Source organism: Erinaceus europaeus, chromosome 17 (genome assembly GCF_950295315.1).
Source record: "Erinaceus europaeus chromosome 17, mEriEur2.1, whole genome shotgun sequence".
NCBI classification, from domain to species: Eukaryota; Metazoa; Chordata; class Mammalia; order Eulipotyphla; family Erinaceidae; genus Erinaceus; species Erinaceus europaeus.
In genome coordinates, this window is record NC_080178.1 from 55,808,012 (window position 1) to 55,880,100 (window position 72,089).

The window sequence follows — 72,089 nt, forward strand, 5'->3', positions numbered from 1 at the left end:
AGATACAAGAGAACTGAATGAAGAGATTGAAACACTAGACCTCTTGGACGTTTTCAGAGTCCTTCACCCCAAAAAACTGGAATACACCTTCTTTTCAAATCCACATAACACATACTCAAGGATAGACCACATGTTAGGCCACAAAGACAGCATCAATAAATTCAAGAGCACTGAAATCATCCTAAGTATCTTCTCATACCACAGTGGAGTAAAACTAACATTTAACAACAAACAGAAAATTATTAAAAGACACAGAATTTGGAAACTAAATAACATACTCCTTATTAACCACTGGGTCAGAGACTCACTCAATCAGGAAATACAAATGTTCCTGGAAACAAATGAAAATGAAGACACAACCTATGAAAATATTTGGGACACAGCTAACGCAGTATTGAGAGGGAAACTTATAGCCATACAATCACATATTAAACACCAAGAAGAAGCTCAAATGAACGACCTTACTGCACACCTCAAGGACTTAGAGGAAGAGGAACAAAGGAACCCTAAAGCATCCGGGACAGAAATCACTAAAGTTAGAGCAGAAATAAACAACATCAAAAATAAAAGAACCATACAAAAGATCAATGAAGCCAAATGTTGGTTCTTGGAAAGATTAAACAAAATTGACAAACCCCTAGCCAAACTCACCAAACAAAAAAGAGAGAAGACCCAAATTAATAGAATTGTAAACGATGCAGAAGATTTCACAACTGACACCACAGAAATCCAGAGAATCCTGCGAAACTTCTATAAAGAACTATATGCCACCAAGCTAGAGAATCTGGTAGAAATGGAACAATTCCTAGAAGCATATGCCCTTCCAAAACTGAACCAAGAAGAACTAAGAAATCTAAATGCACCAATCACAGACAAAGAAATTGAAACTGTTATTAAGAATCTCCCCAACAACAAAAGTCCTGGACAAGATGGTTTCACAAATGAATTCTACAGAACTTTCAGGAAACAGTACCTATACTTCTTAAGCTTTTCCATAAGCTTGAAGAAACAAGAATAGTCCCTTCCACCTTCTATGAAGCCAACATCACACTCATACCACAAGCTGATAGGGACAGAGCAAAAAAGGAAAACTACAGATCAGTATCGCTGATGAACATAGATGCCAAAATATTAAACAAGATCTTGGCCAACCGGATACAACAACATATCAAAAAGATTGTTCATCATGACAAGTGGGATTCATCCCAGGAATGCAAGGCTGATTCAACATCCATAAATCAATCAATGTCATTCACCACATCAATAAAAGCAAAGCCAAAAATCACATGATTATCTCAATAGATGCAGAGAAAGCCTTTGACAAAACCCAACACCCATTCATGCTCAACACTCTACAAAAAATGGGAATAGATGGGAAATTTCTCAAGATAGTGGAGTCTATATATAGAAATCCTACAGCCAACATCATACCCAATGGACAGAAGCTGAAAGCATTCCCCCTCAGATGGGGGACTATACAGGGCTGTCCACTGTCACCATTACTCTTCAACATAGTACTGGAAGTTCTTGCCATAGCAATCAGGCAAGAGAAAGAAATCAAAGGAATACAGATTAGAAGGGAAGAAGTCAAGCTCTCACTATTTGCAGATGATATGATAGTATACTTAGAAAAACCTAAAGAATCCAGCAAAAAATTACTGGAAGTTATTAGGCAATATAGCAAGGTATCAGGCTACAAAATCAATGTACAAAAATCAGTGGCATTTCTTTATGCAAACACTAAAGCTGAAGAAGAAGACATCCAGAAATCACTCCCATTTACTGTTTCAGCAAAATCAATCAAATACCTACAATAAAGTTAACCAAAGAAATGAAAGACTTGTATGCTGAAAACTATGAGTCACTACTCAAGGAAATAGAAATTGATACCAAGAAATGGAAAGACATCCCATGCTCATGGATTGGAAGAATAAATATCATCAAAATGAACATTCTCCAAAGAGCCTTATACAAATTTAATGCTATACCCATCAAAGTTCCACCAAGCTTCTTTAAGAGAATAGAACAAACACTACAATCATTTATCTGGATCCTGAAAACACCTAGAATTACCAAACCCATCTTGAGGAAAAGAAACAGAAATTGAGGCATCACACTCCCAGATCTCAAACTATATTATAGAGCCATCATCATCAAAACAGCATGGTACTGGAACAAAAATAGGCACACAGACCAGCGGAACAGAATTGAAAGCCCAGAAATAAATCCCCACACCTATGGAATCTAATCTTTGATAAGGGGACCCAAAGGATTAAATGGAAAAAGGAGGCTCTCTTCAATAAATGGTGCAGGGAAAACTGGATTGTAACATGAAGAAGAATGAAACTGAACCACTTTATCTCACCAGAAACAAAAACCAACTCCAAATGGATCAAAGACCTGGATGTCAGACCAGAAACAATCACAAATACTTAGAGGAAAACATCGGTAAAACACTTTCCCACCTACACCTCAAGGACATCTTTGATGAATCAAACCCAATTGCAAGGAAGACCAAAGCAGAAACAAACCAATGGGACTACATCAAATTGGAAAGATTCTGCACATCCAAAGAAACTATTAAGCAAACAAAGAGACCCCTCACAGAATGGGAGAAGATCTTCACATGCCAGACATCAGACAAGAAACTAGTCACCAAAATATATAAAGAGCTCAGCAAACTTAGCCGCAAAAAAGCAAATGAACCCATTCAAAAATGGGCAGAGGATATGAACAAAAAATTCACCTCAGAGGAGATCCAAAAGGCTAACAAACATGAAAAACTGCTCTAGGTCACTGATTGTCAGAGAAATGCAAATTAAGACAACACTTAAGATACCACCTCACTCCTGTAAGAATGGCATACATCAAAAAGGACAGCAACAACAAATGCTGGAGAGGTTGTGGGGACAGAGGAACCCTTTTACATTGCTGATGGGAATGTAAATTGGTACAGCCTCTGTGGACAGCAGTCTGGAAAACTCTCAGAAGGCTAGACATGGACCTTGCATATGACCCAATAATTCCTCTCCTGGGGTTATACCCCAAAGACTCCATAACTCTCAACAAAAAAGAGATGTGTACTCCTATGTTCATAGCAGCACAATTCATAATAGCTAAAACCTGGAAGCAACCCAGGTGCCCAACACCAGATGAGTGGCTGAGAAAGCTGTGGTATATATACACAATGGAATACTATGCAGCTATCAAGAACAATGAACCCACCTTCTCTGACCCATCTTGGACAGAGCTAGAAGGAATTATGTTAAGTGAGCTAAGTCAGAAAGATAAAGATGAGTATGGGATGATCCCACTCATCAACAAAAGTTGACTAAGAAGATGACTGAAAGGGAAACTAAAAGCAGGACCTGACCAAATTGTAAGTAGGGCACCAAAATAAATTCCTGTGGTGAGGGGTAGATATGCAGCTTCCTGGGCCAGTGGGTGGTGGGAGTGGGTGGGAGGGATGGGTCACAGTCTTTTGGTGGTGGGAATGGTATTTATGTACTCTCCTAGCAAAATGTAGACATATAAATCACTAGTTAATTAATTTGTGAGGGGGAAAATCAATTGTATGTCTCAAAGTTTTTCAAAACACAAACTGAATCTTTTTAATATATAGGCTGTGTATTTGATATGCGGACTCTCTCAAAAGCCTAGACCAAATAGATCAGAAGCATCCAATAGCACAACTATATACAAGATACTGGGTACTGTACAGCAAACCATAACAAAAGGACTTTTCGAAGTTAACCCAATTACCAAATAATGTGATGATAACATTAACTATCGATTGTCTTTTTGAAGCCTAACACAGCAGGAACCTCACATCTCCACTATAGAGCTTCTACTTCCCCCAGTCCTGGAACCCTTGGATAGGGCCCACTTTCCCGTATGCCTCTCCCAGTCCATATCAAGTAATATTGCATCCGCCGATCACAACCTAACCAACGCAACGACTGCCACCTCAACATGCTTCACCTCAGACTGTGTCCAGAGACCTCACTTGTGGAATGACAACCCTTCAACTTCATTACTTGGGTTAGACCTTTCCTTTCATAGTATACTCTAATTCCATCTCAGGTGGTTCACTTTCTAACAAAGTCCCAAAACCTAGATATACACCAGTTTCTGTGAAAGAGAACATATCTTCACACGTATCTATAAACTACTGCAAAATATAAACCTGAAAGCAGAAGTACACTAGAGTTTGCAGTGAGTAACTCCCTAACACTTCCTCTCCACTAATCCAAGCTTTGGGTCCATGATTGCTCAACAATTTGTCTGGCTTTGTATGTGAACTCTTTTTTCAGTCACCAGGTTCCAGATGCCATCAGGATGCTGGCCAGGCTTCCTTGGATTGAAGACCCCACCAATGTGTCCTGGAGCTTAGCCTCCCAGAGACACACCCTACTAGGGAAAGAGAGAGGCAGACTGGGAGTATGGACCGACCAGTCAATGCCCATGTTCAGCGGGGAAGCAATTACAGAAGCCAGACCTTCTACCTTCTGCAACCCACAATGACCCTGGGTCCATGCTCTCAGAGGGATAGAGAATGGGAAAGCTATCAGGGGAGGGGGTGGGATATGGAGATTGGGTGGTGGGAATCGTGTGGAGTTGTACCCCTCCTACTCTATGGTTTTGTAATTAATCCTTTCTTAAATAAAAATAAAAAATAAAAATAAATAATTTAAAAATTTAAAAAAATTAAAAATAAAAAATTTAAAAAAATTTAAGAAAGAAAGAAAGAAGGAAGGAAGGAAGGAAAGAAGGAAGGAAGGAAGACACTTACAACACTTTCATCACTCATGAAGCTTCCCACTGCAGGTGGGGCCCAGAGGCTTAAACTTGGGCCTTGTTCATGGTAGCATGTACACTCAACTCACCAGGCACAGGTGTGATTTTTTTTAAAAAAGAAAGTTACTTATTTTGCCTCCCTTTTTCTATAAGAATATCTGAAAAAAAAAGATGATGATGGTAAGTACCACAGAGCACACCTTAGTGCTCACTGTAAATGTGACCTCAACAGCTTTGAAAGAAACTGAATATTAACTACCTGTAAGTTTATTTTACTGTTTCTTCCCCAGATGAGAATGTCTACCTCACAAGTAGAATTAAATAATTAATTTTATATAGACAGTCATATACGTATAGTGAGTTGCTGTGCTATTAGCTAAGGTAGCTTCTTTGGAACATCAACTGCATTGATTATGTTAATTTATACAAAATTATATAGCCAAGCCTGCTTATAAGGCCAGGTTCCACCATCCTTAAGCCTTATACAATATACATCTTTTTTTTTTTTTTGCCTCCAGGGTTATCTCTGAGGCTTGGTACCTGCACTAGGGATCTACTGCTCCTGGAGGTAATTTTTTCCCATTTTTTGTTGCCCTTGTTGTTATTATTGTTATCATTGTTGTTGGATAGGACAGACAGAAATTGAGAGAGGAGGATTTTTTGAAGTCTCACATTGAAGACTTGCAAAATGGACATAATGTTTGACCAAGATAATGTAAACTGTCCTATATTTTTGCTCAGTAACGGCCATAACAATAGTAGAGGTGATGGTGAGGAGAAACACATTCACTGAGAGTAGACAGCGATTCTGAAGTTTCTCCCAGTGCAGCTGAGAGCTGTGTTCATCTGTTCTGTGCACTTGGCAAAGCAGATGCGTTACCCAGATAAGCTATCTTGCCAGCCACTGCAGTGGAATATTTGAAGTGGTGATAGCTCCTTAAATTACTTGCATGAAATTGAAGCTATTTTGAAGTACGATGATTATTTTTTGTACATATTCAGCTTTCTTTCCTTACCCATAGTGCTAAACTGTAAACTAAGTGACTCAACCCATTCTACATTAATTTCTTCTCATTCTAAACCTAGTTGCCTTTGCTTTATCTCATTTTATATCACATTCCTCAAGCCTGGAGATGGGGAATGTTCTAGGAGTTTAAAATAGGTAAATATGTTCAAACAATATGGTTTTAAACCCCCAGTTTAACTGTTCACTAGAAATACCTGCAAACAAGGATACAAGGTATTATTTAATACACTGATAATGAACCTTAGTGAATAGGAGAATATTCAACACACAAAGCAAGCACATCTTCAACATAAATAAGTGATGTAACAATTCATAACTGCAGAGAAAAAGTAATGATATCTTTTGTGTGGTGGTGTAGAAGTCATAAAACAGAAATAATCATATTTCTTAGTTTTTAAATATTTTATTTAATTTATTTTAATGAGAGAGATACAGAGAGAAAGACACAGAGAGAAATACCAGAGAAATACTCAGCTCTGTGCCTTATGGTGGAACCTGGGAGCTTGGAACTTCTGTCATGAAAAGTATTTTGCAGAACCATTATACAGTCCCTCCAGCTGAATGTACCACCTTTCTATCCAATGTCACCATTTCCCTAAGTCCTGGACCTTCCCATGAGCCCAGTTACAAATGCTGGTGTTAGGAGTCAGGTGGTAGTGCAGTGGGTTAACTGCAGGTGGTGCTAAGTGCAAGGACCAGCTTAAGGGTCCCTGTTTGAGCCCACAGCACCCCACCTGCAGGGGAGTCACTTCACAGGTGGTGAAGCAGGTCTGCAGGTGTCTGTCTTTCTCTACCCCTCTCTGTCTTCCCCTCCTCTCTCCATTTCTCTCTGTCCTATCCAACAACGATGACATCAATAACAACAACAATAACTATAAAAATAATAAAAAACAACAAAGGCAACAAAAAGGAAAATAAACAAATATATATTTTTTAATGCTAGTGTCATAGTTGATCTTAACTTTTCTTGTACCACATTTCTAAGCAGACGCCAAATTCCTCTTCTCTTAGAAACACTTATGTCCCTCTATTCCATCCAAAGCATTCCACATGTTAAAAATTACTTCTGTTACACAACAAAATTTCAAATAATTGACATTTAGGGAACTAAGTGACTTTATCAAATGATCTAGGAATTGGAAAGCATCCAGTCTACCAAGTAAATTGGTACTGCAAACTAATATTCAAAATGGAAGGTTCCTATAGCCAAGAAGAGAAAGCTAAAAAAGTTTAACAAAAGCAAAGAAAAACAGACTTGTTCAGAGTCATCTTCTTGCCTACTTAGCAGACAAGGCTGGGCTTGCAATTGAGTTAGCTGGCTAGTCCTAGTGGACCCAGCGCATGTGACAAAAGACAGGGGAAATCTCTTAAGTCACTCTCTTTAAACTGTGGAAAGTTTTCCATCATGCTTATAATAATGCTGTTCCCTGTAATGAACATGCATCTCAGGCCACTGGACATCACCACCTTTTGCTTTACTTTACCTCCACCACAACTCCTGAAAAACAAAAACAAAAAAGAGCATTCTAACTATAAGAATGTTTTCTTTTCAATTAATTAATTGAAAATGCTCATGATCTTTCCTCCCCTTGATCTTTGGACTGCCAAAGGGAGTTTTTTCTCCCCTTTAGTCACTGAGGCAATTGCTGCCTAACCTAATGTGTCGATGCCATGGGTAGACTTCTTCAAACCTTCTCAAGGCTGGGCAGCAATTGTCATTCATGTCGACAACATTCAATTTGCAAACTCTAATTCTTGATTGTTCCTGTACTCTAAAATAGACACAATTCTTTTTTTTTTTTTGGTAACTTTTTTCTTTTACTTACATTTATTTTATTGGATAGAAACACAGTTAAGATGGGAGGGGAGATAGCAAGGGAGAGACAGAGAAACCTGCAGCATCACTTTCCCACTCATACAACTTCCCCCTGCAGATGGTGAATAGGACTTTGAACCTGGGTCCTGGTTCATGCTAACATGAACCAGGTGCTCAGCCAGGTGTGCCACCACTCAGCCTTCCCCCCAGACACAGGTCTATAATAGATTCTACATGTAAAAAGCACTTTTGTTGTTGTTGTTGTTCAATCTGATTAACCAACTCTGAATTTCAATCAATGCTTATTATTGAATCCACAGAGGCCTTCTTACCATGTCTGTATCAGAAGCACAACACAGATGTTATAAGTGTCTGCATTAAAGCCTTTGGGCTAAAGGTTAGTTAATTCAGAGGTAAGATATCTTTGAGGAAATATCAGTTCAGTGGAAAATGATGGGGACTTAAATCTGCAGGTCTCTGCTTCAGGGTGACCAATTTGCATGCCCTTACTTACTCACTCTCCCTTTGTCATCTATTCCCTTTGTCTTCTGTCTTCATGAAGTTATTCACACAGTGTCTAGGCCCACCTGGTGAGTTACTCAGAATTTTTTGGTCTATCCCAACTGTACAAGAGGCATATATGCTGGTAATGTCCTTTTCTTTAAATTTTCTCTTATGGATCTGACTTTTGTGTATTAATATACCAGCCTCTGAAGAACTCAAATGAAGATAAACTGACTTATTCCTGTTATGAAAGTACTTACAACCACTTACTTTATTTTAAGAGGCCTTGGACTTTTGTTTATTTTTCACAGAGAATATATGAAGCCAGGTTTTATTTTAATAACACTAGGCAAAGGACCTCTCTCAGAGTGGTTCAGGAATTCAGCAAGGAAGGTTGCTTTCAAGGCCAAGGTGCACTGAATATCCTGTGATCCTAAGTGCCACCTCATTTCCACTGGACTAGATTCCTTCCACCATTTATGTCTTCCAGTATGCTAGAAAAACATTAATTCTAAGTTAACTGGTATGGGGTTGGAGAAGGGGACTGGCTTCATTACAGCAGTGGTGATACATTGAAAAGGGGACCACCTACCTTCTTTTTTAAGTTTCATAGAAGTAGGATATTTTGACACTGTGAAGTAGCATGCTATTTGCAGATAAACAGTATTATATAGAGAAGATAAATCAAGTTGTTTGTATGTGTTACACTTTGGACTGTGAAAGCTATCATATTTGAGCATTCTTTTTAAAATTTTTTTTTATTTATAAAAAGGAAACACTGACAAAACCATAGGATAAGAGGGGTACAACTCCACACAACTTCCTACCACCAGAACTCTGTATCCCATCCCCTCCCTTGATAGCCTTCCTATTCTTTAACCCTCTGGGAGTATGGACCAAGGTCATTGTGGGATGCAGAAGGTGGAAATTGTGGCTTCTGTAATTGCTTCCCCACTGAACATGGACGTTGACAGGTCGATCCATACTCCCAGCCTGCCTCTCTTTTTCCCTAGTGGGGCTAGGTTCTGGGGAATCGGAGCTCTAGGACACACTGGTGGGGTTATCTCTCCAGGGAAGTATAGTTGGCATCATGCTAGCATCTGGAACCTGGTATCTGAAAAGAGAGCTAGCATATAAATACAAACAAGTTGTTGACTAATCCTGAACCTACAGGCTGGGATAGTGCAGATGAAGAGTGTGGGGGGTGTCTCTGTTTTGTAGGTAGCTAGTAGGCATATTTTAGTTATATTCCAAAGGGCCTGTGGCTATACTCTATCTCCCTCATTGTCATTTTTTCCTCCTCCTTCTCCTTCTCCTTCATCTCTCTCTCTCTCCCTCAGAAATATAGATATTTTAAAATATCTTTTTACCTGCAGAGGAATCTCAAATGTGTGAGAACTTGGTAGTGTATAAATAAAATAAGCAAATAAATAAATAGATTGAAAGAAATCAAACCTAATGTCATGGCAGCCCTGGTTTCAAAGTCTTCCTGGCCTTAGTTTTAATCCCTGATGTTTACCTCCCTTATACTTTGGGTACCTGCAACGAGAACAGAGATAGTGGCAGGGTTGGTTGCGGGATTACTCTAGATATCTTTTAAGACTGGAGATGGTAGCTTTCCTGTTGGTCAGTTGTACTATCTGGGACTTTCTCCTGGAGACCCACATTTGACTTTACTCCTAAACAAACACATTTTTAAGAAACAAATTCCCTTTATGTACTTCACTCTTGTTTAAACTAGCTATTGTGGTTATCTGTTTATTGTGTTCAATCTTGAGTGAGACATTGAGTAATGGTCCCTACCTGGTAAAACATGTTTGATCAAGAGCCCATCTTACAATATTCTTGCAGGGAGAGAGGAATGTGTTATCAAAGTTTTATCACACTCTCCTGTAAGAAAAGTGAGTATTCTTTATAATAGTCTCATAAAACAGCATTTCCTCAATTTGAAAAAGACAAAGAAAAATGCAAACCAGGGGAAGTATTGGAGACATATCTTTGGTAAGAATCCTGATGCTATTGTTCATATCAATCAATGAGCAAATAAACAGCAAAGCTCATCACCATAGCTTACTCAAATCATTGCAAGCTTTTAGCACTCTCTTCATTATAACAGAATATGGAAGAAACTTCTATCATTGTGTATATAAATATTGTAAATGAAAAAATTAGCAAACCATTGTCAGTACTTTGGATATATTTAGAAGTATTTCCACCTCTACAATATGCATCTGTGTTTCCAGATGTCAAAAACAAGCAAAAAAAGAGATAAGAGATTAACTCTGATTGACCCACGATGTTCATTCTTGAAATGTAATCTTCACCTTTCACCTTATACTGTGACAGTTCCATCAACTGTGCTAAATGAAAAACAGAAACTCAAAATCTGGTTCTGGGAGGCGTGGTTTATGGAGAAGCTGATATCAGATCTTCACTCTCCCTGATACAACTATTAAACATGACAAGAGACCGAATTGGACACATAAGCTACAGCTGAAATAAATCCACAGCCTCAGGTGGGTGCCTGCACTCAGCTGGGGAAAGAGGAGTGGGTTGAAAGACAGGATTCCATCAAAACAAAGCTCTGGGGTGGCAGTGCTCAGCACTACCCCTGACATCTTGGGCAGTAACACAGTTAGCAGACTCCCCAGAAGAAAATACAATGGAGCTTAAAATCTCTCAATATTTGACTCGGGGTAGGGGGTTCTGTTCGCATTTGTTTTCTCTCAGTCTGAGTTTAAGTAAAAGACAAAACTCAGCCCACAACGTAGCCCAAAACACTCCTCCCCACACCCACCACCACAGATTCAAGTAAGTGGAAAGCAAAGACCACAACACCACCACCTGCTGGCCAACATAACCAACACCACACATGCTAAAGCAAAGAGGCAGAAAGATAAATAGCATGTCACATCTAACAGAGAAAAGTAAATCAAATAAAATCCAAGAAATTCCAAATACAGAGAGTCTATCAGAGACAGACTATAGAAATCTTATGAGAACTTTACAAGAATATAAGCAAAAGCTAAAAGAGCATTTTTCTTTGGAATTTGATAAGCTACAAAGTGTGAAAGAAGAACTCAAAGCAGAGTTCACTAAGCAGTTAAACATCATGGAGGAAAAATTTCTAACAGAACTACAAGGACTGAAAGGCATCTTTAGCGTAGTTCAATCTCAGGTAGAAAGCTTAGGTAATCGACTCACACATACAGAAGGAAAAATTTCCAATCTAGAAGACACAATTAACCCACTCTTTCAGTTCAAAGATGAGGAAGAGGAAAGGTTTAGAAAGAATGAAGCTATTCTTTGTCAAATTGTAAACTCTATAAAAGGTCAAATATTCAGCTTAGGAGCCAATGTGACCTCTGCATTCCTGTAGATCTGAACTCACATTCTGTGATCATGAGTGGGAATGTACCAAGCTGCCCCAATAAGGATCCATCTTTATCAGGTGTAGCATAGAGTATGTTGTCCAGCCTCCTGTCAAAGGAGGGAACATCTCTACTATGGTTGATCCAAGTTGAGGGCAAGGTCCTATGGGGGCCCACAAAGGGGTCGGCTTTGTTGTACCTGATAGAGATAACCAGTAACAATAGAGAGAGGGATTTATTCACGGTCTATATTCCACAATCCATTTGAAATATAACTAAAATATGCCTAATAGCTATCTACAAAACAATGCCCACCCCAACTCTTCATCTGCACTATTTCAGCCTTTAGGTTCATGATTAGTCAACATCTTCTTTGGCTTTATATGTTAACACTCTTTTCAGCCACCAGGTTCCAGGTGCTACCATGATGGTAAACAGACTTCCCTGGACAGACAACCCCACCAATGTGTCCTGGAACTTGGATTCCCGGAACCCTGCCCCAGTAGGGAAAAAGAGGGGCAGGCTGCGTGTATGGATTTACCTGTCAAAGCCCATGTTCAGCATGGAAGCTGACATCTGCTGACATCTGCTGTGCAACTCAGTCATCAAAGTTCGACATCCTCGAGGAAACACTCACGAAAGACATGTCTCTGATATCTGATTACTGTAAAAAATGGTGACTAATTCCTAGCACTGCTAAAACGGTATCATCGGTTTTCCACCTACACCATGCCTCGGCCTCACGTGAGCTTAATGTGCAGCTTGGCGATGCAAGAATCCGGCATGAAGCCCAGCCAGTCTATCTTGGCGTTACTCTAGATCGCACTCTGTCATTTCACAAACATCTCATAAAAACTGCAGCAAAGGTGGGCGCGAGGAATAACATCATTGCAAGACTGGCCAGCTCCTCATGGGGTGCGAGCGCTTCCACACTACGATCATCATCTCTGGCATTATGCTATTCCACTGCAGAATACTGTGCCCCAGTATGGTTCTGTAGCCCCCATGTCCACTTGGTCAATGCCAAATTATATTCCTCCATGAGGATAATTTCTGGAACCATCCGTTCCACCCCAGTTCCATGGCTGCCAGTTCTTAGCAACATCGCCCCGCCAGATATTTGTCGGGATGCGGCATCATCTAAGTTCATTTCCCACGTCTACGCTCAACCAGACCTGCCAATACACGCGGATATCTTTGCCCACCCTGTCCAACACTTGACGTCTCGTCACCCAATCTGGTCCCCTACGCCTACACTGAACTTCTCTGTTCCAGACTCTTGGAAACAGAGTTGGCAGTCAGCTGAGGTAAAGAACAAACACCTCATCGCAGACCCCTGCAAGCGTCAACCCGGCTTTGACCTAGCACGTTATGATTGGGCCCTCCTCAATCGCTATCGAACAGGCCATGGCCGGTGCCCCGCTATGTTCCATCGCTGGGGAGCCAGAGACGACCCGAACTGCCCCTGCGGCCACAGACAGACTATGACCCACATAGTCAACGACTGCCACCTCTCCAGATTCAAAGGAGGTCTCGAAACTTTACATCAGGCTCAACCTGATGCTGTTGACTGGCTACAGAAGAAGGGCAAACGCTAGAAGAAGAAGAAGAAGAAGCATGGAAGCAATTACAGAAGCCAGACCTTCCACCTTCTGCATCACACAATGACCTTGGTCCATACTCCCAGAGGGTTAAAGAATAGGAAAGCTACCAAGGGAGGGGATGAGATACAGAATTCTGGTGGTGGGAAGTTGTGTGGAGTTGTACCCCTGTTATCCTATGCTTTTGTCAGTGTTTCTTTTTTATAAATAAAATAAAATAATAGTAATAAAGGTCAACTATACAAGTTATAGGGGTACCTGAGGAAGTAGAAAATTACCTCTGGTCAAAAGTCCAGAGGTAATTTTCAGAGAAATTTTAGATGAAAATTTCTCTTAGCTAGGCAACACTCAGAATATACCTGTTTTGGAGGCAGTCTGATAACCCAGGCTCACAAATCCAAAACAATCAAAACCAAGGCACATTATTGTAAAAGAATTAAAACTCAATGACAAGGAGAAAATTTTGCAGGCTGCTAAGGAAAGGAAAGAAGTTACATATAAAGGGAGAAATATCAGTTTTATTTAAAAACCCTAGAAGCAAACAAAGAGTGAAATGATATATTCAAGACACTAAAAGAGAGGGAATTTCAGCCATGAATTCTGTATCCAGCAAAATTTACCTTCAATATGAGGGAGAAATAAAGGTATTCCCAAATACTCAAAAACTAAAAGAATTTGCCACAATCAACCCCACCTTACAAAAAATACTGAATGGAGTCTTACAGGAAAGGAGGAAACAAAGGAACACAAGTTCTCATTGAGGTGAACAACAACAGACAAAAAACAAAAACACAATAAAGTAGGAAAGAACAACAATAAAATAGGGGGTGGAATTAAAAGACAAAGAATCCTTACCAAATGTTTGTTAATCAAGGTCAATGTAAAAAAAAACTTTTTTAGGTACACAATGCTAGTTATTACACATAGGGTAACCATAAAACAAAACAGGGAACAGAGATTTGCAGAAAACACAAGAAAAGTTAGTTAAAAATTCACTATAGAAATTATTCCACACAACAGGTTATATAGAAACCAATGGGCAAAGACTCAACAATTTAAAATAAACTTAAAACAAAAATTAGAATGGGCATAAGTAAAATATATATATATATATATATATATATATATATATATATATATATATATATATATATAAAATCACCTTAAATGTGAATGGTGTAAATTCACCTGTCAAAAGATTCAGAGTAGCTAAATGGATTTGGATAGTATCCATCCACTATATGTCTTCAGGAAACACATATCCAGAGAAATGACAAACAGAAACTGAATATAATAGGTTGTAGCAAGATATTCCAAGCTAATAACTCATCAAAAAGGGCAGGAACAGCTATCCTATTCTCTGATAAAATAGACTTTCAGGCAAAGGAAGTAATCAAAGATAGAGAAGAACATTACATAATGGTTAAAGTTTCAATCCAACAAAAAGATATAACCATCATATATATATATATATATATGTCTCCAACTTAGGAGCACCCAAATATATATATAACAAAGACACTGAATTCAAGGAAGACATTGATAGCAACACAATAATAGTAGGAGATTTCAACACACCACTCACAGCAAGAGACAGAACATCTGGACAAAAAAATCAATAGAGAAATAACGAACTTAAATGAAACCATAAATGAAAGGTACATAATAAATATATTCAGAAATTTCTATCCCAAAATATTGAATACACATTATTCCCAAGTACACATTGAACATTTACAAGGATTAACCATATGCTGGACTACAAAGACAGTCTAAACAGATATGTAAATATTAAAATTAAAAAAATGCATCCTTTCAGACCATGAAGGCATGAAACTAGAAATCAACCAAATAAGGAAGAGAAATTTACCCAAAGCCTGGAGACTAAACAATATGCTGCTGAACAATAAATGGGTCATTGAAGAGATCAAAAAAGAAATTAAGAATTATCTTGATACCAGTGTAAATGAAAACCATTTACCAGACCCTATGGGATGCAGCAAAAGCAGTGCTGAGAGGGAAGTTCATGGCAATACAGGCCCACATTAATAAACAGGAGAAATCACTAGTACACCATCTAATAACCCACCTCTTTCAACTAGAAGTGGAACAACAAAAAGAACCAACAGTCAGCGGGGGACAGGAAGTAATCAAAATTAGAGCAGAAATCAACGAAATAGAAAAGAAGAAGACCATTAAGAAGATTAATGAAGCCAAGAGTTGATTCTTTGAAAGGATAAATAAAGTAGATTAGCCACTAGCTACACTCACCAATAGAAAAAGAGAGAACGCTATGGTAAAGTCACTCAAAAATGAAAGAGGAGATATTACAACTGATGAGGTAAAAATTCAAAAGATTATGCAAGAATATTATGGACACCTGTATGGAACCAAATTTGACACTTAGAATAAATGGACACATTCCTAGAGTCATATCCACTACCAACCTTGACATAAGAGGAAGTAGATAAACTTAACAGGCCAATCACTAGTAAAGAAATTGAAACAGCTATTAAAAACCTATACAAGAACAAAATCCTGAGTCCTGATAGCTATACTAATGAATTTTACAAAACATTCAGGGAATAACTTAACATCCATCCTCCTCAAACTCTTCCAGAAATAGAAGATGAGTGAACACTCCCAAATACATTCTATGAAGCTAACATTACCCTTATCCCCAAAGCTGGAAAGGGCCCCACGAAAAAAGAAAACTGTAGACCTATATCCCTGATGAATAATGACACAAAGACCCTCAACAAAATCTTGGATAATCGAATACAATATTATGTTAAGAGAATAATCCACCAAGATCAAGTGGGATTCATCCCTGGGAAACAAGGATGGATTAATATCTGAAAGTCAATAAAAGGAATCCACTATATCAACAAAAGGAAAGATAAAAATCACAAGATTCTATCAATAATTGCAGAAAAAGCATTTGACAAGGTACAACACCCATTTATGATAAAGACCCTCGAGAAACTGGGAGTGGAAAGAAAACTCCTTAACATAATAAAGGCTATATATGAAAAAACCAAGGCTAACGTCATAGTCAATGGGGAAAAAATTGAAATCTTTTCCCCTAAAATCAGGAGCTAGAAAAGGGTACCCAATCTCACCATTTTGATTCAACATAGTCCTAGAAATACTTGCCATAGCATTCAGACAAGAAAGATATATCAAAGGAATACAGATCGAAAAGGATGAAGTTAAACTCTCATAATTTGCAGATGATATGTTGATATACCTAGAAGACCCCATAACTATACCAAGAAACTACTGGAAATAATCAATAAATTTAGAAAAGTATCAGGCTACAGAATCAATACCCATAAATCCATGGCATTTCTTTATACAAAAGATAGGTCAGAATAAATGAAACTGAAAGAAGGAATACCATTCACAATTGAACACAAGAAGATCAAATATCTAGGAATAAATATAACAAAGGATGTAAAGAATCTTTTTAAGGAAAACTATAAGACATTTTAAGAGAAATAGAGGGTGACACAAAGAAATGGAAGAACATTCCCTGTTTATGGATTGGTCAAATAAATATTATTAAAATGGCAATTTTGCCAATAGCAATCTATAAATTCAATGTAATCCCTGTTAAAATCCCAATGATATATTTCAAAGAAATTTTAAAATATTATTCAAAAATTTGTGTGGGACTTTAAAAAACCATTAATAGCAAAAACACTCCTAAGGGAAAATAAGAAAAATATGGGCATCACAATAGAAGACTTTAGGTTATACTACAATGCAGTAGTAATCAAAACAGTGTGATATTGGAAGAAAAATGGTCATATAGACCAATGGAGTAGGATAGAGATCCCAGAACTCAATCCATGCATATACAGATACCTTATATATGACAAGGGGTACAAATCTGCCCATTGGGGAAAAGAAAGTCTCTTTAACAAATGGTGTTGGCAGAACCGGACAACCACATGTAGAAAAATGAAACTAGACCACCAATTAACACCATACACCAAAATTAGCTCAAAATGGATCGAAGATCTGGATGTCAGACCTGAAAGTATAAAATACATAGACGAATAAATATATCAGTGAAACATTTCATGACATTAACACTAAAGACATATTTGGAGACTTCTCCCCATGGGCAAAGGAAATAAAAGCAAGATTGAACACATGGGACTATTATCAAATTAAAAAGCTTCCATACATCAAAGAAAACTCCATAAATATAAACAGGAAACCCAGCAAATAGAGCATATTTGCAGATCATACTTTAGACAGACACTTTATATCAAACATATATATATATATATATATATATATATATATGTGTGTGTGTGTGTGTGTGTGTGTGTGTGTGTGTGTGTGTGTGTGTATATCATTTGGCTCAACAAAAAGAAAAAGAACAAACCAGTTAAAAAGTGGGCAGAGGACATTCATAGACAGTTCTCCAAAGAAGAGATAGGCATGGCCCACAGACATATGCAGAAATGCTCTAATTCACTCATCACCAGAGAAATACACATTAAAATCACACTGAGATACCACTGTAAGAATGGCCTTCACCAACAAAGCAGGAGAAGATAAATATTGGAAAAGATGTGGAGAGAAAGGAACTCTAATACACTGCTGGTGGGAATGCAAAATGGTACAACCATTATGGAGAACAGTATGAAGAATCCTTAGGCAAATACAGATGGAAATATCTTATGACACAGCAATCCCACTCCTAGGCATTTATTCAAAAGAGATAATATCACTAATTCGAAGGGATATATGGCACCCCATGTTCATCGCCTCATTATCTACATTAGCAAAAATTTGGAAGCAACCAAAATTTCCCACCACAGATGATTGGTTAAAAAAGTTAAGGAGGGTGGACATCCAGCTTCCTGGGTGGTGGTGGGGGGGTGGGATAGGACACAGTCTCTTGGTGGTAGAAATGGTGTTTATGTACACTCCTATTAAAGTGTAGTCATATAAACCACTATTCAATTAATATGAGAGGGGAAAAATTGATCATATGTCTAGAACTTTTTAAAACACAGACTGAGTCTTTTTAATACTTAGGCTGAGTCTTTGATATGTTGACTTTCTCAAAAGCCTAGACCAGAGAGAACAGAAGCAACCGATGGCACCACTATATACAAGATGCTGGGTATTATACAGGAAACCCTAACAAAGGGATTTTTCAAAGTTAACCCAATTACCAAATAATGTGGTGATAACAATAACTATCCATTGTCTTCTTGAACCCTAAGACAGCAGGAACCTCGCATTTCCACTATAGAGCCTTTATTTCCTCCAGTCCTGGAACCTTAGGGTAGGGCCCACTTTCCTGCATGTTTCTCTCAATTCATATCAAATAATATTGCATCTGCCAATCACAACCTAATCAAAGCAAAGAGTGCCACCCCAGCATGCTTTACTTCAGACTAACCAGTGACTTCAGGTGTGGAATGACAAGCAAAACTATTACAGTTGTATGCCCCCAGGAAACATGCCTAAAATGGTTTCCCTAGCTTTCTTCTACCCTAAAATCCCTAATCTCATCTGCCCTAATCCTACTTTCTGGTTCCTGTTCATTAACCGTCTTGTCTCAATTTAGATCATGCCACTTTCTAGATACCAGGCTGCATATGCTACCATGACTCCACCCTGTCTTCTTTGGGCAGATGATCTCACCAATGTGTCCTGGACCCTTGCTTCTCCAGTGTTCTGGCCCACTAGGGAAAGATAGAAACAAATTGGAGGTATGAATCGACCTGTTAACACCCATGCTGAGCAGAGAAGTAGCTACAGAAGCCAGAACTCCTAACTTCTCCTCACCATAAACAACCTTAATCCATACTTCCAGTGAGGGAGATGTGATAAGGTAAAGATAAGGGGACTCTGCACTCCAGCTCCATCAGCACCCAGTGACAGAGAAGGAAACGTAGAGGGACATATAGAGGTACCTTTCATTTCATGAATGGTTCAGGTCTGAATCAGGAAAAGAAGGTGTAACTTTGTATAAATGCAGACAGATAGCTGTAGGGAAGATGGTCAGTCCATGTCTACAACTTCAGGGGAACTGTGGTATACTGCAATGGGGAGAGTGAAGGTTCAGAACTCTGGTGGTGGGAATGGTGTGGATTCAAACCCCTGTCGACAAGTAATTCTGTAATTTAAAAATATTTTAAAAATTAAAAATTAAATTAAATTAAAAAAGAAACTCAAAATCAGAAGATAGCCCATCAATTAAACTCTAAGTATTTCTAGAAGTTGAATCTAGCAAAAATCATTCACAATTTTTGTTTAAAATATATATATATATATGCATTCTATGTTTTTAGTGTGTATGTTTGTATGTATGTGTGTGTGAGGGGCAGAGAAAGAACAGAGCAGTTGGTCATCATATGTCATGCCAGGGAATGAACCTGGTGTCTCACATTTATGAAGACTGTCTGTGCTCTCTCTACTGTGTCCTTTTCCTCATCAGCACTTACATATTCTTAGCTTCAGTCTAGTCATCAGTAACTCACATCAGCATTCACCATGACAACAGAACAGAATACCTGCATACCTTTACAGTTCTTTGTGTTATTATAAGAATACTGGAAATTCAATGATCAAATGCTCATTGTTTAAGAGTAAATAATTGCCCCGTCATTTGGCCTCCTAAGTCTGTTTTTCTATTTAAATAAGATAGGTGCGTGGTCAAGAGCTAGCACACCCTGTAGGGTATATGTCTTACCATGCTTGAAGCCCTGGAGTCAAGCCCTGGCACCACAGAAGGGCACCACAGATAGCATCTAGGGGAAACTCCAAAGCTGGTGGAGCTGGATATGTACTGTGACATCTCTCTATTTTCTCTGTCTCTGTCTGTCTCTGTTCTATTCCCCGCCCTCTGTCACACTAACTCTAGAAAACAAAGAATGAAAAATAGGCACATGAGCCCACTCAGTGATATAATACATGAACTAGGTCCCGAACTCATTCCCTAGCATCTGATAAAAATGAATATGGCAGTTATTTATCTTTCACAGTGATGAGGGTGATGGAGGAACAATAATCAAGTGTTTAGCACAGTACTGCTACACAGTAAACACCTAATCATTGTAGATTCTATCAGTTTGTCTTATGACTATTATAACCAACCACATGCTTCCCTGAGACACTGTGTCTAAGTGGTGGCCTGCTGCTCAACACTATTTTTTTATTTATTTAATTATTTATTTAATTTTTGCAACCAAGGTTATAGCTGGGGTTCAATGCCTATAAGAATACACTATTTTGGTGGCCACTTTTTATGGATGGTGAGAGATAACCTGAAAGAGAGGAAGAGAGAGAGAGAGGGAGAGAGATAGAGTGATAGAAAGGGAGAAAGAGAAGGAGAGAGAGAGAGAAAGAGAGAGAGAGAGAAAGAGATGAGAAAAGTCCATTGTATCCCTGCTTTTTTGCTGATGAAGCTCCCTTCCTGCAGGTGGGGACCAGAGGCTTGAAGCCAGATCCTCTGCATGGCAATGTGTGCTCTCTACTTGGTGTATTACTACCTGGTCCCCAACAGTACTTTTGACACTTTCTGTAGTACTCCCCTGAACAGTAGGCTTGCCAAGTATGACTGAAAAGGAGAACTAGAGGGCCTCCTGCCAGTTCACCTCATGTTCATCTCCCTGCCCTACTGGTTCTTGAGGCAGACAAATGGCAGAAGAGTGGGCTTGTGATCCTTTGGTTACTGCCAATGGCTTGGACAGAAGAACAGACGTTGGGAACCCTATAGCTACCTACAGCTAGCTACCTGCTATTCTCTCAGCCTGGCCCAGACAAATACTGCTGAGTCATGATGTTCAGCTGTCCTATCCCTGTCCACATCTGCTTCCCCTCATCAGAGTCTCAGGAACCCCACCTCATGATTTGACTGCCTTAAACTAGAAAGGCAGCAGAACAGAAAAGGGACTTTGTGTTTCTACTTCGCTTATACCCACAAAGGGTTTCATAGTCTCCAAAAGCATAGTAAACACTTTTGTAAGTAGATATAAAATAGATCTGAGAATGAGTACTTAGGGAGATTAATTAATCTGGGAGTGAATTCAAGAGCCATTCATTAATGCACAGGTGGGAAAACCATGTGTAGGTAGCACTCAACATAGAGCTCATTGTTTTCAGGCCAACCTTTCCTCCTCAACCATGCTACTGAAATGTGAGGTCTGTTTCAGGAAGAAGCAACAGACACAATTGCAGAGCCTGCTAAAGGAGCTTCCAGCACCACATACATAAGCTGTAGAGACAAGGGAGTCACTGCAGTCGATCCTAGTAGAGAAACAATCACTAAGGGAACAATTGAACAACTGCTGACAGAAATTGAGAGTCCTTTGCAATTAGTTTACCAACAATTGGCAAGTCCAGTGAAAGGCAAAGTAGAATTTAGGAAATGATCAAAAACAGGTACAACTAGCATGATAAAAGAGGGGCTTATAGGATGGAACACAGCAGTACTGTTTCTCTCCCATGCTCTGAACTATGCAATGCACCAATCGTGTTGGGAGCCAGTGGAGTAAAGCCATGAATCACATAGTTGTTGCAAGCAGTTCGATAATCCCTTTTCTGATAAGTGTATGTACACACACTGAATTTGCTGTAAATGTATCCAGCACCTAGTGACTTAATTCAGATTCTGAGACTTTGGAAACTTCTCTATATAATCCTAATGTAAAATAATTACTTCTAGGTTTCATCAGGAAGAACTGGAACCACACTTATGAGGAAGATAAGTTAGAATCAGTACATTTATGCCCATAATATATAACCTTGTAGGAAAAGCATTAAAGTAAGGCTTAATTCCTGTTTAGCTGATGTTCAAAACACTTGTATCCTCTTATGCCTCCTCTTCCTTTGGGATTCCTTATTTCTTGAACTTCCATATACCCTCTGATTGACTTTCTCAAGTCCCCAGAAACCATGGAGTTTAACTTGAACCCTGGACTTGGTAATTCTAAAAGCACATTTTCTCCTTGAGAAAGTCTTTGGAGGGATAGAACTAGTTCAGTCCAGCTTCTGTTCACTAGAATCTGTAAGGGTCCAACATCCGCTAAAGAAACAAAGGAAGAAGGAAAATAAAAATAGGTCTGGGCACACATCACAGTGTGCAAGGATTGGGTTCTAGCCCCCAGACCCCACCTGGAGAGAGGAAGCTTTATTAATGGTGGAGCAGTGCTTCAGATGTCACTCCATCTCTTTCCTTCCTTCTTGATTTCTCTATGTTTCTATCCAATATACAAATAAATAAAACATTTTTAAAAATAAACTCAGCCCTAAGTGGCAAGCTTGGATATGGGGACAAAAAGGGGATTTAATATTTATTGACAGTCTCTTTGACCATCAAATTAACTGCATATGAACATTCCAGCTCATCAGTTCTCAGAACATTTGAAGGGTGGTATTCTTACTCACATTCTACACAAGGTCAACTGTCAGTAAGAAATCACAGGGGCTACATATGGCTTATCCAAGAGAATACACAAGTCATTTTACTTAAGGAACCATGGTTGAGCCCTGGACTACCATAAGGGAGTACTACAGAAGGAAAGCCTTATGAGCAATGGAATAGGGTTATGGTGTCTCTCTTTCTCTCTATCTCTTTCAAGTCTATCAAAAGAAAGAAAGAAAGGAAGATAAAAGGAAAGAAAAGAAAAGAAAATTGGCCACTGGGAACAGTAGAGTCATGCAGGCACTAATAATCCCCAGTATAACCACGGTAGAAGACACAAAACAAAGCAAACAACTTATTACAGGCCACCTAGGCAGCAGGAAGCACAATAAGGATTTCAGCCCATTTGATGTACAGAGGTACTTTACTACAATGTCCTCCCAGGCCTACTGTCACATTTGAGCTTTCTCTGCTTCTCTCCCTTCTCCAGTCACAACTCCAACAATCAAGAGTGTGGTTCATTTCAAGGCCTCTCCCACTATCCTCCTACGATTGTTTTCATCTTACATTTGCTCTTGATATCTACTCCCTGTAGTCCTTGACCAGGGACAACCCAACTGACTATGTTTTCCATTGCTCCCCCCCACCAATTTATCATATTAATAATAGAAATGTTTAACTTAAAAAGTATGTAGGCAAACCAAAATCTGGCTCACCCAGTACTATATGAGGGGTTCTAGCCCAAGCTCCACAAGGGAATACCATGTGTGTGGCTCCCCTTCTTTATAAAAATGCCACTTTCAGTGATTGGGCAGTTGTATACCTGGTTGAACTCACATGTTACAATACATAAGGACAGGCTTTAAACCCCTCATCCCCACCTGCAGTAAGGAAGCTCCTCAAGTAGTGAAGTAGTGCTGCAGGTATCTCTTTCTCCCTCTTTCCCTCTGTATCTGTCTCTAATAATATATACATATAGACACTCTTGTCTTCTATGACACTTGTATAATTTACATAAAGACACCTATTTTTTAAGTTTATTTATTTTCCCTTTAGTTGCACTTGCTGTTTTATTGCTGTTGTAGTTATTATTGTTGTCGTCGTTGTTAGATAGGACAGAAAGCAATTGGAGAGAGGAGAGAAAGACAGAGAGGGAGAAAAAGATAGATACCTGCAGACTTGCTTCACCACCTGTTAAGTGACTCCCCTGCAGGTGGGGAGCAGGGGGCTCGAACCAAGATCCTTACACAGGTCCTTACACTTCGCGCTACGTGCGCTTAACCCGCTGCTCTACTGCCCAACTCCCCAAGACACCTATCTTTATGCAGGTGGATGACCAGCAACTTGCTAGCATTCTCTACCATGCATACTCTACCAATGAGCATCCAAACGCCTGCACATGTACATTATCCTAGAGAATTCTTTTCTTTTTTTTCCCTCCAGGGTTATTGCTGGAGCTCAGTGCCTACACTATGAATGCACTGCTCCTGGATGCTATTTATTCCCCTTTGTTGCCCTTGCTGTTTATAGTCACTATTATTTTTATTGTTGTTGTCATTGCTGTCATTCTTGTTGGATAGGAGAGAGAGAAATCGAGAGAGGAGGGGAAGACAGAGAAAGGGAGAGAGAGACAGACACCTGAAGACATGCCTCACTGCCTGTGAAGAGACCCTCCTGCAGGTGGGGGACCAGAGGGTTGAACCGGGATCCCTGCACCAGTCCTTGCACTTTGCACCATGTGTTCTTAACCCACTGCACTACCACCGAAACCCTGAGAACTTATTTTCTTTAGTCAATATATCTCTGTTGTTTCATTATTTTATTCTCCACTGGCATCTAGCTCAGTGCATACATAAAAAAATCAAGTGAGTAATAAAAGAAATAACATTAGAAAGACATATATTTTGGCTTCAGAGATAACTTGTCTTTCAGTGCCATTCCTAAATAGTAGACAGACTGTTTAAAACTCCCTTTACTTCAGTTTCATCCCAAAGTTAGAGAATGCATCTGATGATGCCTCCTAAGTAGTTACTGGCACCTACCAATACTCAATAAATATTAATTTTTATAATGATGACTATTATTTCTGAAATTTAAGTAAATTTAAGTCTTTTTTAACTTTAACAGAAGTAGCAAAATGAGAGAAATATAACTATGAGCGGGCTGCCCTCTTACTGAACGACTCACATGGAACAATCTTTATTTCTCTCCCTTTCCTCATTTTTCACAGGAAGAAAAAAAAAGTCCATCAGAAGCTGCTAGAACAGAGAAAAGCAAATCACTTTGGCACCTGAATAACAAAGCAAAGTTAGTTTATTTTCTTTGTAAAAAATCATCTGTTCACAAACCTCTTTTATGAAATACCTGTCATAGTCCATTTTATTGAACGTTACTCACTTCACTTTTTTTTTTTTTTTGGCCTCAAGGTCATTCCATTATCAGTTACTACATCACCTTCAGGATTAGAAATGGACTAGGGAAGATAAAAAGGAAAACACACACACACACCTTACCAGAAGACTATTCAGATAATAAAAAATTATTTAAACACCTGGCAAGTAGAACGCAGCCCTGTCCCTCTTTCAGAGAAAGTCATCTCTATCAACACTTACTGACAGAACCAGAAGAACAAGCTATGAAAGATGCTTGAAGAGACAGCATGCTTTCAATCTGAACATCAGGTCTTAGAAACATAACACTAGTGTTTCGTGTTATTTTTAAGCACTTTCTTCAACAATGCCTACTATTTAAAATGACTGGGGACATCCAGAGGTTGTAGCTAGAGAGTTGCAGCAATTGAGTTTTGCTCTTCTGGCTCAAGTAGGAATAGCAAAGAGGATCATCTGAGAACACAACAAGGTAAGACCAGGATCACTCCAGGAACCCACCAAGCCACAGGTGAATGCAAACACATGTGGCTCATGGACAGGCAGACTTAAGGAGAGATTCTGGGGGCCTAAAATTCTGTACCTACTCGGATGTGGCTGGTACCAGTATGGCAATTTGTTGCAACACCACCGCTAGTCTGAGTTTTATCAACAAAAAGACTGCTGAAGGGAGAACTTAAGCCTCACCAATTTAAAACTGTGGGTCTCTACTGCTATTGCCGTTCAGGGGCTGGAACAGCAGCAAGAAAGCCCTAAACTGGCATGGGGGGGGGCAGGGCAGAGAGCTGGCCAGGTGATTCAGGAAAACCGGCCTCCCTCAATGTGGTCAGGATATGTGGCTATATAGTAGGAACCTTTTCACATCATTCTTGTGATAAATTAAGAAAAAGGGTGAATAATTCCCTCAGAAATTAGGATTCATTCAGAAATACAGACTCAAAAGAGTTCAGCTCGGCTCAGCTTCAGCTGTTGGTGATGCAGGAATTAGCCCCAGGACTTCAGACCCTTTGGGAATGGGAGTTTTGCATAACTACTATGCTATCAATCCCCCACCCTGTTTCATCTCTTGGCCATGAGAGTGGTTGAGGCAAACAATCTACTTATAATTATTTAAAATGGAACAAAGCAGGAATAGAATGACTTTAGGAACCCACCAAAACACTGGTGAGGGCAGATACATGTGGATTCTGGACAGAGAGGAGCCTAGGGAATGATTAAGTGGCTGGTAACAGTCCAACAGTTCACCGGTTGAGGCATTACCTCCAGTCTGTTTTACCAACAAAAAGATTGCTGATGGGAGGAGAGGACTCCCTTAAGACTCATCAAATGTAAATGTGAATCTCCATTGCTACTGCCCTCAGAGGCTGGAGCAGCAGGGAGGTAGACTATGTGCTGACACCTGGAGATAGAAAACTGACCAGGAAACTCAGGAGAAGATCTACACCTTGGTGGCCTAGTGGTGGGATCCTTTAATGTTATTCTCCTAATGAGAACATAGTAAATAGTTGCCTCAGAACATACAGAAAATAAATGGGATTTGTTTAGAAACTCACAAACTTATTGCCTGGCCTAGCAAAGAAGCTGAATTGAACCTGGAGCTTTTGATCCTTCAGATGTGAGAGTTTCTTTGCATAACCACTGTATCATCTCTCCCCCACCCTGCTTTCTCTTGGTCAGGAGTGAGTGATTAAGCTAAGAAGCCTACTTATACTTTGAAGGCCCTCAGGCTCCCACAGCCTACAGAGAAGAGAAAGAACGAAAGAGGCTTTTAATTTCAGGGATTAAAATAATATTGAAACAGCTATCAATTTCCACAACTGTGAATCCTTTAAGTACCTCACTTAGACACAAGTCAATCCAGGCAAGAATTATCAGTAATTTGAATAGTACTGAGAGAGGGACCTCATAACATATGATATAAAATGGCTAAACCAACAAGAATAAATACTGGAGAAATGAACAAGGGCAAGAGTCCAGCTAAAAGACCCCCAAAGGCTGAAGCACAAAATAATGAGGTCAACATCCAAACACTAGTTAAGGAAATACTCACATGAGTGAGTAAAGAGTTTGAAAGAGTTGTCATCAGAAATGCAGAAACAACAAATGAGACTGAGGAAGAAAATGCTAATTATCTTAAGGTTATTAGAGAGCTGAAAGTTGAAATAGCTGAGCTTCTGCCTGAGAGTGAGATCATCCCATATTCATCCTTCTGTTTCTGACTTATTTCGACATAGTGAGGGTTGTATTGTTAAATGGGAAACTGGGGAATGTTATGCATGTACAAACTATTTATTTACTGTTGAATGTAAAACATTAATTCCCCAATAAAGAAATAAATTACAAAAAAAAGAAAGAAATAGCTGAGCTAAGAACTAGCTGAACAATCTAAAGCAGTATCAGAACAGGGTATCAAAACTGATAAATTCCAGAAAAATGTAGAGAGGAGAGAGAATAGAATAAATGAAGCTAAATACAGAATTAGCAAGACTGAGGATGAATTAGAGACAACTAAAAAATAAATAAGAGATCTCAAAAAGAGATTAAGAGATACTGAAAACAATAACAGAGACCTATGGGATGACTTCAAAAGAAAAAATACACGCATTATTGGCTTACCAGAGGAAGAAAGAGAGGGAAGGGAAGAAAGCATCCTTCAGGAAATAAGAGCTGAGAACTTCTCTAGTCTAGACAGCATAAAAGACATGAAGGTTCAAGAAGCTCAGAGGGTCCCAAACAGAATTAACCCAAACTTAAAGACACCAACAAACATCATATGTAGAATAGAAAGGATAAAGAAAGGATACTGAATGCTGCAAGAGAAAAATAAAGAGTCACATACAGAAGAAAACCCTTAAGATTAGCAACAGGCTTTTCCACACAGACACTGAAAGCCAGAAAAGAATGGCAAGATATCTATGGAGTGTTGAATGAGAAAGACTTTCAACCAAGACTACTGTATCCTACTAGACTGTTGTTCAGACTAGATGGAGGCATGGAAAACTTTTCAGACAAGCAAGAGTTGAAACAATCAACTATCACCAAGCATGCACTGCAAGAAGTTCTGAAAGGTCTCCTATAAATAGTCAGACTGCCATAAACATGTGATATATAAGAAAACTCTAAAAATCTACAATAATGGCATTAAAATATCTTCAATCTATGATATCAATAAATGTCAATGGCATGAATTCACATATTAAGAGTCACAGACTAGGGAGATAGATCAGAAAACACAACCCAACCTAACTCAAGACAAACACGGACTCAAAGTGAAAGGAGGGAAAACTACCATACAAGCAAGCCAATGGTCCAGAAAAATGGGCAGGAACAGCTATTCTCATATCTGACATGATACACTTTAAAATAAATGAAATTTTAAAAGACAGAGATGGACATTATTTAATGCTCAGAGGATCAGTCAACCAAGAGAACTTAACAATTACTAACTTCTATGCACCTCATGAGAAGCCATCTAAATACATTAAGCATCTACTGAAAGAGCTACAGCAATATATTAACAACAACACAGTAATAGGAGGGGACTTCAACACCCCACTCTCAACTTGATAGATCATCCAGGCAGAAAATCAATAAAGAAATGAGGAAACTAAATGAGGAGATAGATAAACTAGAACTATTGCACATTTTTAGAGTCATACATCCCAAGAAACTGGAATACACATTCTACTCAAGTCCACATGGGTCATTCTCATGTATAGACCAGACAGCATCAGCAAAATCAAGAGCATTGAAATCAACCCAAGAATCTTCTCAGACCACAGGGGAATTAAACTAAAATTTAATAATAAACAAAAGATTAGTAATAGTCCCAAAATGTGGAAGCTCAAAATTACACTACTTAACAACTACTGGGTCAAGGAGGAAATAAAGGAAGAAATCAAAATGTTTTGAGAGTTCAATGAAAATGAAGACACAAGCTATCAAAATATTTGGGACTCAGCTAAGGCAGTACTGAGAGGGAAGTTCATAGACATATAAGCATAAATTAAGAAACAAGAAAAACCACAACTCAACAATGTTATTGCATAATTTAAAGACCTAGGAGAAGAAGAAAAAAGGAACTCTAAAGCAACCAGAACAACAGAAATCACTAAAGTTAGGGCAGAAATAAATAACATTAAAAATAAGAAAAAACATACAAAAGATCAATGAAGGTAAAGTTTGGTCTTCAAAAGAGTGAACAAAATCAATAAAACCTTTAGCCACACTCACAAAAGAAAAAAGGAAGAAGACCCAAATAAATCAGATCGTTAAATAAAAGAGGAGATATCACAACAGACACCACAGAAATTCAACATATCATGAGAGGCTTCTATGAACAACTATATGCCACTAATCTAGAGAAGCTCAAAGAAATGAATGATTTCCTAGATACCTTTGAACTTCCAAAATTAAATACAAAGAAACTAGTTAATATGAGCAGGCCCATCACAGCTAATGAAATTGAAACAGTTATCAAAAACCTTCCCAAAAATAAAAGTCCTGGACCAGATCGTCTTATAAATGAATTATACAAAACCTTGAAGGAAGAACTAATACCTCTTCTTTTAAAAATCTTCCAGAAGATTTAAGACACTAGATTCTATGAAGCCATCAACATTCTGATACCAAAAGCAGACAGGAAGACAACCAAAAAAGAAAACTACAGACCAATATCTCTGACGAACATAGATGCTAATATATTGAACAAAATTCTAGCCAACCAGATACAGCAGTATATTAAAAAGATTATTCATCCTGACCAAGTGGGATTTATTCCAAGGATGCAATGTTAGTTTAATATACGTAAATCAATCAACATAATTCACCATACCAATAAAAGCAAGAACAAAAACCACATGGTCATATCAATCCATGCAGAGAAAGCCTTTGACAAAATACAACATCCCTTTATGATCAAAACACTACAAAAATGTGAATAGATGGAAAATTCCTCAGGATAATGGAATCTATATATAGCAAACCTACAGAAAATATCATACTCAATGGTGAAAAACTGGAAGCATTTCCCCTCAGATCAGGTACTAGACAGGGCTGACCACTATCACCATTACTGTTCAACATAGTGTTGGAAGTTCTTGCTATAACAATCAGGCAAGAGCAAGGAATTAAAGGGATACAGATCAGAAGAGAAGAAGTCAATTTCTCCCTATTTGCAGATGACATGATAGCATACACATAAAAACCCAAGGAATCCAGCAAGAAGCTTTTGGAAATCATCAGGCAATACAGTAAGGTGTCAAGCTACAAAATTAATATTCAAAAGTCAGTAGCATTCCTCCATTCAAGCACTTAAGTTATAAGATGAACTCTAGAAATCAATTCCTTGTACTATAGCAACAAAAACATTAAAATATCTAGCAATTGACCTAACCAAAGAAGTGAAAGACTTGTATACTGAAAATTATGAGCCATTACTCAAAGAAATTGAAGAACACTCAATGAAGTGGAATGATATTCCATGTTCATGGGTTAGAAGAATTAACATCATCAAATGAATATACTACCCAGAGCCATATACAAATTTAATGCTATTCCTATCAAGATCCGAAGCATATTCTTTAGGAGAATAGAACAAATGCTACAAATGTTTATCTGGAACCAGAAAAGACCCAGAATTTCCAAAACAATCTTGAGAAGAAAGAACAGAACTAGAGGCATCACACTCGCAGATCTAAAATTGTATTATAGGGACATTGTAATCAAAATTGCTTCATACTGGAACATGAACAGACACACTGACCAGTAAAATAGAACTGAGAGCCCAGAAGTAAGCCCTCACACCTGTGTCCGGAAATTGTTGAGGATGTGGTTGAGCTTGGCAGGGCCTAACCTGAAGAGTGTGTCTATCCTGTCAGTCTCTCTCTCTCTCTCTGCCAAGAGGTTGAGCACAGAGGGACATGAGTAACCCCAAAGGTTTGCCCCGACTTATCAGACTCCCTGCTTCATAAAGCACCCAGCATTCCTGATACTATGGTCATTAAAAAGAAAGGGGAAAATGCCAGTAAATTGTGAGGAGGCCTCACAAAGCACCCTGCATTCCTGATACTATGGCTATCTACATAATCATTGTTTTGCCTGAAAGACCTCACCCATTACAATCCTTTGATCTATCTTCTTTCTACACTGAGACCCTCCCTGCCTACAGGGTAATATTAATCCTACCAGTTAAAACCCTCACAACAGTTGCTAAGGAGGTTGCTACCCTCCCAGGCCCCTTTAGCCTTTCTCTGCCCCTTTACTAGCGATTTCTGTTTATGACTTGACACTTCTGAACCTGCCCTTTAAAAAACCTGGGCTCTCTGATCAATAATACATTGCATTGTCTCACCACCATGAGTCTGTTCCTAAGTCATCTCCCTCCCATCACTAAATGAGTAGCAGCCCATGCTGGCTCCGGTCGAGTTCCCTCCAATCCAGAGAGTACGCACCCAGAAAGAGGAACCCTCACACTAGCTCGTCACCTATGGACATCCAATCTTTGACAAAGGTGCCCAGACTCTATTAAGAGGGGAAAGGGAACTTTCTTCAACAATGATGTTAGAAAAAATGTGTTGAAACATACAGAAGAATGAAACTGAACCACTGTATTTCACCAAACACAGATGTAAATTCCAAGTAGATCAAGGACTTGAATGTTAGACCAGAAACTTCGAGGAAAATATTGGCAGAACTCTTTTGTGCCTAAATTTTAACACCTTCAATGAAATGAATCCAATTACAAAGAAGACTAAGGCAAGCATAAATCTATGGGACTACATCAAATGAACAAGCTTCTTCATAGCAAAAGAAACCACTAACCAAACCAAGAGACCTCTCACAGAATGGGAGAAGATCTTTACATGCCATACATAAAGAGTTTAATAACCAAAATATATAAAGAGCTTGTCAAAATCAACAATAAGAAAACAAATAACCCCATCCAAAAATGGGGAGAGGACTTGGACAGAATATTCACCACAGAGGAGATACAAAAAGCCGAGAAAGACATGAAAAAATGTTCCAAGTCTTTGATTGTCAGAGAAATGCAAGTAAAAACAATGTCATACATATGACAATGTATCAGTAGAAAATGCTGGAGATGTTGTGGCATCAAAGGAACCCTCCTGCACTGCTGGTGGGAATGTAAATTGGTCTAACTTTGCTTGCACTAATGTGGAGTGGATCTAGCCTGGGGGTAAATCACCGATCCTCCCTCACCGGCTCTCAGGGACCTCGTGATTCAGAAAGGACTCAGGGAGTACTTTGGTATGAAGACTCTTTTATTTGGAGATGGGTACAGGTTTATAAGAGATTTAAACAAAGGATATTTTTCACATATGTCAGAAATTACAGGTTTCTTAAAGGCCAGCTTGCCCCTATGGTAGGGGGCTGGTATGACAAGAAATGATGTGATACATAAAGGTCAAAACGATTATTCTCCATGATGCAGGCAGGTTAATTATCCAAAGGCATTTGAGAGGGGTTAAACCAGTAAGGTGAGGTAGAGAAAAATAAAAACAAAGCTTGATGTGAATCATAGATATCAAAGAGCACAAGTAAATAAGATTTGGGGGCTTTTCACTGTCTGGTGTTGCAGGGTGTATGATCGAGTATGTTCTCCTTTATGATCAAAAGGTAAAATGGATGTGTGAACTTTGAGTGAACCCTAAAGCAGGCAACCATTTGGCCTGCTGTTAGCAGGGGAAACTAAGTGTGAGAGGCTTGTAGGCTTTCTGTGAACTTGAGAGACTTAACAAGGAGAAACTGAGTCTGGGAGACTTTTCCCTCTTGGCTCTTCTCTATAAGGAGAGAGGCTAACAAGTGGGGTGTCTTTCCATACTTCCATCCAAGGATGGGAGAACTTCCCTAAGCTTTACCAAGCTTTCACATAGTCCCACACAACTCTCAGAAGGCTAAAATTGGGAGTTAGGATGTAGTGCATTGGGTTAAGCACAAGTAGCACTTAGCACAAGGAACAGCGTAAGGATCCCAGTTTGAGCACCCAGCTCCCCACCTGCAGGGGAGTTGCTTCACAGGCAGTGAAGCAAGTCTGCAGGTGTCTATCTTTCTCTCCTCCTCTCTGTCTTCCCTTCCTCTCTCCATTTCTCTCTGCCCTGTCTAACAACAACAATAAAAACAACAATGGCAATGAAAGGGGAAAAATAAAATAAAATAAAATAAAATAAAATAAAATAAAATAAAATAAAATAAAATAAAATAAAATAAAATAGAAGAAGGCTAGAAATGGACCTGCCTTATGATCCTGCAATTCCTTTCCTGGGGATATATCCTAAGGAACTCAACACACCCATCCAAAATGATCTGTGTACACATATGTTCTTAACAGCATAATTTGTAATAGCTAAAACCTGGAAGCAAACAAGGTGTCCAACAACAGATGAGTGGCTGAGCAAGCTGTCATATATATATACACAGTGGAGTACTATTCAGCTTTTAAAAATGGTGAGTTCTCCATTTTCAGCAGATCTTGGATGGAGCTTGAAAACAATCATGTTAAGTGAAATATGTCAGAAAAAGAAGGATGAATATGGGGTGATTTCACTCTCAGGTAGAAATTGGAAAACAATATCATAAGAGAAAACAAAAGTATAACCTGAACTTGGAGTATTGCACCAAAGTAAAAGATTCTGGGGTGGGAGGCCATGGTGGGGGGAATACAGATCCCAAAAGGATGACAAAAGACCTAGTGGGGGTTGTATTATTATATGGAAAACTGTGAAATGTTATGCATGTACAAACTATTGTATTTACTGTAAAAATTATTTAAAATGACCAATAGTGACTACAAAAAATATTCAGATACTTCTTACAATACCAAGAAAGACCCCAAGATTTTCAGTGCAGTTACTATTTCTTGATTCTCTCAAGTAACATCTAAATGAGAATAACCTTATTAATGAATTCCCTTTCTTCATTTCTTTCTACCTTCATCTTTAATTTTTTTTTTACAATTTTTAATGTAGCACTGGGGAGTAAACCTAGGGCCTCTCCCACTTAGTGCTCTGCTGCTCTAATAAGTTTTATTTTAGAGGGGCCTTGTTGAATGCACATATTACCAGAAGCAAGGACCCAGGCTCAAGCCCCTGGTCCCCACCTGCAGGTGGGAAGCTTCACAAGTGGTAAAGCAGGGCTGCAATTGTCTCTATTTCTTTCTTTCTCTATATACCCCCTTCTAAATTTCTCTCTGTATCTATCCAATAATAAATAAATAAACAAATAAATAAATTTTAAAATAAAAATTAAAAAGGAAACACAAAAGAAGGCTATTAAGTTCTTTCATGTTTTCTAATTTTTTAGAAAACATGAAAGAAGAACTTCAATCATTTTTCTAGGCAGTTAGGAATCATGAAAGAAACTTTGAGTGCAGTACAAGCTCAGGTAGAAGGCTTAGGAAATAGACTTACTATGCATAAGAAAGTATATCTAATCTAGAAGATATGATTAACAAACTCTTTCAATTTAAAGATGAGAGAGAAGAAAGGTTTAGAAACAAACAACTCACTGTGAAATTGCAGACTCTATTGAAAGGGTGAATGTAAGAGTGATAAGAATTCCTAAGTAAGAAGTAAGTGTGAAAGGAACAGAGAAAATATTCAAGAAAATTTTAGCGGAAAATGTTTCTCACTTAGTAAATCCTCAGGATGTATTCATGCAAGAGGTACAGTGTACACCTAGGTATATGAATGCAAAGCAACCAACACTACAGCATATCACTGTAAAACTATCAAAACTAAATGACAAAGAAAATTTTTGCAAGCTGGTAAGGAAAGGAAAAAAGTTATATACCAAGGCAGAGTCATTAGGTGTTCATCAGACTCCTCTTCACAAACCCTAGAGGCAAGGAGAAATTGGAATCACATTCTCAAAGTACTAACAGCAGGGGTATTCCAGTGAGTGTGTATTCTGCAAAACTATCTTTAAAATAGCTAATGTAGTTTGCCATTATCAACCCACCCACAAGAATAACTGAAAGGAGTGCAATAAAAATAGGAGAAGCAAAGTAAAATATACACTTTAAGTGAGGGGAACAGCAGAAGACTAGAACTAAGAACATAATAACAAAGGAAAGAACGATGAAACAGGAAAGAAGAATTAACCAAGGGAAAAGTAGTTCTGTCAAATGTAGTGATTCAAGACTGACTTACAAAATTTTTTTAAAAATGTTTAATTATCTTTATTTATTCATTGGATAGACACAGCCAGAACCTGAGAAAGAAAGGGGTGATGGAGAGGGAGAGAGACAGAGAAACATCTGCAGCACTACTTCAGCACTCGTGACGCTTTCCCCCTGGAGGAAGGGACTGGGGACTTGAAGCTGGGTCTTTGCGCTTTGTAACATATGCACTCAACCAGGTGCACAACCATTTGGCACCAGGACTTTTTTTTTAGATACACTATGTTAGTTTTTACACTTATGATAACACAATACAAAACAAGGAACACAGATTTACAGAAAGTATGAGAGAAATAAATAAGGAACTCATCACAGAAACCCACTCACACAAAATGGCAGATAGAAGCAAATGGATAATCATGATTTAAAACAATCTCAAAATAAAAATCAGAATGGTCTTAACTAAACCACATATATTAATAATCATATGTATCTCATTTAAAAGAGGAGGAAATAGGTCTTGAAAGTAGTCAAGTGCTTTACTGAAACACATGCAACAAAATAGGACTTCATGGTGCATTTTCTTAAGCAACTTTACTGAGTAAGTATAATTCATAGCTCTTTAACCCTAGCACAGATGTCTCTCCTGAGATTCAGATATTATCCAGTTGCCTTTCAAACATCTCTTTCTAGACATGTTAACAAGTACTACCTACCAAGCTTCTCAAAAGTAAAGTCTTAATTACCCACTAAGCCTTGTCTGCAACTTGGGTGTCCAATTTCAGGGCAGGGGACCTCCATATATCAAAAGCATCAAGTAATAATCTCCTCTTTTGTGCTTCTCATAATTCTATAGTGCACTATAATCAAATTCAATCAATTTTATATTACAAATGTCATTAGGATCCATTCACTTCCTTCCATTTCCCTAGTTTACTTCAGGCTTTTTTTCTTTTTCAAGTCAGAGTTATCTTTCTGTTAATTCCCCATTGACACCAGTGGTAGAATTTCTAAATGTCTTACTAACCAAATTTAAACATTTTGTTCAGAGATTATTCCTTTACAAATTGGAGGTAGCAGTATTGTTACAAAACATAACTTGAGGATGAGTAAAAAGTTGGAAGCTCTTTCATCATTATTTGAAGGCAAAGAATACCTAGACCATGTGGGAAACTACCTTCCTCCAACTCAGATGCTACTGAGTCCGCAATGAATGCAGGAAAACATTCAGAACAGTGATAGATCTTGCCAAGGTTAGTTGACTAGTGATTCTCAGATTCCTTTTTCTTTCTTTCTTCCTTCCTTCCTTCCTTTCTTTCTTTCTTTCTAATTTCTATTTTATTTGAGAGGACAGAAAGATACTGAGAGGGAAGGGGAGGCAGAGAAGTGCTGAGAAAAAAAAAAACATATCTTTTTTTTTCACAGCTCATGAACATTTCCCCAGCTGATGGGGAGAGGGGGCTCAAACCTGGGTTCTTGTGCATGGGGATATGTGGATATGTGTGCTTAACCAGGTGCACCAGCCCCTATCAGAGACTTTTCTACATGACATGACCCCAAATCTGTGGTGTTCACAATATTTTGCATTCAATATTAAGGAAGCTCAACTAGGGAAGGTGTGATTTGGGATTTTCTGGTTCAGGATTTTCTGGCAAAATGATATATGTTTCCTCTTACTAGTACTTTATACTAAATTAATGACTGATTTACTTAGTGTAACCTATGCAAATAGTACCCTCTGGGCTTCTCAGATGAGCCTATCAGACCACCCATTAGCTCTGATGAGTCATTCTGCCTCCAGTCACAAATCTTTGAGTTTTTGTGTGACTTTCCCCTGGTATTTCTCATATTCCTTCTTTTATTTATTTATTAACTGAGGAGCTATCAATAGTTTTCTCTAATCCTAGCAATATGGGAGATGACAATAAGACAAATCCAACGGTACAATCATGCTCCGATCTTTTCCTTATTTCATCTTTGTTAACAATCCTTTAGCCAGTGGGCTAGGAAAACAGCATAATGGTTATGCAAAGACTCTCATGCCTGAGGCTCTGAGGTCCCAACTGTGTTCACTCTCCAGCACCACTATAAACTAGAGCTAAACCAAACCGTGCTGTGGTTGTCCTGTCTGCATCCTTCTATCTCTCTTTCATTAAAATAAAATAAATACATTTTTCCCATATGCTTTCCTTTCCTTTTCTTTTATTCCCCTCCAGGATTATTGGTGGGGCTCAATGCCTGCACTATGAATTCACTGCTCCTGTGCCCATTTTTTTGATTCTTTGGGAGAAACTGAAAGGGAGAGAAGAGAGGGGGAAGATAGGAGAGAGAAAGACACCTGTGAACCTGTTGACCTCCTTCAATTATTGTGAACACACGCAGCCCCCCCCCCCAGTGGGGAGTGGGGAATGAAGTTGGAACATAGCTTGTTGGGTAGGTCCTTACATTTGGCAGTATGTGTGCCTACCCTGCACACCACCACACATTCCCCGAAATAAATATAATTTAAAAAACAACCATTTAACCTACACATACCAGATGAAAGAAGAACACACCAAGCAGCATGGAGATTCACTGTGCTCATTTTGCTGGACAGAATCGATTCATGCGACAACACATGTTGTTAAGGAAAAAAACAAAGAATAGGCTCCTGTAATACATTTGACCAAATGATAATTTGTTCTCTAAGGTAATAAAAATATTACTTATCCAAAAGGGATAAATAATAGTAGTTTCCCATGGAGGGGTTGGGATGCAGAACTCTGGCGTTGGGAATCGTACCCCTCTTATCCAATGGATTTGCCAATCATAATTAAATCAATAAAAATATAGTACTACTATGACTAATTATGTTTGGTTGAATGTGTGCCCTATTGCTCCAGACAGACTATGACCCACATAGTCAACGGCTGCCACCTCTCCAGATTCAAAGGAGGTCTCGAAACTTTACATCAGGCTCAACCTGATGCTATTGACTGGCTGCGGAAGAAGGGCAAACGCTAGTAGAAGTAGTAGTAGTAAAATGTTGACCCCCCCTTGATACACACACACACACATCTCTCTCTCTCTCTCTCTCTTTGTGTGTGTGTATCACATATATATATGTTTTCAATTTGCATTTATGTCTAAAATCCATCTATAGATGCAATTTATGTTGTGAGACATAGGGTATTTTTTCTGTTCCTATATCATATTTGTAGCACTATTTAGAGAAAGCACTATTTTTATCCCATTGCACTGACACATTCTAGTTTCATTTTTTGAGAGAGAGAGAGACTACAACATAGAGACTTACTCAACGAGGTGGGAGCCAGGCTAAAGTGACTTTTAAAATGTGGCTCTTATTCAGAGCTTTCTATTCTGTTTCATTGTCCTATTTCACTGATTCTTGGGAGTAATATAACATTCACAATTTTTTTAGTTTGATAGTAGGCCTTCATCTATAATGTTAAGTATTTAATCCTCTATTCCCTAAAACTTTTTCTTGGTTATTGAATGATCTTCTGAAACACAGATGAACTATAATATGTGACTAAACATTTAAAGTGTTTTCTTCTTTGGGCAGATACATAAATTCTTATAAGTTCCTTAAAAAAAAAAATACCAGTCACACTAATTACACTGAAAACTCAAAATTTATTCTAGCCATGCTTACTTTTAAACTCTGTTTTGTTTGGTATTTGACTCTTGGAATTTTGTAATTTTAGCATTCTTTCCTATTAACTTTTTTCAAGTATGTTAGCCCTTTATCTTAGAATGTTTTCCTGTATCTTGTTAAATTTACAGTCTGTTACATCTTCAAACAAACCTTCTTCAACTCTATTGATCCAATGTATGTTCTACTGCATCTTTCCATAGAAGAATGGACCTCACCTTACCACTGATTACTTGAATAGTTATATAGCTAATATTTATAGTCACCTAAGACATATAGCCAGACATTATGTCTGCAATTTCAATATTTTACACTCAGGACCAAACATACTTTCTAGTACACGGTATTTGTCTTATAATGACAGAGAGGCAGACTAAAAAAGACCAGAACAGGACTGGGTTTGAATCTGGGTCACGTTCATGGTAATGAAATGGATTATATACTTAAGCTATTTTGCAGACCACACTGTAGGCATTCTGATTTAAGAATTTTAATAATATGTGCCTGTAATATATTGAAAGCAGGAAACAGGGGTCAGATGATGGGTGGCAAACCCAGTAGAAGACATACACTATTGTGCACAAAGACCTGGGTTCAAATCCCAGGTCAGATCTCTTTCTTTTTCTCTGTCCTTTTCCCTTTCTATCTTCTCCTTTCCTCTCAATTTCTTTCTGCTGGTATAAAAAAAAGAAAGGAAGAGGAAGTAAGGGAAAAAGGAAGACCATCAGACATAGTGGATTTTTCTTGAAGGCTAGTGGTTGATTTAATTCTGGTGGGGAAAAAAAAGCAGTAAGGAATGGTGTAGAAAAAGGATCCAACTCTTAGATGTTTGATAGATTTGAAGGTAATACTAGAGAAGACTATTACCAGTAAGATTGAGCTGGGTATGTTTTCTTTGTCTTTGTTTTCCTAAATATAATAGGGGCACACTTTTACTTTCTAGAATGTGACCTGTATTGGGGAGTAAGTGAAATAAAACTTTCTGAAAATTATTCAGGGGCAGATGAAAAATATTTTGTTGACTGAGTTTAAAGGCTTCCACATATATGCACTCACATTTGAGGGGAAATAGTCAAATAAAGTTGTTTTCATCTGTTTTTATTCTTATTAAATGTGATGTACGGGGGGGGTGACCTTTGTAGATCAAGAAACATCTTGAACTAGAGAAGATTCCACATTAATATCATTAGATACTGCCTATTAGTAAATGCAAGAGCTAAGTAAAGAGTGGGATAGAAGTGACTTGGGCACTTTCCCAAGTTTATAGCCTGTAACAGTGTTAGTTTACATGAAGTAATCAATAGAAGCTAGGTTGAGGGAGTTGGGCTGTAGTGCAGTGGGTCAGGTGCACATGGCACAAAGCACAAGGACCAGCATAAGGATCCCGTTTCCAGTCCCAGCTCTCCATCTGCAGGGGAGTCACTTCACAGGCAGTGAAGCAGGTCTGCAGGTGTCTCTCTTTCTCTCTTCCTGTCTTCCCCTCCTCTTTCCATTTCTTTCTGTCTTATCCAACAATGAAGACATCAATAAAAGCAACAATAAAAAACAACAAGAACAACAAAAGGGAATGAATAAATAAATATTTTTTAAAAAGAAGCTAGGTTGAAATAGGAAACCCTTATGGTCTATCAAGGAAGCAAAGACATCCCTATCCCTGAAGAAGTATCCTTGAGAAAATAGAAACAAATGGTCAGAGCAGATGATAACATTTGCTTGTGTTGTCAAACTGAGATAACATACAGAATGTAAGTCTTGGGTGGAAGGCAACACGTTCTGTTTGATTCTGTTCTCATTTGCCCTTCAAGTGTGAAAAAATGACAAGAGAAAAAGAACTGTTTTCACTGTGTTTCCTTAAAGCTTTTGGACAATCACTGCTGAAACCAGCACAACTTCATGAATACTTGGAGGATACATGAATTCTCTCTCTCTCTCTCTCTCTCTCTCTCTCTCTCTCTATATATATATATATATATATATATATATATATATATATATATATATATATATTTCTCCCACCCCACATCTATTTGCCAATAGGGGTACTGCTGGAGCTCAGTATGATGAATCCACCACTTCCAGATGACACTGTTTTCTTTCTTTAAATATGTATTAGAGTAATTTACTTTGGCATAATACACCAACTCCAGTTCAGATTCTACTTGTGTTTTCTCTTATGATCATGTTTTTTAACTTCTGCCTGGGAGTGAGATCATCCCGTATTCATCCTACTGTCTGACTTATTTCACTTAACATAATTTCTTCAAGCTCCATCCAAGATCTTCTGAAAATGGAGAAGTCATGATTTTTAATAGCTGAGTAGTATTACATTGTGTATATATACAACAACTTGCTCAGCCACTCATCTGTTGTTGGAAACCTGAGTTGCAACCAAGTTTTAGCTATTACACATTGTACTTCTAAGAACATAGGTATATACAAATCATTTTGGATTGGTGTGTTGGGTTCCTTAGGATATATCTTCAGGAGAGGAATTGTAGGACCATATGGTAGATCCATTTCTAGCCTTCTGAGAGTTCTCCAGACTGCTCTCCACAGAGGTTGGACCAATTTACATTCCCACCAGCAGTGCAGGAGGGTTCATTTGACTCCAGCATTTGTTGCTGCTACCATTTCTGATATATAACATTCCTCTATCTTGCTAACTCTGTCTTCAGCCTCATTTATTCTATTCTCCTCCCCTCTACTGTTTTCTGGTGTCCATCTATTTTGTTACCCTGTTCTGGTACTGTTTTAGCTGGTTCAGCTAGTTGTGTTCTTAGCTCAGCTATTTCAGCTTTCAGCCCTCTAATAACCTTGAGATTAGTTTTTTCTTCCAGAGTCTCATTTGTTGTTTCTGCATTTCTGATGACAATTCTTTCAAACTCTTTACTCACTCCTGTGACTATTTCCTTAACAAGCATTTGGATGTTACCCTTACTATTTTGTGGTTCATCCTTTGGGGGGCTTTTAGCTGGACTTTGATAGCATTATACCAAGCTAAATTCTGATTTAAATTTGGATACCTAATTTTCATTTTAGTTGTCTTCCAAAAAATTACATAGCACCCCAAAGTTTCATTGAAATGAAGAATTATTTTGTATGTCAAAGTTTGTCTGTCATACAGCAGACATTGCCATTAAAGTCAGTAGAAGTTGTCAAATTTCTGGGACTATATAATGGTATTTTCACCCCTTGGAGTGGTTACTGTGATCAATTTATACATCATGAAGGAAGGACTACTTACCTCTCAGGAACATAAGGACTATCTGTCAAAAGTCTTTGGTTGACTTGCAGACAGCTTTTTCGTTTTCCATAATATTTAATCCAATTTCAGAAAATCAAAACAGCAAGCTAATACAAACGTATGTGGGGGGGATGGACATTTTTAAAATGGCTCAAAGTTATTAAATTTGTCTCAAATATGACAAAATGGTCTGGATGACAATTTGAAGTCATGGAAAGTGAATTCATCACTGTGATACTCTAACATCAGCTGTTGACTAAAGGCAATTCACTGGAAGTGTCTTAAGCTCAAAGAAGGTTTAGATGGCAAATATAGCAGTATAAATGAAGAGAAGTTTTTATAATTACTTAGCTGTATGTAGACTACTGTTAGCTCTTTTTGTAAGCATCATAACCATTCTACCTGAAATGTATGTATGTTTATGAGAATGATGAGTTTTTTCGTACTGTGAGTTATATGTATTCTGAAATCATGATTATTTTGTCAGATTTTAGAAAATAGTCAGTTGCTCTTTCCTCAGTTAGTTCTTCTAATCCTATTTTATTTTTCTTTACTTCACCTTTGGCACTCCAATTACATATATCTTAAGCTTTTTCACCATAACACAAATGTGTTTTAGACTTTTATGTTTTCTTCATTTGTTTCTATTTTGCTCTCATCATTAGCCAGGATAAGCTGTCACTGACCAGTCTACTCATTTTTTTTTTCTTTCACCATATATAGCCTAGAATTAAATTCACTTGTTGAGTTTATAATGTAATTTTATTCATATAAGTACATTTTCACTTTTAACTGTTTGTCTTATTAAAACTTTTCAGAAGAACCCTTTTTTAATTGTTTTATTATCTTTACTTACTTAATGGATAGAGACAGCCAGAAATAGAAAGGGAAAGGGATGATACAGAGAGTGAGAGACAGACACCTGCAACACTTCTTCACCATTCACAAAGCTTTCCCACTGCAGGTGGGGACCAGGGGCTCAAACCCAGGTCCATGTGTGTTCAACCAGTTGTGTCACCATATGGCCCCAGAAGAACTCTGAAAGTGCAATTGTGATGATTCAAATACCTACATCTGCTGTGGTTCCTGCTGCTGCAGTTTTTTCCTTCTTTACTCTAATTGTTGAAATGCTCAGCAATTTTAATTCATAACTGAACATGCTAATTAACAGAACCAAGACAGTGTGATCTTTTGCACACTACCCTCTACCTTTTCCAAATAAAGTGAGTGTAGACTAGTGTCATCCAATTAGGAACAGAATTGAGTTGGAAGAATATTTTCATATTCATTCCAGATAACTGATACTATACCACAATTTGACACATGGTCTTTAATATATATATAATTTTGTGTTTATTTTTACTGGATAGAGAGAGACAGAGAGAAATTGAGAGGTAGAGAGGGAGACAGAGAAGGAAAGAGACAGAGAGACACCTTCAGTCCTGCTTCACCATTTTTGAAACTTTCTCCCTGCAGGTGGGGAGCTTGAACCTGAGTCCTTGTGCACTATAATGTGTGCTTTTAATCAAGTGTGTGATCACCTGCCCCTGACACATGGACTTTCTAAAAACTACTCTAAATTTGGAATCTAAAACTTGTCAATAAACTTTTTGACCACATTAAAAGCTTCCAGTCTATATTTTTCTTCAATAGAACATTTGACCCATGCACGTTTTTACTGTGCATTAGGAATTTAGAAATCTATTTAGTCATGAAAATATTCCAAAATATTGACACATTTCATTGCATAGCACTGTAAAAGTACCTCTACTAAAACCATCATCCATTTGTGCGAGTGTCCTTAGTACTGGGGAGATTTTTACGTTTATGTTATTGAACACATTTTTGAATAAAATCTAAATTTCAGTCAGAAGTCCAAAGTTGGCAACAAATACTATTGGTTGTTTTTATTGAAATGAAAGACCCATTTATTCATTTTCAAGAAAATGTCTATAAAGTAATATTAACTGTGTTTGTTAATTGTTTTCTGAGGTAATAATGATGTTTCTTTAAAAAACTGGTTTGAAGAAGCAGCTGTAGCACAACCAGTATAATACACACATTACTAAATACGAGGACCTAGGTTCAAGCTCCTAATCCCCATTTGTGGGAAGTGGAACTTCACAAGTGGTAGAGCAGCATAGCAGGTGCCTCTCTTTCTTACTCTTTTTCCTCCCCTCCTATTTTTCTCTATCTCTATCAAATAAAATAAAGAACGGGGGGCTGGGAATAGGGGCAGCGAGCTCCAGCAATAACTTTGGTGACAAAAAAGAAAGAGATATTTTTAAAAGTAGTCAGTTCAGCTGATACCTTTCATTACTTGCAGAGCTCTAATTATTCAAGTAATGAAAGGTATCAGCTGAACTGACTACTTTTAAAAATATCTCTTTCTTTTTTGTCACCAAAGTTATTGCCCATTGCTTCACAAAGGATAATAAAGAGATGCGCCCTTCATGCTCAAGGCTCAATGAAACCCACAGTCTTCTACTTTATGAAGGCTATTCTGAAAAGAAATTTGCTGTTAAAAGGCTGGGAGTAGTGCTGAAGGATGCAAAGTCACCAGAGCAAGTATCAGGGCTGGTACTTCCCTTCAGGTCAAAGAGATCTACACATTTAAGCACTGTTGGTTCCACAAGATAAATGCAAATACCAAACACAGTTTAAAAAGAAAATAATATCTTAGCATGAGTGCTCTTTGTTGGCACTTCATATTATTGTGAAAATTATATATAATTTGTTCTTAATGAAAGAGAGAGGGGAGGAGAGGGAGGGGAGTGGAGGGGGAGAGGGGAGGGGAGGGAAGGGGGAGGGGAGGGGGAGGGGAGGGGAGGGGAGGGGGAGGGGAGGGGAGGGGGAGGGGAGGGGGAGGGGAGGGGAGGGGAGGGGGAGGGGACGGGAGGGGGAGGGGGAGGGGAGGAGGAGGGGAGGGGAGGGTGAGGGGAGGGGAGGGGGGAGGGGAGGGGAGGGGAGGGGGAGGGGACGGGAAGGGGAGGGGGAGGGGAGGAGGAGGGGAGGGGAGGGTGAGGGGAGGGGAGGGGGGAGGGGAGGGGAGGGGGAGGGGGAGGGGAGGGAGGGGAGGGGGAGGGGAGGGGGAGGGGGGAGGGGAGGGACACACCGAGGGGGGAGGGGAGGGACACACCGACTGGGACCAAAGCACTACTCAGCTCTGGTTTACAGTTGTGCTGGGAATTGAATCTGGCACCTCGGAGGCTCAGATATGAGCGTCTCATGCGTAGCCATTATGCTGTCTCCTCAGCCTTAATGAAAATACTCTTGGGGGCTGGGCAGTAGCACAGTGGGGTTGAGCTAACATGGCACAAAACGCAAGGACCTGCATAAAGATCCCAGTTGGAGCCCACAGCTCCCCACATGCAGGGGGGTCGCTTCAGGGGCTGTGAGGCAGGTCCGCAGGTGTCTGTCTTTCTCTCCCCCCTCTGTCTTCCCCTCCTCTCTCGATTTCTCTCTGTTCTATCCAACAACAACGGCAGCAACAACAATAATAATGACAGCAACAATGATAAACAGCAAGGGCAACAAAAGGGAGAAGATGGCCTCTGGGAGCATTGGATTCATAGTGCAAGCACCTAGTCCCAGCGACAACCCTGGAGGTAAAAAGAAACAAAAACACTCTTGATTTCATAAATTTCCTCCAAAGGGCACAGAGAGCTCAAGAAATTCAGGAATCACACCTTGAATTAATCTGTACTACAGTGAATCATAATAAACCCTGAGTATCTCAATTTATAAAGTTTGTTTTTGTCCTGTCTGGGTTTCACTGTTCAAGGCCAACTTTTTTTTTCAAAAAAAAAAAAAGAGAGACAAAAACAGAGAAAGACATCAAAGCACTGAAGTTTCCTCTAACATCATGGACCACACTTGATTCTGAGTTACAGGTTTAGCAAAACTGGTGGGACTGTCAAAGTGACTCATTTAAAAATGTTTTTAAAAACCTCAAGGGGGAAGAATACAGTAAATAATCTCTGGAAGTATTACTTAATGATGGAAGAATCTAAATAAAACTAAGCATTTGTTGAAAGTAAATTCTGTGAAAAAAAATTAGTTCAACTATTTAAAGTGAAAAAGAATGCTATTCTATAAGGCAGCAACTAGTGATTTTACTTGATAGTTATTTTACCTGTAACTCTCACTATACTTTGAACCCATCAATATGCAATTCATGTTTCACAGGTAGTATATGTGTATGTAGATGGGAATTTGCACATGTACAATTTCACCGCTCACTGACTGACTTTTATATTCAGAGAGAGAGAGAAAGAAGAAGAAGGAGAAGAAGTATTAGAGTAGTAGGAGAAGAAGAGAAAGAAGGAGGAGGAGGAGAAGGAGGAGGAGGAGGAGAAGGAGGAGGAGAAGGAGAAGGAGGAGGAGAAGGAGGAGGAGGAGGAGGAGAAGAGGAGGAGGAGGAGGAGGAGGAGGAGGAGGAAGAGGTAGAGGAAGAAGAAGAGAGACCATAGTACTAGAACTTCCTACTATGCTCTAGCACTGCTGTGTGGTGCTGGGGCTCAAACTTTGGTCATGCTCACGACACACACCCTACCTAATAATCTACCTCTCTTGCCCCCAACAGACAATTCTAAGTTCAGAAAATATTTAAATACTCTTGGGGGCAAAAGGAACTAGTTTCTGTAAGTTGTACATAACGTAAGAGATAAAGAATGTTAGTAAATATCGTTTTCTCTAGCAGACAACTGAGTCTTGCAGTGCATTTGTGATTTAATCCCAAATGAAAAAGCAGGCATGAGGGAGCTCTGAGATAAATCCACTCATTCCTCTGACTCAAAAGTCTAACCCTGAAACACAAGGAAGTTACACCCGCTGATGTCGTCCTCAAAATTTATGCTTTAAAGATGGAAGAAAAAAGATGCAGCAGCACTGGCTAACCAGGAAAGTGCTGAGTATCTGTCAAACTAAGCAGTGAACCACCTCTCCCTTGAGCCATAAGGATGAAGCACAACATTCCACACCTAATTAGCTAACATAAGAAAGTGAATTAACACCTCCTTCCCGAGGTGTTCCAAGTCAGACAAAGTTGTGCCCACATCCTTAAGAGACCTGAGAAATCACAGGGAGAGGTCAGTTCTAGGAAACTGCTGGAATGCTTGGAACCAGGGATCACACAAAGCACCATGGTGGGAAGCTAACATTTCTCCACAAAGCAAAATGAGAGACAGCAGACAGAGATCAAATACTGAGGAGTGTTTGCATATTCCAAGTGTGAGAAGTCCTTTTGGCAAGGTTTTGCTAGATAATTCATTTCTGAATTTCCTTATGAAACATGGAAGGCATTCAATTTCCCTTCCTTCCTTTCTTCCTTCTGTCTATATGATTAATAAAGGTTTTCAAGATTACCAAAGTTTTGTGTCTCCACCCTCCCAATGATAGCCACCATAGGACTCACAAATTCTTAGGAATGGTTTGTTTGTTTCCATATATTTTTCCAAGTTCTTGATTTTGATTTTTTCCACATTCTACATATGAGTGAAACCACAGTTGTCTTTCAACTCTTCATTTATTTTACTAAGCATTATCACCTCCAGTTCTATCTATTTTGTCCCAAATGACACAATATCATCTTTAATTTCAGAATGGTATTCCACATAGTATATATTCCATAACATTCTTACTCAGTCATCTGTCAATGGGCATTTAGGCTGCTTCCACTTTTTGGCTACTGTAAATAATGCTGCAGTGAATACAGGGGTGCACATATGCCTTTGAATTGCTGTTTATATGTCCTTTAGATAAATGCCTAAGTGTGCAATTAATGGATCATAAGTCAATTTTTATTTATTGAGGAAATTTTATTTGTTCATTTACTCTTAACAAAACTGGATGAGAACTGATGTTTGAAATTATAGGAAAAGATAGTCCACCTACAGGAGTGCTAATATTTTTGAAACCTCCTCCTAATCATGAACTCTACTAGTAGCAATTATTAGCAATGTGCAAAGGACTATGTATTGGGAAATCAGTAAAATTATTTGCTCAGACAATATCTGACTCTAGAGAAGTCTCTTAAAGCTTTTCTTCACTACCCCTCTATCTCTGTAAGAGGCATCTGAAACATCTGTCCTTGGATAATTCTTGACTTTTATTCCTCCCTTATATCAGATATACTGTACTTTCAAAGTTATGCTAGTTACCACACACACACACACACACACACACACACACTTATTTCATGTAGTATTTGTATGTGCATAAACATGGCATATACACATATATTTTACATATACATACATATAACATATAAACACTTACGTATATGCAATATAGAATATTTCTGTAACATAAGTAATACCATAATTTAACATAAAACCCAATAAAAATATCAAAAGTTATATAACCCTGAAACCATGTTTTTTTTTCCTGCACTGCCCAGGTCCAGAAAATAAAAAGGCAACTTACAATCAAAAGGAATTAATATCATAAAAATGGTAACTGAACTATTTTTTCTGCTTTATATCTTAATACTTTTTAGCTATCAACTTGCAAATGCTACCATGATGCCAAACTGATTTCCCAGAGGGATAAATAATAGAAAAATTTGGGGGCCAGGCAGTAGCACAGCAGGTTAAGCGCACATGGTGCAAAGCAAAAGGACTGGCTCAAGGATCTCAATTCGAGCCCCCATCTCCCCACCTGCAGGGGGGTCACTTCACAAGCAGTGAAGCAGGTCTGCAGATATACATCTTTCTCCCTCTCTGTCTTCCCCATCTCTTCATATTTATCTCTGTCCTGTCCAACAATAGTAACAATAATAACAACAGCAAGGGCAACAAAATATGTGGAAAAATGGCCTCCAGGAGCAGTGGATTCATAGTGCAAGTGTCAAACCCCAATGAGAATCCTAGAGGCAAATAAATAAATGAATAAGTAAATAAATACATAAGAAAAATAGGAAAACTTCCAATGGAGGGATGGGATATGGAACTCTGGTGGTGGGAATTATGTAGAATTGTACCTCTCTTATCATACAGTTTTTTAAATCACTACTGAATCAAAGAAAAAAAAAGACACAGTGATGTCAAGAAAATGCTTGTCTTCAGTAATTCTTGCCTTGCCAACATATGCTTTCATACTAATTGCAACACAAAAGAATAAACTAGGAATGTATTTCACAAACTTAGTTCTCCAATTCAAGAGATTCTTGTCACCCTAAGAAATAGTTCAAAACTTTCTGCGACATGGTTGAAGATAAGGCTTTCTCTGGACCAGCCTCCTACATATGTTAGGACACCTCTTAGCAGCCCTTTTCAACCAGCTCTGCTCTTTGACCCTTGTGCTTCTCTGGGCCACCTCCCATCCCAGGCCCCATGATCAGCAGATCGGCACCTGACTTGCTGAGATCCATGTACCAACTAATAGATGATTCACCCACTACCTGGAAACATCACTTGTTTACAAAGCTAAGGGTGATAATAGGTACATTACTTACACACTCTGAATTTCATTTATTCATCTTGAAAATAACTATGACAGTTTATATGTTATAACATAACATGGCCTATGCCTCTGTTTGATGTCTAAATTAGAGGTGTAAAGGATTCAAAACAACCTAGTACAGTGGTTGTACTCAGTGCTAGCTACTCTACAGATCAGGACAGGCCAGGCTTGCTTATTAACTTTGAAGTTTCAGAGGTTTAACTCAGCAAAGGGTCCCTTCTCAGTACAGCAGAATTTTTGTGGGTTTCAGGATGCTTATTTTTAGCAATGTTCATGTGATGACTCAGGAACCCTGGGTATTTCTATCCATACAGTCTCTACTGCATTTTCCAAGTTCTTTCCAAGTTCATTTTCCAATTAAGTTTAGTAATACTTATTTTATTGTAATGTTTGCCACCCACAGCGTTATTACTGGGCTCTTCTATGTTAATAGCTCCAATTCTCCCAGTAGTCGTTTTTTTTTTTCATTCCCATGGGGGCGGGTGAGGAGAAAGAATGAGAGAGAGAGAAGGGGGGGGGAGAGGTGGCGGGATAGAGAGAGGGAGAGGCAGGCAGCATCATGACTTCAATGCTCATGAAATGCTCCCTTGTTTTGGCTTCATATGTTAACTCTCTTTTCAGTCACCAGGTTCCAGATGCCATCAGGATGCTGGCCAGGCTTCCCTGCATTGAAGACCCCACCAATGTGTCCTGGAGCTCAGCTTCCCCAGAGACACACCCTACTAGGGAAAGAGAGAGGCAGACTGGGAGTATGGACCGACCAGTCAATGCCCATGTTCAGCGGGGAAGCAATTACAGAAGCCAGACCTTCTACCTTCTGCAACCCACAATGACCCTGGGTCCATGCTCCCATAGGGATGGAAAATGGGAAAGCTATCAGGGGAGGGGGTGGGATATGGAGATTGGGTGGTGGGAATTGTGTGGAGTTGTACCCCTCCTACCTTATGGTTTTGTTAATTAATCCTTTCTTAAATTAAAAAAAAAAAAGAAATGCTCCCTTGAGGTGACTGGGGGATAAAGCTGGGTCCTTGTGCATGATTAGGTATCATTCTATCACCAGGCCCTCCAAAGTCAATAGAGAAAATCCAGAGAGGGTTAATAGGTTGCACATGTGAATTGCTTAAGTCTTTGTCTGAAGATTTTTGAATCCTCCTTACCTGTACACCATGGTGTCATATAGCCTCATGCAAAGAATGTAGGGAAAAGTAATCTTCTGGTGCAAGCTCCAGAAAGGAGGGTCTGATATGACGAAGCAGAGTTTGCAGTGTTCCCAGAAGGATTTCTCCTGCCAAAGTTACTACTATCAGTCCCCTCTGAGTTCTATCACCTCAGTGCTATTTTTTTTAATATTTATATTTATTTTTCCTTTTTGTTGCCCTTGTTTTTTATTGTTGTCGTAGTTATTATTGTTGTTGTTGTTGATGTCATCGTTGTTGGATAGGGCAGTGAAATGGAGAGTATCGAGGAAGACAGAGGGGGAGAGAAAGATAGACACCTGCAGACTTGCTTCACAGCCTGTGAAAGGACTCCTCTGCAGGTGGGGAGCAGGGGCTGGAACCTTAGGCCAGTCCTTTAGCTTTGCACCAAGTGCAGTTAACCTGTTGGCTATCCACCCTCCCACCTCAGTGCTATTTTTAAGCATAGCCTTACAACAATGTATCATCAACACAAAAGTCCAGGCAAGCAGTAACTCATCTGTTCACTCAACTACTCAGTAAGTGAATGACACAGGCCATCTCAATACATCACAGTAATGAAACCTTGTGTTTGATGTGATAAAAGTTATGGGACTTCTGCTATAATATGATGGCTCAATTCCACTGTTAACAAAACATCTCCTTGAATGTTGAAAGAACCCCCAAGGCATGTATTTAAATTTATTCTTCTAAAATAAAGACCACTAAAAATGACTATTGATGAGCCCTTGCTGGATTGTGAATCAATGTATGATGAAATATGTAGAGTGAGGATGAGTCGAAGAAAAACAAAACCTGGCATTTGCATTCTGACTATACTTGTTACTAAATAATAACAATAACAAAAGCAATAATCACAACTGAACTCCAGCTTTTGGCTTTGCCAGGGACTGAATTTAGGACTTTGGGGCCTCAGAAATGAAAGATTTTCACATAGTCATTATGCTAACTTCCTGGTCATTATTATAATAATTACTACTATTATATCATTTTTAAATCTCAAGTGATGTGTAGAACTTTGTAATGTAAATATAATGCCTATTCACATTTTATATTAAGAGGAAGCTGAAAATTTGCCCAAGCTCACAAAGTATTCAAACCCAGATCTATAAAATTTCAAAGTTCTAATGCTACCACATTACTTCTGGAGAAGTTATATTTTTCAGTTAGCAATACTTGTACTGTTGTTATAATTCTTCCTATTGTAATATAGCTGCTTTTTTCTTTTCTTTTGTCAGATAGTGACCAGGGGGAAGGTTAAAAAAAATTACATACCCTCTCCCTACATTTGGATGGGGGTCATTTGTTTGTGGTTGCCGAGTTTGGTGAGCTCTTTCTACATTTTGGTTATTAGCCTCTTCTTATCTGATGTATGTCATGTAAAGATCCTCTCCTGTTATGTAAGGAGTCTCTTTGTATGGATGGTGGTTCTTTGTGATGTTCAGTAGTTTATCAGTTTGAAATAATCCCACTGATTTACTTTTGTTTTTGTTTTCCTTGCAACTTGAGTCACTGAAGATGCCTATAAAACTTAGGTGGAAAAGAGTTCTGCCAATATTTTCCTTTAAATATCTGATGGTTTCTGAACTAACATCCAAGTCCTTGATCCATTTGCATTTTCTTTTGTATATGGTGAAATTTCGGTTTCATTCTTCTGCATATTTCAACCCAATTTTCCCAGTCTCATTTGTTGAATATACTTTTCTTTCTCCATTTAATATGTTGGGTCCCCCTCTCAAATATTACATATCTGTATGTTTGAGGGAATATTCACCAAAGAAGAGATCCAAAAGGCCAACAAACATACGAAAAAATGCTCCAAGTCATTTATCATCAGAGAAACGAAAATTACGACAACAATGAGATACCACTTCACTCTTCTGAGAATGTCATATATCAGAAAAGGATAGTAACAATAAATGTCAGAGTGGTTGGTCCAACGTCTATGGAGAGCAGTCTGCAGAACTCTCAGGAGACTAGAAATGGACGGCTGCTATTACCCTGAAATTCCTTTCCTGGGGATATATCCTGAAGAATCAAACACACCTATTCAAAATAATGTTTGTATACCTATGTTCATAGCAGCATGTAAAAGCCAAAAATCTGGAAGCAACCTAGGTGTCCAACAATAGGTGAGTGATTAAGAAACTTATGTTATATAAACACAATGGAAAACTTCTTGGTTATTCAGTTATTATGAATGATAAAGTAACCTTCTTCACCTCATCTTAGATGGAGTTTGAAGGAATCATGTTAAGTGATGGAATGATATCATGTTCAGAAGTGAGAAACAAGAACAGAAAAAGGGAAACACAAAGTGGAATTTAGACTTGGTTTGGTGTATTATACCAAACGAAAGGACTCTTGGAAGGGTGTGGGAGAGGCTTCCAAGCCCTGGTGCATGATGGAACTAGGCAGGAGGTGAGAGTCCTTTGCAGATACTTATCATGATGAGAACATGTACCTATGTACCAATAATTGTACTTACTGTAAACCATTAACCACCCCAATGCAAAGGAAAAAAAGAAAAAAATATATATCAGAGCATCCAAGCTTCTTTCGATGCAATGGAGGCTGAGCTCCAGAAATCCTGAATTTTTTGTTACCATTTTTTTTCATTCTATACCAACACTTTTACTTTTGCCTTCTTAAAATGCATTCCAAGAGAGGGAATGCATTATATGAAAGCTCTCTTCAGAAGTCCAGATTAGTCATATATTGTATCAACACATAACCCTCTTTTCGATTAAACAGAAACAGTCTTAAAGGAGTGAGAGTCAAGAAGATGAGAGGGAGAGGCTGACACATTTCCAAGTGCTCAGACCTTTTCCTTGAAATCTTATCAGTCCCTCCCCCTTATATGCCTCATCCTTAGTGACATATGTGTGATAAGACAGAACAGATCCCCAAATCCAAATGTCAGGCACTTCTGGGGTGATGGGGAGTGAATAATACAAGTTATTTCATAGGCTGGTAAGATACTAAAAGACTAAATTCTGTCATTCCTGATAAAAATCTTTTTTTTTTAAATGAATGAAATCAAGGAAATACAATTCCTTTGAAAATAGTTTTGCTAGGACTGCACAGTTGTATGTGATATCAGATCCTTAATGAAAGACCACATTTCACAAGTCTAGGAACAAAAAGATGGAAAGAAACAGTTTAAGAAAGTTATTTTGTAACATGCTAAAAGTATGAGGTTTTGATAGAGAAAAGCAAGAATATCTTCCTTTCTCTAGAAGCATCGGCATGTTTTAGGAGACAAACTGCATCTAGTTCTCAGGTGACAGAGGCTGACAGAATACTGAAGTGCCCTTTTCATGGCAGAAGAGAATTTGTATATCCCTCAACTTTCCCACCAAAATGAACCTCAACTCTGCTCCCAGAGCAGTCATTGCTAATCCTACTGATGTGGATAGATAAATTCCATGTTCCTCTCTATGAAACTGCTTTTCACTAATATTGCTAAGATTTGAGCCTCCCCATCGTCACTCTCCACCATTCATCAATAAATCTTAGGCTCAACTCCATGAACAAGAAAACTCTTGAGTTACCCACTCAGTGATAGACATGTGATGGAGCTGGGCTGGAAACCCAAGTTTGCCTGATTCTTTTGAGCATATTGCACTATCTCTACTTATAGTTGGACTGATATCACTGCTGGGATTAATGAGCTCCTTATCTTTATTGCCTGTGAGGTGAAGCAACACATTTACTTAACTACCTTCAATTCCCCTCTTCTGAGCTTTATTTACAATGCTTTTTTGGGAAGTAACAAGGCAGTGTTTGCTCCATCTATTTGTTTCATGTAAATAAATGCCAACCTGTAAATGTCTTTGGTACCTTGATTTGGACTTGAAGGAGAAAGGGTACTTTCCTGAGAATGCATGGAAAATGAAGAGATTGTGTGTTTCTAGTAGATGAATCCTGACTTCCTGTGCTAATATTGTCTAGTATTGCTAATCTGTGATTCTGGCACAAAAAAGGGGGAAAACTATAAATTAGATCAATAAACATCATGAATGTCAGTGGATTTTCCTAGTTTAGGGCACTTTAGAAACAGGATATTGTGAGCAGTGCAGGGAACTAATTACATCTGTATTTTATGAATGAGTTTTATGCCTGCAATCTCCCCACTTTTATTAAAGAGGCAGACTGCATTTCATATTTTCATTATTGTTGCTCTTGCACCCAGAGTTATCCTACTGAGCTGTGGAATGACGGATTTGCTATTGAAAATCACACAGGTTTCCAGTTGGTTTTCTAACAATATTGAGGCAAAAAAAAATAATTAACTTTACATTAATTAGGCACCAACTGTTAACCATGTACATGGATATTTCTAAAGCTATCTTCACTAATCCTCACAACATTTGTATTGAACCTTGTTTTAATAATTTTTGAGGACTGGGCTTAGAAGACAGCATAATGGTTTTGCCAAAGACTTCCAAGTCTGAGATTCTGAGGTCTCAGGTTCAATTCCCAGTGCCACCGTAAGCCAGAGCTTATGGTGATCAGTGCTCTGATTTCTATCACTATATCTTTCTCTATATTTCTCCCATTAAAAGAAAAGTTAAAAAAATTTCCCAGGCTGAGATATTCATTATTTTTATTTCACATAAGAGAGCATAGGAGACAGCATAGCAGCAAAGGTGCCTCTGGAGTCAGAGTACTACCATGCTGTGCTGGGTAAGCTATCTCATAACTTACTATACCCACCCCATCCAGTAGAATTTTAAAAAAAATATTATGATTAGTTTAACATTGTTTTACAAAATTATAAGAGTTATGATATGTAACTGCATACCCATATGGTGCATGTAAGTCACTGGACCCTCTACCAATGTCCTAGGTGTCCCTCTCCCCAAATTGAAAACAACCAGATTTTCTCACAAAGTCAGAGACAGTTTTGTTACTAGTCCTCCACATATGACCAAAATGTCTAAAAGTAGATGACTGGATAAAGATGTTATAGGATATAATTCTCAATGAATTCTACAGTCAAAAAACAAAGCCCCCATCCCCCCAAAAATACTCTATAATTTGTGGCAAAAATGTTTGGAACTTGAGGTGATTAGGCTAAGTGACATAAGTAAAGAGGTGAGGTCTTGCTCATCTGGAATTTGTTAAATATAGAGGACTAAAAGATTCATAAGTCTTCTTCCACAGGCAAGCTCCTGCGTGGGTCCCTCACTCCAACTAACTCCAGTCTGTGAAGACAGACGACACTCTAGCATCAAACATTTCTTTCATATAATTTTTCTGTCAATGACTTCTGGCTGATCTTCTCACAACCAAGAATATTCCCTAGGAAGCTTCAAAGCCACCTTCCATCTTAACTTCTCACTGTTTTTCCAGGTTCTAGTTCAAATTACATTACCATCATTTTGGTTCTATCTAACCATGCTGTCCTTTGCTTCTTTTATTAAAAATCCTTAAGTTAGATAAATGATGAGTTAAAGGTCATTCACTTTGTAAAAGTCTGCATTAGACGTCCTTAAATCAAATGTAACTCTAGGGAATTTAGCAGCAGGTCACATTTATGTCACAACTCTGTCCCTGGACTGTGTTCTTATTATTACAACCCATAACTACAGTAACTTTTAAAGCAATACACATTTCAAGCATATCTATGTGTAATCCTCACAGCAACAATCTAAATGCTATCATTACCTCAATTTTCAGATTAGACATCAAAACCAAAACAAAAATCACTTCAAAAGGTTTAGAACTTTCCTAGGTCATTGACTAAGAAGTAGAGAATCCAGTATAAGGTGTGCGTGTATACACACACACACACACACACACACACACACACACTTCTATCTGCTCTACATCCAAATAGTCTGACCTTACATTCATAACTCTTGCCAATGTCCCTACAGCTGGAAAGGATTCTAATTACGGATCTTAAGCTAACAGCCAAAAAATTCTGCCATCCCTTTTTATCACTCCTTACCTTCCTTCTCATCTCTCTAATATACTTATTCAGGAGATACAGTTAGATGTCTTTAGTCCCAGAACCTACTGATACTTTGGAATTCTGATTTGAAGGGAACCTCCTAAAAAGTAAATACAGTAGGCTCCCTATTTTGGTAAAATTCTTAACAGCTCTTGCTGATTCCGTTATTAACTCAGTACCCACTTATGAAGCTTTTGTAGCATGTTAACCCCAATACCATATCCTACTACTTCCATATTTATTTGGCCTCAGTAAGAGTTCCAAAGATCCCCCATCCTATCTTCCTTTTCTCAGGAAGTTTCCAGTTTTCCCAGGAGCACTGGAAGGTTCCAATATCTGTATATACTCTGACTATTAACTCTCTAAAGAGTACTATTAACATTATTTTCATGAATATCATTCCAAATACAAACAACTATAATTAAAAACACATACATTTAGACTGACAACATATAATAGTGGTTCTGCAACAGACTGTCATGTCTGCATTACTATGGTCCCAAGTTGTGTCCCCAGAAGCACTGTAAGCCAGAATTGAGTAATGTTCAGATAAACAAATAAATCAATAATAAAGTTGTGATTCTATCTTAAATTTGTCATGTTATATAAATGTCACAGATAAAAAAGCAGATTAAAGAGATTGAACAACTTCATGTTGAACTAAAGTTCCTGACCCAGTTCCAGCATTTTCTCTTACACCAATCTATTGCAAACAGCATATATGCTACCTCTCCTAATAAAGCACATGAAATGTATTAAACAGATGCTTTGTGTGTCACAATGGTAGTAAAAAATTCTGAAGAAGGTAATAAAGTGCCCTAAAATAAATAAATTGAATTACTGTAATTATCAAATGTTGTTCTGATTTTCCCAGCTACCAGGAAAAGCCCAATTAAAACTTTATGGGAATAAGTATTTTAAGGTGGTGTTGATGTTTCCAAAAGACATCAGATAAAATCTGATGAAAGGCATGTTTCTAAGTATCTGTGCCCAGCTTAACTTTAAACCAAGCACTTGGGAGATTGAGTTGTGGCACATCCAGTAAAATGCACATGTTGCCATGCACATTCACCTGGGTTCAAGTCCACAGTCTTCCACTAAGGAGACCATCTTCAAAAGTGTTGAAACAATGCTATGGGTTTCTTTCTTTCTCTCTCTCTGTCTCTGTCTCTCAGTCTCCCATTTCTCTTTGTCTCTATAAAAAGAAAGACAGAAAAAAAATGGCCTCCAAGAATGGTGGATTCTTCGTGCAGGCACCATGCTCCAGCAATAGCACTTGTGGATATATTAAACAAATAAACAAACAAACAAACAAATAAAAAAAAGTACTTGTATGGGTTCTCATCTAGATTTCCAGAGACAGAAGCCGTTTATGCAAGAGAAGAGTCCACCTACAACCTTGAAGCAACTGGAAACTCCCAGAAATCCACAAGACTTAAGTACAGAGAACTAAAGAAAGAGACAATAATCATAGAAATAGTTACTGCTGAAGAGAATGACAAAGAGAAGTGAGGTGTCCAGGGAAGTGCAGACAACAGAAAGGCTATTTATGTATCACAAGGTAGAGAGGCCAAGTATAGGGAAAGAGACTCTGTCTTCTAAGGAAATCATGATAAGGGATTCATTCATTAGTGGTCACAGATGGTGAAGCTACTGCCAGAAGTCAAGTCTGAGAGGTCAGGAGCAGGAGAAAGTAACTGTTCCATCGTCCTCTTTCATTATTAGTCTTTTCCTGTGGTTGCCTCCTATCTACCAAACTATACCACAGAGCAGATAGCAAGATAATACCCAGATGCCTGGAGTGACAGGCTGTTGGAACAGAGCAGGACAGACTGATGGGGAATGAGGTGGTGAGAGAGAGCAGCCTGCACGCCAACATATATCTTGGCTTCTATGTTTACTATGGATGTGAAATCAAGGAAGCTGTTTCACCCCACTGCGTCATACTCTCAACAATGGGTTATTGTGAAGTTAACAGACTAGCAGGATTTAACATAGTGCACTAATGGATGTGCCACAAAATCTTGATAAAGATAAACCTGACTTAATACCACAGTGTTGTCTGACTCTGGGATGAAAACAACTGTGTTGATGGTTTTGCAAGGAAGATAAAGGTCACTAGCAAAGGCTCAATTTCCTAAGAATGTACAGTGGAACAGACGTGCTGTCATTAATAGCTAACATATAGTTTATTTTTAAAGATCTAGAAGCACTGTTCATAGTAGCCAACATATGAAAGCACCCTCAATGCCCACTGACAGATGACTGGATAAAGAAATTATGGGATCAATATCCATTTGATTATTACTAGGACACTGGAAAATATCAGATTATATTTCAGAGCACAATAAAAATGAAACTGCAAGGCATTATGCTAAATGATGCAGGGAAGGAAGTAGAAGACAATTACCAGAAAGAGATTTCACTTATATGGAAAGAGATTTCACTTACATGGATAACTAAGGCAAATAAACTGGCAAGCAAACATCCTAAACTATCTCTTAGACAATGTGAAAATTATGGTGATTACTGGGGAATGCATTTAGGGAGTTTGGTGTTGGGTACAATGAGGTGTGTGTGTGTGTGTGTGTGTGTGTGTGTGTGTGTGTGTGTGTGCGTGCGCCCCTGGCCAATAATAATAGTAACAAATTTACTATTAGGTAGGAAACCAACTGTGAAATTTAATCCACTTAGTTTTCATTTTTCCACTGAAAAGACAATTTTAAAAGGGAAAAAGATAAAGATCTATCCAAGCCCCAGTCACATGGGTGATGAGAGTTCAAACCAGCACCAAGGGTTTTAAGAAAGGATTGTACACACTTAATCTTTGGCACCAAGAAGCCTAAGTAGATGCATAGACTTTACAACCCTGAACTCACATGTTGCATATTATCTAAGAACTGAAGAAACACACATGGCTTTCACACAGGAAACAAAACCAGGTTGACCTAGAACCTGCACAGCCTGACATTTCTGAGAATATTTCTAGGCCAAATGGTTAAATTATAATGTCCTAACCATAGAAATAATCACCTAGTTCCCACTGAAATATTCACTGTGCGTGTGACCTTTTATCTTTTTCTATCTCTCTCTTTTACTCTTCCTTCTCTATTTCCTTCCTCCCTTCCTTCAACTTTTCTTCCTCCTCTTCCTTCCCCTCCTTCTCCCGAATTTCCTCCTCCTCTTTTTTGATAAATAAAGCAAAACTGAGAGGGATTAGGATGATAGAGAAGCAGAAAGAAAGACACCTGCAGGACTGCTTCACTACTCTTGAAAGTTCCCCCCACAGGTGGGGGCTATGGCCTTGAACCTGGGTTCAGTACATGGCAATGTGTGTACTCTATCAGATGAACTGTCACAAGCCCTAACTTCTCTTATTTCTTAGAGAGGAGCACTAGAAGGTGAGTAAGGAATTTTATGATGATAATTTAGAGAATATTCTGGACTTCCTCTAACTGAAACTATGGAGCAATCCTCCATCCCTGAGTCTTAGGGCTATTTAACTGCTTTTTTTCTTTCAGTTTTTATTAGTGTTTTAATACTGATTTACGAAATTATAAGATAACGGGTATAATTCCACATCCTTTCCCACCACCAGAGTTCTGTGTCCTCATTCCCTCCAATGTAAACCATATTAGTTCTACCAAGATCACAGATACGGGCTGGCTATTATTTCTATAACTAGCTTTCTATATTTATATATGTTTGTCCATTTATTCTATGGTCCTGATTTCTTTGTTCTGTTTTTTTTTGTTTGTTGGTTGATTGGTTTTATTGATTTAATAATGATTGACAAGACCATAGGCTAAGAGAGGTACAATTACACACACTTCCCACAACCAGAGTTCCATATCTCATCCCCTCCATTGGAAGCTTTCCTAGTCTTTATCCCTCTGGGAGTATGGACCCAACATGATTATGGGGTGCATAAGGTGGAAGGTCTAGCTTCTGTAATTGCTTCTCTGCTGGACATGGGAGTTGACAGGTCAATCCACACTGCCAGTCTGTCTCTATCTTTTTCTAGTGGGGTGGGGGTCTGAGGAGGTGGGGTTCCAGGACACCCTGGTGAGGTCATCGGCTCATGGAAACCAGGTTGGTGTCATGGTAGCAGCTGCAATTTGGTGGCAGAGTAATCACGCTGAAAGGTTAAAACCCCACACCTGGCATCTGGCATCTCTGAACATAATCCAAAGAGGTGGTAGGTAATAGGTACATTGATTTGGTTGAGATCAGCAGATGCAGTAGCAAATGGTATGGATCAAGTGAAGCATGAAAGAAAACAAGCAAAACCCCAGGGGTTCCAGGGCTGGGAGAAATATGGGTTTTATAGAGAGTAGGGAAGGTTCTGCTGTCTTACAGTTTAAGAAGGTAATAAGTAGTTATTTTTCTAAGTTATTTGGGAATTCAATTTACTTTGAAAACCCCATGGTTAGGATTTGCTGTATCACACTAGACCTTGCCATGGTTTATGTCATTTAATGCTATTTACAAATAACTATGCTATGTACTGACAAAACCAGTCTCCTTGGTCTGAGATTATAGGTGATTTAATTTTTTTTTAAAGTCAATATTAGAAATGTATTAACAATTTAAGCCCGCTGTTAAAATTTAATCAAGGTTACCAATCTGAGACCTTAAGTGCTTAAACTGAAGGAATATCTGAACTGAGGTCTATGCATCAATAAATTTGAGACATTCAATGTATTTTTCCCTGTCATATTGATTAGTGATTCTCATTAGTGGAGATTTTGGTGGAAGGAGCTTGATGGGACAGAATTGATAAAGGGAAAACCAAGTCAGAACCAGAAGTGGGAGTGCAGAGCATAGAGTTATTCTGAAGCTTTAGCATTTGGGAGAGAGTGGAGAAGAGTGAGGTCAGAAATATAAAATGAGTCCTAGGGCCAGGCAGTGGTGCCCCCAGAAGAGTGCCCATGTTACCAGTTACATTGTCCAGGGATCTGAGTTTAAGACCCTGATCCCCACCTGAAAGCTGGAAGTTTCACAACTGGTGAAGCAGTGCTCCAAGTATCTCTCTTTATTTTCCCATTTATAACTCCCCCCTCCCTCTCAAATTCTATATCTATTCAATAAATGAATAGACAAATAAATATGTTTTATTTTATCTTTTCTGCCCTATCCAAAAAAATCAAAAAAAAAAAAAAAAGAAAGAAATTAGCCACAGGAGCAGCAGTGGATTCATAGTGTAGACACTAAGCCCTGTAACCCTGGAGGCAAAAAAAAAAAAGTAAAATTGATGTTTAATCCTGTTTCATTATATCTGTAAGTAATATTAATCAGTGAATATATGCAGTAATTGAAAAAGGTTATTTCTCTGATTGAGATGATTTTCCAATATTCCCTGCTTTTATATTCAGTAATTATTTGCTCATGCTAAAATATGTGTATGTAGTTTTGATCAATGTGAGAATAATAATTCTAATACGAAGTCAGTCTAGAAGACAAAATTAACACTTAGAATTTTATGTTCCAGGAAATAGGAATAATCTAATTTACATACATATTTTTCTTTCAGAGAAGTCTGATAGGTAAATCTGTTAAAGATATTCAAGCATAGCAAATATGTGACATCAGAGAAAATTGTAGCAGGGGAAGTGGGTTGGAAATACAACTTCAAGGAAAAGAAAAACAGGAAAAAGTATGGTTTCTTAAGGGTAACAAAATGCTTGGTGTTATTTTAAAAATGAGTGTTGTTGGCTATTAAAACCACTCTCATATTTAGATCTCATAGAGTACATTCAGGAAAATAATGCCACAATTTTCCATTTAAATATGAGTATTTTTGCAATGCACTCTACATTATGCAACCACATGCATCCACAGTGAAAAACTGTAGATGTGATCCAAAAATGTGTGTGGGGACAGGGAGTTATTTTTCTTAGTTTTTTCTTAGGGGAGATATACCAAGCTGTTGAATGATCACTAACTTAGAAGATAGATTCATGGAAGGCTTACTTATCTGTCTGGGACTCTGGATGGAGGAAGGGGTGGAGGAAATGGAGGGGTGGAAGAGAGGAGGGAGGGGAGAGAAGGAGAGCTTAACTGTGTCTAAAATAATGTGCCAAGCATCTATTCTGGCTCTAGGCACACCAACAGAGCTTTCCTATATATGGTGTCCCCTTTCCTCTGGGCAATTGTCCCCAAGTGATCAGGCTTGGTTTAGCTATAAGGCCATGGAGGCTCTCAGGCTGGGATTCGAGATGCCCCTGGTCCTCAGGCAATGCAAATCAGTTAGCAACCTCTTTGTTGTCACTGGGATGTCCCCAAAATGCCCCTCATGTTCTCAGAACAGTGCCTGGGTCAGCAGTCTCTGCCCAGGATAAGCCACACTAAAGCAGGGGTGGGGAATTTTTTTTTTTAAAGGACAATTTGGATCTTTATACCACCATTCATAGGCCAGACAAAATTATCCAAAATCAGCATTTTGGGCTGAGGAGACAGCATAATGCTGATGCAAAAGAGTTTAATGCTTGAAACTCTGAAGTACCAGGTTCAATCCCCAGTACCACCTTAAAACCAGAGTTGATTAATTCTCTGGTCTCTCTGTCTTTCTTCATATTTCTCTCTGTGTCTCACACTCATAAATAAATTCATTAAATATATATATATATTTAAATATATACATATATATTTAATATTTATTTTATTCATTTATTCCCTTTTGTTGCCCTTGGTGTTTTATTGTTGTAGTTATTATTGTTGTTGTCGTTGTTGGATAGGACAGACAGAAATGGAGAGAGGAGGGGAAGACAGAGAAGAAGAGAGAAAGATAGACACCTGCAGACCTGCTTCACCGCCTGTGAAGCGACTCCCCTGCAGGTGGGGAGCCGGGGTTCAAACCGGGATCCTTATGCCGGTCCTTGTGCTTTGCACCATCTGCGCTTAACCTGCTGCGCTACAGCCCGACTCCCTAAATATTTTTTAAAATCAACATTTGATGCTGCTTTGAAAAAAAAATCTCTGATTGCCTTAGCCAGATCTAATTATTTTGAGAGTCAAATAGGGGAAGAAAGTTCCCCAACTCTATACTGTATTAATTACTGCCAGTAGTGTCTTTAGCAGGTAAACTCTATGGAGGGTCCCTCCCCCAAGGAATATTTTGACTCCAGCTCAGTTTTCCAGGGCCCAGTTAGGAGCTAGCATACAGGTGTGTCACCCCCAAGCTATCAAATGATGTGAATGAGACAGCTCTTAAGTTTTCATCTGCATAATAGTGGGGTTATGCTCTGGAAAATGACTTGCAGCTCAGACCAACATGTTCCATGCACTCAAGAAATGCAGCTGCTCCTCCTGTCAACATGTGATGACTACTGGAGAGAGGACAGTGCCGAGTGCTGTCAAGTTGGATCAAGTGAAGAACTTGACACATCCTTGAAGTTGCACTGGACTTGCTTATGGATAGATGGGCCATTGGGAGGTCACCCCCTGCCCCCAGTCTGGACCAGGGATTGAGACAAACAGCCTACAGGGGTGGAGGGGGATAGGCAGATAATGGGTAAAGGGGGGGGGGCTAGGATGGCTCTATGTGCTATAAAAATCTGGTGCAGGGTTAATCTGTCTAAAATAATTTGCTCAGTGTCTGTGATTCCTGTCTTCAGCAGGATCAGCAGGGGCTCTTGGCATATGGGATGAACAAAAAAGATTGGCCTAATCCTTCCTGTGGGTTAATTTCTGGGATACTCTTACCCAGCCCATACATCAAACAGGCATAGAAGCCTTTATCCTGAACTTTCAGACCATCCTCTGGTTTCATCTGTACTGGTTCTGTGTAATCCCTTGGTGGGCTACAGTTTGATGAGACAGATGCGGAATGAAGAGGCAGTGATACTACTCTCTAATGGAGAGGTGCAGGTTGGAATATAATTCAAAGTCTCTAAGTCTGTCGCATGCTAGCTCTCTCACCAGGTTTCTCTATTTCTCCATTTCCTTTGATTCTTCTCTCCTTCTCTCCACCATCCTCCAAGGAATCCTTGAGGACCTGAGGGTTCACACATGTAAGATTTCATTGCTCTGAATTGCTAGATCAGTCTAAGAGTTAGACACATCATCACAGTCTAAGAGTTAGACACATCATCACAGCTTCCTCTATCACTTCCATGTGGCGCCACGGCTGGGACTTTGGGTTTTGCATTTTCTTAACTGGGTGGTTTGAAATCAAAGTTTGAGGCAGGGGAAGTCTTTGCAGGGTCTCTGGACACTCTGGAGACAGTATGAGAAAGAGAGACTCATAGATCCAGACATCAGCATCCTTGTAACAGGAAGCTCAATGCCAGGCATACCACAAAATGGACACAGGACATCAACAAAGAAACGAATAGCTACTAAGGCAGGAGGTGTGTCAGGGAGAGGCAGTGCAGTACAGAGCTTTATAGAATAATGTATTTAAAAGTATCTACAAATAGAGTAGAAACTTAGCAAAAAAATATGGAAAGGTAGGGGTCAGATTATAGCTCACACTGAGTGGAGTGCATACCTCAGTATGTGTGAGGACCTGGGCTCAAACTTTCATGAGTTTCCAGGGAGCAGCTTCATAAGGGAAGTTTCATGAGCAGTGGAGCAGAATTTTGGTACCTGTTTTCTCTCTGCCTCTCCCCCACCCTCTCTCTTAACCTCTATCTGGGAAAAAAGAAAAACAAATTATGGAGAGACATGAAAAGTCAAGGAAATATATGTATTCAGACAATTACGTAGTCTCATCTATCCAAAGAACACAGAACCATCCATCATAAAAGATCTATACATACCCATGTTTATGTAAGATAGTGTATTGTACAGATAAACACAAGTGTCCAGTGACTGATGAATGGTTAAAGTTGTGACACAAATCCACAAAGGAGTGCTATGAGCTGTATTAAACAACTGCATATTCTTCTTTGCTATAGCATCCATGGAACTGGAGAGAATTGTGTTGAATAAGATAACCCAGAAAGAGAAGGGCAAATACTGGAAGAGTTAATTCATAGATGAGATCTGAGAAACACAGTAAAGAGCAACACAGGGTGATCCCTTATTAGGATGTGCTACATCATGGCAGATTTGAGGAAAGATATTCACAATGGGGAGGTTGAAGACTTAAGTCCTGACAGTGGAGCAATATATTTATGGGGGTGGGGGGGATACACTGACAGCTACCACAGGGAATTGTGCACATGTGCTCTTGTGACAATCTTGTAAATCAACATTTCCTCAATAAATTGACATAATAGTAGAGGGAAGGGAATCAGGAGTAGTGCAGTGAGTTAAGTGCAGGTGGTACAAAGCTCAAGGACCAGAGTAAGGATCCCATTTTGAGTCTCCCCGCTGGGCTCCCCACCTGCAGGGGAGTCGCTTCACAGGTGGGGAAGCAGGTCTGCAGGTGTCTTTCTCTCTGCCTCTCTGTCTTCCCCTTCTCTCTCCATTTCTCTCTGTCCTATCCAACAACAACAATGACATCAATAACAATAATAATAACTACAACAATAAACGACAAGGGCAACAAAAGGGAACAAATAAATATTTAAAAAATCCTTTAAAAAAATAGTAGAGGGAAAAGAGTCCTTCCTTCAGGTCTATCCACTATATGTGATAACTGATCCATTCTCTGACACAAGTCCCAAACTGAAGAAAGACCCTGAAGTGGCCTCCATAGTGACAGTAGGCTCCTCAGTTCTCATAGGAACTCCTACTTCTCCCAGCAACAAAGTCCTTTCTGAGTGTGATGTCCAGACAATCTCCTTTTCTCATATCAGCACCACCATGACCTCCACACCGATCTTTGGTTAAATGCCATGTGTTCTTTGAGGTCTTCTCATTCCCTTACTGACCTTTTCCCCCTCCTTTACCCAGCCTAGGTACTATGGTTGATGTTATAAATAGAATTTCATCCAGAAACATCAAAACTATTTGTTCCATGTTATCCTGCCACTCCTCACCTGTGAATCTTACCCATAGAGTCACTACCCCATTCCCTATGCCTTTGTTTCAGCAGCCGAATCCAAACGCTCTGAAGAATTCCAGTGCACATGGGAAGTCACTATGCTCAGATATGCCTATCACTCTTATATTTGATTTTTTTTATGGAGTCTGCAATTTCAGAGAAAGTTGCTTCAGTCTTTCTGAACCATTCCTCTCTCTCATAAATGAATTGAAAGAATGGCCTGGCTGTATCTTCTGTATCGGGGATTATTTCTTCTGAATGTGTGGATCTATTTGCTAAGCCTTCTACCTGGGCATGGGTTGCAGTTAGAATGTCTTTTACTCCCTGGAGTTCTGATTGAAGTTCTTCTTACAAGAACTCAGGGATCTCTGTTATAAGTTCAACTCTCATGAGTCTTAATTCCATAGAAACATGTTCTTTTAATTCTTGCTTAAATTCTTGGAGCGCCCTTATAATGAGCTCTGTGTACTCTGTCTCTGAGAGTCTCTCTAAATCTGCAATTCCTTGGATTTCCTGTTTCATTTCTGTCTGGATGATATGCCATAGTTGGCTGTTTAGTTCTCTGATTCTCTGCTTGCACATACTTTGTGCTGGTTATTGATGGCCAGCAGGTGGTGCTATTGTGATCTCTGTGTTTCTCTTGCTTGTATGATTTGTGGTGTATGGGAAGGTGTGGAAGGATCATTGCTTTGGGCTGTCTTTCGGTCACAAATGCCCTGTTTTATGTTGTGTCCTTGCCTTGAACTCAGAAAGCTAAAGTCTCCCTGAGTCAAAGACTGAGAGGTTTTCTTTTCCTTCCTTCTTTCTTTCTTTCTTTCTTTCTTTCTTTCTTTCTTTCTTTCTTTCTTTCTCCTTTCTTTCTTTCTTTCTTTCTTTCTTTTTAGTCCCTTTTGGAGTCCTTGTTGTTTTATTGTTGTTGTTATTGATGTCCTTGTTGTTGGATAGGACACAGAGAAATGGAGAGAGGAGGGGAAGACAGAGGGGGGAGAGAAAGACACCTGTAGACCTGCTTCACTGCTTGTGAAGCGACTCCCCTACAGGTGGGGAGCCAGGGGCTCAAACTGGGATCCTTATGCCGGGTCCTTGCACTTTGGCCACCTGTGCTTAACCTGCTGTGCTACTGCCCAACTCCCAACTGAGAGGTTTGAAACTCCTGTTTCTTTTCTTCTGACACTAGGAACAATGGTACTTGCTTGCTGCACTTAAAGTGAAATCGCAACGGCACAGCTCGTCGCCCACACCGCCTAAAGCTCTGATTTGACTTTGCTGTTCTTCAACCCATGTCCACACCCTTTCTTACTTCGACTGCACATAAGCACCCACCTGAGGCTGCAGAACTTTCAGCTGTAGGTAATGACTTCAGTTGAGTCTCTTATTGTATTTATTTGTTGTTTTGGGAGGAGAGATGATTTGGTCTCAGTTATTACATGGTCATGCCTCCTAGAAGTCTGAGGAAAAGGACAAGTCCAAAGACCCAGAGTCCATTTTCAGAGCAATTATAGCTCAGACGTCACTCACTTAGGAAACCATCAGAACATTCTCATCCAAGAGACAGAACCCAGATTTATAAATACAAAAAGACCAATGCCAAGGCACATTATTGTAAAACTATCAAAAGTCAATGACAAGGAAAAAAAATGCTGGCTGCTAGTGAAAGGAAAGAAGTTACATACACGGAGTCAGGCGGTAGTGAAGTGGGATAAGTATAGGTGGTGTGAAGCTCAAGAACCAGAGTAAGGATCCCGGTTCAAGCCCCCAGCTCCCCACCTGCAGGGCACTCGTTTCACAGGCCGTGAAGCAGGTCTGCAAGTGTCTGTCTTTCTCTCTCCCTCTCTTTATTCCCCTCCTCTCTACATTTCTCTCTGTCCTATCCAACAACAAAGACACCAATAATAACTACAACAATAAGAAACAACAAGGGCAATAAAAGGGAATAACTAAATAAATATTTAAAACAAAAGAAGTTACATACAAAGGCAGGGCTATAAGACTGATCAGATTTCTCTTTACAAACTCTAGAGGCAAGGAGAGAGTGGAATAGCATATTCAAAGTTCTAAAGGAGAGGGAATCCCAGCCAAGAATATTGTATCCCTGCAAATTTATCCTTCAATTATGAGGGAGAAATAAAGGTTTTCTCAAATATTCAAGAACTAAAAGAATTTGCCACAATCAACCCCACCTTACAAGAACTACTATACCAAGTCCCACAAAGAGGAAGCAAAGAAATACAGATTCCAAACACCAAGTTGCAGATGCTACCATTGATGTTAGCCTGACTCACCTGGATGACTTTACCAATGTACCCTGGAACCCCAATAGGGGCAGGCTAGGAGTATGGATCAACCTGTCAATGCCCATGTCCATCGTAGTAGCAATTATAGAAACCAGACCTCCCACCTTCTGCACCCCATAAAGACCCTGGGTCCAAGATCCCAGAGAGATAAAGAATAGGAAAGCTTACAATGGAGGGAATAAGATATGGAACTCTGGTGCTGGGAAATGTGTGGAATTTCACCCCTCTTATTTTGTGGTTTTTTTTCAATATTTTCTATTTTACAAATAAAAGAAATGAAAGTCACTAAACTTAACCATACTTGATTCCTTTCCAATACAGTTTAACTCATTCTCTAAAATGACTTGAGCCTAGCACCTCATTGAGAATTCCCAATGACTCACATACCATTTACTAAAATTTCCTACTAACCTTTTACTCCTAAACTATATCCACACTTTAAAATGTCTTTTTCCTACTCGATTTTTTCTTCTACTCCAAGAGAGCTCATTCATCTAGGCATCCTCCTACTCACTGGGGGAAGAGTATATTATTTTCATCACATATCAAATCTAGGGTATTTTTGCCTCTCCTTTTCTATTTTTTTAAATATTTATTTATTTATTTATTCCCTTTTGTTATCCTTGTTGTTTTTATTGTTGCAGTTATTATTGATGTCATTGTTGTTGGATAGGACAGAGAGAAATGGAGAGAGGCGGGGAAGACAGAGAGGGGGAGAGAAAGATAGACACTTGCACACCTGTTTCACTGCCTTTGAAGTGACTCTCCTGCAGGTGGGGAGCAGGGGGCTCGAACTGGGATCCTTATGCTGGTCCTTGTGCTTCACGCCATGTGCACTTAATCAGCTGCGCTAGCACCTGACTCCCTCTATTTTTTTATTTACCTGAGCATAGAAAAATCTAGTCCCCGCTAGTTGGATTCAATCCATTCCTGAAAATAAAATTTAACTATACCTAATGAATTAACTTTGTTCCTACACATCTAGGTGGAAATTTTGCTATGTTACACAGGTCATACTCATATATGAATCTTACAATATTATATCATATCATATTTTATTAAAAGTTACTGGAGTGCTGGGTGGTGGTGTACCTGGTTGAGCACATGTTACAATGCACAGAGACCCAGACTCAAGGCCCCAGTCCCCATCTGTAGGAGGAAAGCTTCATGAGTGCTAAAACAGTGCTGAAGATGTGTGTTTCTTTGTCTCTCTCCCTCTCTATATCCACCTTCCTCTTGATTTCTGGCTATCTCTATCAAATAAATAAAGATAATTAAAAATTAAAAAACAAAATTACTTGATTGGTATGACATTCCAATTGCCTTCATAAAAAATATTTCCACTATGACTGATCTCAAGTCTCTAATATACTATCAATGAATATAAACCTGGCAGACTTGGGCTTATCACCTAAAGCTTAGGGGTTAGAGTTAAGAGGAAGAAGAAAATAAACAAAAATGAACATTGAGTTGGAAAGAGATGCAACAACACATTCTCTGTGCATTCCCACCATAGAAATATCAAATATGGGTAACCTCAAGATCACAGATAATGTAACATGTAGTCATTTGGAAGAGGTAAGATTTGGGTATTCATTACCTCTATTTACAAAACTATTCATTTTAAGCTTATGGCATTGAAATGTTAAGAATGGTGACATTTAACGGAATTTAAATATTCCATAAATATAACAATCTCTTCTCACACTATCCTGACAGAATGATTAATAAACTCTTCTCTTTCTGAAGCTGATGCTTCTATTCCATCTGGAATTGTGAACCTTTACTTTTATCTTCATCTAAATAAATGTATAGTGCTACCAAAGGCTATGTACTCAGACAACTGGTCTTTTTGTACTATTTCTCTTCTCACATTTTTTATAAATAAGCCTGTGTTCCTGCTACCATCTGGATAATGGTAACATCTTTACTAAGACACCTAAGTAGTGTCAATACAAGTCATCCTCAATTCTTTCTAATTATTCAATATTTCATAGTTGCACCTGATTTACCTGAGTATCTTAAACGCACCTTGCACCTATCATTTGTCTCACTGTCGTCCTAATACTAAAACGATTTCTAGATAGATGTTGTTTTCTCTGTTCTTGTCTATACTTCTTGAGAGTTATCATAGCAAACCTGTAAATTGCATATGTAACATTCTTTGGGTAAAACAATGGCATCCCACTACTCACTGGATAAAGATATTGCAGAATATGTTTGTTCTTTATTTTACCTATGCCTAATGTCAGTGGTCTCATTTTTACTATCTCCTGATTTATTTTATGTGTTTGGGATTGTATTCTTCATAATTAAGATTTTTTAAAAATTTTATTATCTTTATTTATTGGAATGGGGGCTGGGCAGTCACGCCCTGGTTAAGCACACATAATATGAAGTGTAAGTACCTGCGCAACAATCCCAGTTGGAGCTCCCAGCTCTCCACCTATAAGGGGGTCGCTTCACAAGTGGTGAAACATGTTTGCAGGTGTCTATCTTTCTATCTTCCTCTACATCTCCCTTTACTTCTCAATTTCTCTCTGTCCTATCCAATAAAATGGAAAAAAAAATGTCCACCAGGAGCAGTGGATTCGTAGTGCAGGCACTGAGCCCCAGCAATAACCCTGGAGACATATATATATATATTTCCCTCCTGTAGGTGGGGGTGGGGTGGGGGCTCGAACCCGGGTCTTTGTACACTGTAATGTGTACACTCAACCAGATGTACCACCACCTGGTCCCCATTATTGTGTTCCAATATGTAGTCAGTACTTTAACTTGGACTCTTTCTTGGGACAACTTTCTCCTTATCAGCCATCAAGGATCAACTGTCTTCTTCACTCTTAAACCTTAAGTCAAATAGCACATCTCTTTTTGGCAGCTAGATATCCCTGGTCCTTCATATTGGCCTAAGGTTCTGGAGAAAACACAAAAAGGAAGCATTAATTTCTCCTGCCCTTTTGTATTTCTGAAAACATTCCTGTCAAAGTCCTGCTTGAGCAGGTTGTTTCCAGTCAACCACAAGGCATCCTGGGGTGACAGAGGTGGCGCGTCTGATATGAAGCAGCAGGATGCCTCCACTGAGCACCTTTAACTAGAGGATTTTCTACACTTGATGAAATTCCTCTGCTATGTGACCCATCACATGTTCTTCCTATAGAACAAGCTGTCTTCCTTTCCTCTACTTCCAAAGGTTTTATATCCACAGTCTGATATAAAAATGCATCCTAGTTTCCTCTGGGCTCCTCTCCAAAGATATCTTTTATCTGCCTTTATTCTCTTTCTTCTCTCTCTCTCTCTCT